The sequence below is a fragment of the Mixophyes fleayi genome, chromosome 5, assembly GCF_038048845.1.
Source record: "Mixophyes fleayi isolate aMixFle1 chromosome 5, aMixFle1.hap1, whole genome shotgun sequence".
Taxonomy (NCBI): Eukaryota; Metazoa; Chordata; class Amphibia; order Anura; family Limnodynastidae; genus Mixophyes; species Mixophyes fleayi.
In genome coordinates this window covers 56,196,621-56,251,261 of record NC_134406.1, presented here as the reverse complement: position 1 = coordinate 56,251,261, position 54,641 = coordinate 56,196,621, and the positions used below count along the sequence as shown (strand labels likewise).

Below are 54,641 nucleotides of genomic sequence, written 5' to 3'. Positions count from 1 at the left end.
AAGGGTCAGGTAACACATGTATATTTGTTTAGTGGAATAAAAAGAGGGGATTGTGAGAGTATAAAACAAAGAATAGTTTTTAAAGGTACAAATATATGTGTGAAATACCTTAAAAAAAAACTATAACTACAGATATGAGAACTACACCCTTAAACAAAACAAGTGTTTCCCATGGACCAGACACAATTGCAGTATGCAAGACTAAAAACAAATGGTCTGAAAAATATTTTCACAGCACTGGACAAAGGGTGTTGCCTTATATGTACTTACTGTTACAAAGAAAGATTTGTCCTTATATGTACTTGTTGTTAACCAGTTAATGCTCAAGCTTAGGTATAAATAAAGGAGCAGTCTGAGAAGACCCTCAGAGCCGATTCTGAAACTGCAACAACTTGTTTGTGTTTCACTTCCTCCTCTATTGTCGATTGAATTATGCTAATAAGAAATCAGGTTGTCAAAGATCGATAGGGGATAGCTTAACCAGTGTGTCCCATGCCCTAAGTGAATCGCAGATGCTTGTCAGAGTAGAGGTCTCTAATGGCCTTGTTTTAGCATCTAGCCACAAAAGGTTTGTCAGAGGTATCAGGCGGGAGGAGTGTTTTTCAATACAGACCCAGGGCTTGGGAGGTGTGGGGGCCAACCAGTCCTTGAGCTGGACTAAGAAGCATGCCAATTGATAGAACTCAAGCATGGGAGAAGCTAATCCTCCTTTTAGTTTAGATCTCATCATTTTAACATTCGATACATGAGGTTGTTTACCTCTCCAAATGATTTTACTTCCCTCAGTGCCACTCAGAACTCAGAAGTGATGTCTGCTTTCAGGGACATCAGTAGAGTTTGGATAACACCAAGGGTAACTGGAACATCCAGTTCAGAAGCTGTGGGGGTCTCGGAAGGGGAGGAGAGAGATTGTCTTGAATCTGATATCGGGGAAATCGAACCCGTATTCAGAGATTTAGCTGTTATCGGTGACCTGGAATTACCAGATGCTGATGCTGCAGACACATTGCTGAAGTGGACCGGTGGGACTGGCTTGGTTGAGGCCTTAATCTTCTTTGCACACATAGTGTCACCTGGTCTCAGGGGAATAGATAAAGAAAAGGAAAGACTGACTCCAGTTTGTTAGGCCACCCTTATCACAGGTACTTGGGTCAAAGCATACGGGTAATCAGGTCGTCGGGGGGGAAAGCATGACCACAGTCACGTAAGCTAAATTAAGCCATCCAATCAGAGGTATATCCAAAGTTGGTTGAACCAATTAGGCTCGGCCGATAATACCTATTTTTTATACATAAATCAAACACACACAAGCTTTTCAAATGAAATGAACAAGTTTAGTTGCAAAATATTATAATAGAACTTAATACAATTTTTTGATTAATTTTTTAAAAGGTAAATTAATTTTTTTTGTCTTTTTTAAAAATATTTTATGCTTTTTTATTTTTTATTAGTTGCAACAGAACTCTGGATGGGCGGCATCAACTACTCATCAGCTGCAAAACAAGAAATAAAAAAAGTTTAATAGTCGAAAATGCACTCTTAATACATTGATATGGTGAAATGTTAGCTCTATGGGTGTACTTAAATCCATTTTGCAAGCTCAGTAGAGTGCACAAATGGTATGTTATGTAGATAACGGGCCGAAGGTTGGCGTTATGCTGAACACAGTAGTAATCAGAAGTACAATAGTGTGTGTTTATTTAGTTTGGCAGCATATTTTATTACATTGTAAATGTTGTCAATAGGCTGCTAAGCAGAGTCTCTACCCCCAGGCTACACGTTTCAAGCCAGCCACTGCTGTACCAGCCAGCTGCACACAAGACAAGAAGTGGGGGGGGAGCAGATTCCCCATTGGGGGTATTTAGGATGCCCTTTGGTATTGCACAGTGTGACCATGGGAAGTGTAAACTGTTTTCTGCTTGAAAAAAATATTGCCATGACTCCATTACATTACAATAACCCAGTACTTACTTTCTTCCACTAGCACCTCTGGCTGCTCAGCAGGTTTAGGTGGGCTTCTGAAGAGAACTGGGGAGTTTGAGAAAGTGTTGGTCTCTTCCAGGGCCTCTACTGCCTCTGCTTCCTCCTCCTTCTGGGCTAGCTCCTCCTCCTGAGCAGCCGCAGACTCCTGGCCCATTTCCTCCTCCCCCGAACCAACTGATTTTGTGGCCCTTCCTCATGCGGTGATGGGGGCGGGGCATGCGTTGGCATCCTGTTGAAAAATAGGACGTGTTATACTGTTTTGTGTTTTTACACAGACTTGCAGATAATGATAGCTTGCAATGTGAAAAATCCAACACCACACCAGTTTCATATGGACTAGACTTGACAGGTAACAGTGTATCACACACATGACTAAGACCAACCAAGGGTGGCAGCAATTAAGTGTATCATAATCCATCTTTTATTTGATTGGAGATTATATGTGATATGTTATAGTATAATAATTATATGAAGAGGGCACTTGCATATAACAGTGGAATTTGTTGTGAACTTACGCAAAGCTATCTCCGCCCTTAATTCAGTGAAAAGGTCGGCCTGTCTCCTCCTCAAGTCACTCCGTCTGCACTATAGAGCGTTTTAAGCCCAATTGCAGCTATAGACGCCTGTGGACAACCCTATAAGAGTTCACTTTTTCTTCATTTGTGATATACCAAGCTGCGAGTTGAAAGCAGTGGTCAAATGTTGCTGTCAGCACCATCAGCTCGGTATGTGTGAACATTGCTAATCGTATATTTGCAAATAAATTAGAATTTTTAACAATCTGCACAGCTATTGGTTCACACAGCACGTAGCTACGTCTACACATCACTCACAGAACAGTTCACTGCCATTACCTAGATGGCGGACTCACCTGTCAATTAAATGAAGTATCCAGGCAATTAGGGGGAGGGGTGGTACGTGGCCTAGCGTACCGATGTTTACGCAGGAGAACGCACCGGTACGTGCTATAAAACTGCAACTGCATCCATTGTTCAGCCCTGACAATTTGTGCATGGTCCTAAGGTAGGTGCTGTTTGGGAGAGGATTTTTCCAGGTGATTTTTTGGCAAGTAATATGTGACCCTTTACATAGCATTTAAGGAGAAAAACTAATTGAGCTTTCTTATATTCTCTATAGATTACTTTTGACATTGCAGAGTATGGTCCCGACTTCCATAAAAGGCTTACCCTCCAGTCTGTGGTATGTAATATGGCCCTACGTGTGACCCTATACATAGCATGTAAGGACAGGGACTAACGCTTTATGGCCTAAATTTCTAGGTATGTCTGAACAAGAGCATGGTCTTCTGGCTCCTCCGGCTCCTCATGAAAAGAGCAGAGGCAGCCCAATTTCACCAATCCAGAAAGCCAGATATTGGTGAAGTTGGCTGTTGATTACATTATTGTTTTCTGTCATTTATTTCCCTTAACTGACAAAAGCTAAAGTCAGACATTTATGCTGGTCTATACAGTCAGAAGTAATGAAGCTATATTTTTAAACACACACAGATGAGTCGGTGGAGGAGCTGCTTGATGTGGAAGAGCATCAGATGACTGAGAAAGCAGAAGTCCGTGGCCGTGAATCACTGTGTGGCCGCTATCAGATTATAGAAACCAATGTCACCATTCAGACGAATACCACTGAAATGTCCACAATCCTCACCCTTATGGAGCAAAATTTATACCTTAACCTAACCTCAATCAACAATACCCTCACATATCTTACTGATCTTATTTAACTGTACATCTCTACCAACCCTACAACACCAATTACCCAGGTATCCTCACCTTTCTCTCAAACTGTCAGTCCTATCCATCAACCATACTTCATCACACCTTATTATCAGTCCAGAAGTCAATCTTCACATCCTGCACCATTGCCCTCTCCAGGTCCTATTATTTATGGGGCCAAATAATTATTTCCACACCATCCTTTTCCTCAACCTCACTATTTTGTAAATTAACCTATATATCAATATCCTGATTATAATTCTTATTTCCACACTCAATCTGCCCCTTCTGCCATCTCTGACCCTCCAGCCCCTGTCACTGAATTGATGTCTGCTGCACCCCCACTCTCTACTGGTCCAATAGCCTCTGCTTCCTCCCCACTGTTGCCTTCCACATCACGGTTTACCTGAAGCCAGACACATCAAGACCAGGGCAAAATATTTCAAGAAGGCCGAAGAAAAAGGAAATCAAATTAACTTTTTTTTTGTATTTCAACTGGAAATAAAATTATAAATGATATACTTAAGATTTCTGTATGTGTTATTTGGTTTAAGAAAGAATAACTTACATGAAAAATAGGTGGCCAGGACATATTCTTTAAATGTTGCAGCATCAACAGATTTAGGACAGCTGGGGTCAGCATCTACCACCGCCTGGACAGCAACCGCTGCCTCTTCCAGCCAAGAAACCCCACTCCTAATAATGATGATGTTATGGAACACCACACACAGAGCAATGATATCACACACAGACCTCGGTGCATACATTAGAGCACCATCAGACCGCTCTAGGCAAGGGAATATAGCCTTTAAAAGACCAAATGCCCGCTCCACAACAGATCTTGTGGCTATATGTGCAAAGTTGTGTGCAAACTCATGCTCCCTGTGTGGGTTCAAAATAGGAGTGAGGAGTCAAGAGGGAAAAGGGTCTGCGATACCTCCTATAATGGGTGACAACAAAGACAAAGGGCAAAATATGAATGACAAACTTCTATGTCCCATAAAAACCACAAACATGTTGGATGACAAACAGTGCCATATTGTAAACATCACACTTAAATTTAGCGGGGAAAGATATTGAAATGCTCCATGATAATCTGCTCGTCTCCTTGGCTATAAAACGAAGGCCATGAATATTAAAATGTTTAAGTATTACATATATGAAGTATTTTTAGGTTAAAAATATAAATAATTTAGTACCTAATAGCCACGCGTCACCATGTCTCCTAGCACCCCCCTTGCATCTGTTGCAATCCTTGCAACGTCCCTGATAGCCGGAAGACAAGGAAGTCATGTGAACTCCCTGACCACACACAGCTACCAGGTCATGAATCTAAAGAGACGGGTCACATATATAGCGTGGACATTTATCGAGTGAAAATACTTGCAATTCAAATAAATGGAAGCATTCCCACCGGACGGGACCAGGGCTACATGAGTCCCATCTACTGCCCCTATGACGTGCAGAAAGCTGGCTATGGACGCAAACTGTAGCTTTATGGGCACAAGGGACTCATCAAGTGGCATATGGATGAATTGCCTGAGCCTCGACAGGCATGGCTGCAGAGCAACCTTCAGCACACAACTAAAGGACTTCTGGGACATCCCTGCCACAACTCCCACAGTGGGCTGGAATGATCTTGTGGCGCAAAAGTGCAATATTGACAACAGTTTGATCAATGGAGATATTGTTGTTGGGATGTGGCGCATTGGCTCAAGGCCACTCTGCACAATGTGCAGGGTATCCAGGATGACACGAGGCAGGAGCCAATAACGACGGACCACCTCGGCATTAGACATCCCAAAGAGGCCGTCACGTGGCCTGAAGACACGCTCCCTGGGCCAGCGATGATGGACAAGTTGCTGGTTTTGGAGGGGTTGACGGCTGTTGCCCTCCTGCGCTGCCACCTATGCCTCGGCCAGTTCTAATAAACGCTACGTTTGAAAGAGAAGGATGAAGGGATTCAAAAGATACATTATCTGATGGCTTTGAAACTTTCATGCCTGTTTGCACATTAAAGATTTACAATATACTTACACCTACAAGTGGGTTAGCAAGACTCATACTGGGACTGTAAAAGAAAAAAACAATATTTTTAACCAATAAAACAGTAAACACATTTATGCATTGCGACACATCACTAGGCCATAACATGAAACAAAGAAAATAAAAAAACAAAGTGGCACATTACTAGGGGGATATACGTTTGAGCAAACAAAAACGGAAAAAAAACCCAGTAAAACGAATAAAAAAATATGGTACTATTAAACAGCCACATTTAAAAATTTAACAAAAAAATACATTGTTAATTGCTTTTAACTCTTGGAGATTTGTACACAAAAGAATATCAGATGCATGCGAAATGGCAGCATACAGCGCATACTCTAATCGGGCTTATTATAGCAGTGTTTATTTAGCCGAGAGTATGCAGGTGATTGGGAAGCATACGTCACAATGACATGCCGAGCCGGTGTACTGTTGTGTATGTTGGCGGTTGTTTGCGGGGTGATAAACTAGACCCCTGGCAGTTGCATACTATACACACCATGAAGCACGGTGCTACCGAAGTTCGCCCGACCTCGACTTGGATGTCACTGCACAGGAACACCCTCATTCTGAATTGACTACGGCACCATGCCCCTTACCCTCCTGTTCACACCCCAAAATGTTAGCCCATAGTAAGTGCCCGTTGTGTTTGCATATGTAGCGGACCTGCGTTTGCTGACAGCAGAGTTCCTGTTGTGAGCATGCGCAGTCAGGATTTGCATTCAAAACGCACAAAAAAACAAATGCGTATAAGAATACAGAAGTAAAGAATTTACATACACACACGGAATGAAAATTAGTGTACCAAAATAAACAAATAAGAACTGAAAAGCACAATTACTAAAAGAAAACGTACATACTATAAAATCCACATAATAAAGAAATGTCTATTATAAAAGTCATGGTATATCTAAACAAAATAAAATTTATATAACTACAAACAGTCCATCATAAAAAAAACAAACACATGTACAGAACAACAACAACAACCAATAACATCCATTTTTGAGGTCTCTAATAACACCACACTTAAAAAAAAAACCAAAAAAAAAACCCCACATCTTCCAAAATAACCTCTCTACACCACAAATGTTAACCTGATTACAACATAAAAGATGACTAAAAAAAAATAATGGCTAAGAGACTAATCGCCTATTATGCAATCAACAACAAAAACACAAAAAAACAATGTTATCCCCTACATCATTAAAAAAAAAATTAAAGTCTCCGATACAGAGTTGTTCAATGCGCCACAAAAATAAAATGACTCAAACTATTATGTCTACATCCACATTTATATGGATACCATTACAATATATACATACATTATGGCAAGTAATGCCTTAAGATAGTAATTTAAACTATCTACCATCCCATACCCTACACACTCACACAGTCAGGGCCCTGCTCAAATGGGTACACCTTGACAAAAGTAAGCAGGCCTACCATTAATTGGCAGATGTTTACGTTAATAACTACATCTCACTCTCCATTTTTCTTACCTTCGTTTAACAATCTTGTATCTGTTATGTCCATTTGTGTGAAGTTGAAGCAAGGTATAGTTGTTTTATAGAGTTGGAGAGAACAATCAGCGCTATCCCTTAGTCAGAAATTCTTCAGTACCCAATTGAGCAGCCAAAATGGGAGTAGATGGTGTTTTCCTTTCATATAATGCAGAGGCTTTCAAACTTTGGGCTCAAACTCCAGATTAAGTTTTGGAGTCAGCTTGTACATACATAATGAGTTGTGGTGAAACGAGGTATTAATATCAGCCTAATCAACCTGTTCCTCTTTCTCACAAAATGTGGATTAAAGCATGTACTTTTTATAGCCCTTGCTTATTTTCCCCAACTCAAGAATACAACTGCACTGTCTAATTACGTGTGGATAAGGGGACAGTGTAGCTCATTGTAAATATGTATATTGTTTATTGTATATTGCTGATGTGGCAGTGAGGTTGCTTATTCACAGTCCTTAAAGAGAAGCCAGGGGGAGTTAATGGCAGGGATCAGGTTGCAAGATACTGGTGAGAAGGCTAATTAGTATCCATTGTTCTCACAAGACTACTCCAAATGTTTGGTCTACAATCTGTCAAGGGAGATTCTGTGGAAGTACAGCTCATCTCCACTCCCCTCTCCAACCCTAGTCCAGGACTCACCAATGTGTAACAAGGAGGCGCCCAGGGGATTGCCCAGGGAGGGCAAAGCACTGTGGAAATTTGACCCTAGATATAAGGAGCCACTCCAGGGAGGGGTGATGTTCATTCTGGGAATTGATGGCTGGAAGTTGTAAGGTGGCTGGTGGCTCTACCAGTGAAATACATCGGCAGATTCATGGGTTGTCAAGTCTGGACAGCCAGGTGACTAACTGCTTAAGCTAGTGGAGTGAGCAACATATGATACGGTAAACCTGCCTGGCATTTATTTACTGTATGTACATAATATTCTAGCGATTTGTTTTGTTACAATAAATGCACTGTAGTACTTTTCTAACGGCATTTGCCTGAGTGACTAATAAGAACCTTAGAAGGTACTAGGTAGGCTTACCTGGCATAGGAAGGCACCCGTGGGTGGCCAGCCAGAGTGAAGTGGTTAGAATTGGGCCAGAAACCCCGATATCTTCACAGGGGTTATACTTTATGAATATAGAATAGTCAAGAAGTTGGGCATTTTTCAAAATCATAACAAAATACAAGATTCATAATTACTAGCACACAAGTGATTTGTAAGAGGATCAAGGCCAAAAATGGCATAGTGATCCTCAATTTAAGCAGCTTGATATTAGGCAACTTATGTTTTAAATTTATAGATCTTTTAAGAATAGATTGGGGAATGTTAGTAGTAGTTTTTATATAACTGGTGACTTGTATTTCATGTTTTCTGGTTTCATATGGTGATAAAAAGATGATTCAATTAAGACTAATCAAGTTAATGTACCATTCCACATTTACCCCTTACATTTTTTTTAAAAAAAAAATTTATGTGCTGTTTCAAAATACACCATCTTCACCCAATGGCTATCAGCTTGCAATGCCAACTGAAACAGGCAAGACTGGTTGGCTATGTCTCAGCGTGGAGAGCTTGTGCTGACATCACGTACTGATTTATCCCTGGTGGTGAAAACTCTAGGAATGCTGTGAATTCTTTCTACAGCGCAGAGCCTAGACTGTGCAGTGCGAGCGTGTTGCACACACACTGTAAACCCTCCTAGTCGATGCAAACTTCAGATCTGTATAAATGCCACAGGAACTATCAGAGCGGATTTAAAATGCTGCAGGAAAGATATGTACATTTATTAAAATAAGAATGTGACCTCAACAGGCTCCTAACAATACGTTTGTGTATTTTAATGAATATTTTCAAATGGGAAAAAAAATCTTTAAAGTTAAAAGAATTACAAAAAAACACTAAAAATTTAGTTGTGGTTGAAGTACACCAAGTTAAAAACAAACAAACAAACAAACGTTTTACAAAGCAAACCGGCATTATCCCAAATAACAGATACCATGTAGGCTCCCATTCAACAGGAAGCTCAGCAGGTGGAGACCAAAAACAATGTTGGACCCGGGGGAAGCCATTGGGAGGGATCTAGCTATGAGGGTTCGTGCTACTGCTCAGGGTGTGACAAATGTAGATCTTGCAGTAATAGTATTGCTTATGTTTAACCAACAGTAAAAGCACTATGTGTTGACAGAAGTAAAATTGGTGTGGCACAGCACTCAACATGCTGAAACAGTAACAGACTGAGCAAATTGTGGTTTACATTGTATTTAAAAGCAATAAACATCAAAATCTGAAACAGTTAAATGCGACATGCCACAAAACGAATACAATGAAGAAAAAGCTTCCTAGATTCTTAAAAAGTTCATCCCAGGCTGCCTGGACCAGTAAACGTACCGAAGCAGGTCCACCTTGATGATCATTTTTAAAGCGTCCGCAGTTAGGCAACGTTAAAAAACAAAACAAAACTGTAGTGCTCCAGAGTATTACGCTCCTAGGAGTAATAACAGCAAAATAAAAGAAAAGCCTACGAGATTATGTAGGAGTCACAATCCACAGGACTATGTCATTTTGTTCTCTTACAAGTTTTTTTTTTTTGTTTTTTTAATACGGAACAACATCAAATGCGATTCCGACACATGTAAAATTCAAACAACGTCGTGAATGTTTATATTTCCAGTGTCTCTTCATTTGCCCCACACGTGTCCACTACACAAATTAAGCAGCTGGTCACAGGGAAGGCTCGGACCTTAGAGTTGGCAATCCACTTGTCAGTCTCTGTGTTGTACTCCAGGATATGTCCTAACCTTCCCACTCCTTGGAATCCAGCCAGAACATAAATGACAGAGCTCACTGCTGCACATTTCACTGTGACCCCTTTCCAGGGCATGGGGGACACCATCTTCCATTCATTGAGTTTGATATCGTAGTACTCAACGCTATCTAGGCCACCTGAAACAATACCAAAAACAGTCAGAGCACTGGTAAATTTGCTGCTAGTGGTACTATCCACTTACAAACAATGGAAGAGTACAGAATATATATGAAGAAATTGTAGCAGCAAGTAGAGGACCCAGCTCAGAGACCTTACATTAGGAAGAAGAAAAGAAAATGTGAGCAAAGTGAAATGTTTAAGTTACTTTTCCGAAGATGACAGTTACAGAAGTTAATACACACAGTGTATATATATTTTAGTATCTCATAGGAGATCTATAAATAAATGATTCTATATTAGTTTTGGTTGTCACATCATTGATTCCTATTTAGAAGATAAATAAAAGATATAAGAAGCACTGTGTTCTTAGGTTAGATGACCATCAGCAGCAGCATGGACCTCACTCGGGTGTATAAAGAGAGAAACCAGTACTAGTACCATTAGGTTAGTAGCTGCAAAATAGGGGGGCGGCAAACAGAAATTTACAAAAGAAGCGCTCTGTATGAATGTACTTTTATTTCGGAAAAATCTTAAGTGCGTTTAACCACTTCTAACCAATAATAGAGCGGCTTCCCTGCACTCTGTAACCAAACAGAGCAGCTACACTCCAATAGGTTTAGAGCCAATCCTTGACCAGACATTTGCACCGCGGTCGTTTCATTGCTTATATGGAATTTTTAATATTAATCCTTTGGATTGCAGGCCTGAAGAATGAAGACCAATAAAGGGGTTAAAGAGGGTATGTCTCGGGGAGTGCAGTCATTTTTTTGTTTTGTTTTTACATGTGAACCACTAGTTCTACAAGTGCTAGCGGGCTCCGGCAGCCATAGGTATGATGGAGCTTGTAGCTCTACAATACCCCCAACACATTCTGGCTTGATAAGACTTACTGAAACCTGAAGTTCACCGGCAAGGAAAATTCACAATCATTGAAATACATATATACAACTCTTGCCCCGGGTGAGTTAAATCTGGATTTTGAATTAGCATCATTTTTAGAGGATTAGGCCATTTCTCATAAGCATGTATTATGAGCACTCCCTTATTCAATAGCAGAATATCACATCACAGAAAGTGCTTAACCCTGTGCTGGTGGTATTATATATATTATTCAATTAAGTCTAGGTCCTATACATTTTATTGATAATATTGTTTTAAACAAATATTTCAAGGAGGATGCCATTAGCAATACCATACCCTATATCTTACTATAGATTACAGTTAGTGAGTCATCTAATAATTAGTTTGTTTTTATTTATATTTATTTTCAGCTATTTTTATACATATATATTTATTTTTTATACTTATCAATGTATTTTTATCTGTAATATTGCATTGCTTTGTTAATCATCTTATTGCAATCTAAGTGTCAGCGACGTTCACAAGTATGTTATGTGCTAGTATGAAATATCCAAAAGCCTTTCCGATTCATCGGATTGGCTGTTACTACTATATAAACCAACTCTAATGAACATTAAGGAATCCCCTGAGGAAGAAGTCATACGTCGAAACGCGTAGGGTTGACGTCATACATGATCATCAAACAGACACACTAAGGAAAACCTTGCCTCAGCTGAGACCACCAGGAACTTTTTATCACCAGCCGCTTCTGTTAGCCGACAGGCGGGAGTGCAGCGCTCTCCAGCACACGGAGCATGGAGGGGATCTCATCTGAACGATCGGGTAAAGAAACCGATATAAGAATGTACTAATTTGAGAAATGCGAATGTTTTTATTTTGAGATTTGTAGCCAATAAAATATAAAGCGGTATCACACTATCCTGCCTTTTTCTATCCCTTACTTCACATGTTTAATACGGAGGTGTGAGGAGCATCATATGTAGGAGGAATTAGGAACACGGATGGAAACATTTATTCTTTATGGAACTTTTGGGACTGTATTGATTCTTTCTGCAGCACATTGTGATATTACATGGATTTTGGACAATGCTGGGAGCCCCGCTCAGAGTCTAAATAGCGGAGGCACAATTTATTTGCGTTATCCAATTTACAATATTAGATTCCCAGCTGTATTTTAGTTATATATATATATATATATATACACACATATACACACACATGGCACATCTTGGATAGCAGCAGCAATATATGTTTATGCAGAACATTCACTGTGACTTACTCTATTAAATTTCATACTATTTGTGTTTTATGCAAAATAATATTAGGGCGTAGTATTCAAACAGATTTTCCTGGCTTTTTTTTTTAGCAGTACTCTTATACACAAACTGTTTATGATCCTGTTCTCCCTTTTCCCTCCCCTATGCTTATTTGCACCCTTTCCCATCAAGTTTATTTTCTGTATTTTGTGGTGGGGGATTGAGAAACCCCATAGGGGCTGAGGCAGCATCCCAATACCCCTTCCACCATCCTGTGTTAGGAGCGCCCATTCGAATCAACGTTTTTGTTCATTTAAACACCTCCAACACACTGGACCAGGGGTGCTGGAAGAGCCCCAGTGCTTTCAGCACGGGGCTGGCTCTTGTATATGGGCCCCATTCCCTAAGGAACACAAACGTGTGCTGAGGACTGCGTCATTTTTGTAAATTGCGTCCAACTCTACATCAGGCCCATCATTTTGAGCTGAAGGGCTCTGCAATGCCATCTGGTGGCAATGCACCTTTTTTCTTTACACTTTCTCAGCATCTTTAGGACAATGTTTCTTGACTTGCAGAGTGGTGGGTGGGGATGGGGAATTCAAGCACCTGTATTCCTCCTAATTTCGAGAACAGTTACTTTGTACGGTGTAATCAACATCACAGCTTCAGTGTATTGTTTCTGTGGACGCATGTGAAGGAACAGGCCAAGATGAGCACAACAGAACTTACGTCACCAGTTTGTGGTATTCTCCAGAACTGGGTCAGACAAATTTAGGGGCATATTTGTCCATTTAAGGAACACAATATTTCAGTAATGATAATTCCAAAAATGTAGATGGCAATTTGGGATTTATCCAGCTCTGTTCAATTTCCACTTTGCCTAAACACAAGTCATTTTATGAGAACTTTGATTTTAAAATTTTAATTATTTATTTGTAGACACTATATTTAAAGTAGATAGAGTATGATAATGACTGTGCTATAAATGAAGCCTATTGCAATCTGCAGAATACAAATTTAAAGAAACGAAATCTCATGTTTCTGGTACCTAAAATATATTCATTTAAGACAAAAATGTGTTAGAAAAAAAATCATTGTGAAAGTAATTCTTACCCAGGCCATTTTGTCCACCAATAGCAAATATTTTATCTTTTACAAACACCAGTCCATGGTTCTTTCTAGCTTCAATCATCGGGCACAGTTCAGTCCACCTAATGGAGTAAGTGAAAATAAGAACAGGTTTATGTTCTCTGAATAGTTGCCTTTATAAATATGAATGACAACCACTAAATTAAAATCTCTGCACTACATGGGAGAAAAAAAAAAAAGAAAGGAAAAATAAATTGAATCAAAATGAATTAAGGCAGCATTCCCGCTTATTCGTTACATTATCACCGACTTGCAACATCCCCTTAGTGGAGCTCTGGGAACTGCATGGCTGAAACAGTTTTTACCAAGCCTCCCTAGTTAGTTTCTGTAGCACAGAACTAATGACGATTAATCGGTCACCACTTTAAAATGGCTGCCGAGATGGGTTGATAGAAAGAAGCTGCTTGTATGAACGACTGCCGCCCCCCCCCCCCCCCCCACCCCCCACCCCGTCCGCTTTTGGCCGGGGCTGTAAGACCATACTTGCCAACTTTTTCTCTATGCCTTCCGGGAGCTGCCGAGGAGGTGGGTGTGCAGAGCTCTGAAATAGTGTCATTTTGGGCTAAATGCCGCGATTCCTGAAGAATCGCTGTATTTTGGCCCTGATTCTGCCCACTTCGGCAGATGCGGGAGTTTGCCATACTCTCCCGGGAGTCCGCCATACTCTCCCGGGAGTCCGTGAGACTCGCCCAAAATGTGGGAGTCTCCCGGACATTCCGGGAGAGTTGGTAAGTATGTGTAGGACGAACAAAATCACTCCGGGAAAAATGGCTGCATGGAGCAGCTACCTTGGTTCTGGTGAGGGGAACAGTGGGAAGGATCAGTTTAGCAACTTATCCAGAAATTCAGCTTTAAATTAAAGTTAAAGAAAGAAAGTTATAGAAATAATAGATTGTCATCTAGGGTAAGGTGTAAAATAAACAGTATAAAAGACAATATATGATAAAACTCGATCAGAATTAACTTTGGAAAACTTATGTTAAATAAAAACCAGTGATTCAACAAAATATATAAGGCATCATCATTACAGTAAAAAACAGAAAAAAAACAAAACATTGAACAGTAGAACAATATATACCGGAGCTTGTACTAATTATCATCTGAATCAGTAATATGATAGAAATTCTCTATATAAAAAGTTGAAAGTTAAGTATTACTGTAGTAATGTTTCTGATTTATATTATTACTTACCTATGTTGCATATTATTATAACATGATCTGCTCTTGGTTGGAACAGATAACTACACAATAGAGAAGCACATACATATTTCACAAATTCTCTGCATAATTAAAAATATTTTCACACTGACTTTATACAAGTATGAAATACTCTCATTAATTATAAAATTGCGAATATACTACATTGTTACTGAACCCACAGCAAGCAGATATTTGTTTTCATTTTATAACTTTTACTAGAAATACAACAGAATCTTATTTGTTACTATGGGTTATAGCCGGTTTCATAACTGTCCCTCACTATAGTAGTTCATTTTGCTGGGTGCACATACGTTTCTGTAGTTGGGTCATAGACTTCGCAGCAGTTCAGCACCCTCCCGGACACATTGTTTCCCAAGCTTCCGCCGCAGACATAGATCATTCCACTAGCCTCCACCATCCCGTGACTGCAGCGCTGGGTGAGCATGCTGGGCTTTGTGTGCCAGCTTTCTGTCCTGGTATCATAACACTCAAATAAGTATAAGGCAGAATTCCCTAGAAAGGAAGAAAAATGTATTAAATTTTGCTTTAAAAATTCAACACAACTATGAAAATGAATATTAAACTGCCTAGGCTGTTACAGACTTTGCTTTACCACATGTATTACATGCATTACCACACTGTCAGCCATTAGTGGGCAACAGGCGGCTCGTGGGCTGCCAAGAATTTACCTACACTCCCCAACTCCTTACAGATATGTGCCCCACTCTGACAGAGAGAAATCAGAGAAGGGGCTGCGGGAGAAGCTAACTGAAGCATGATGAGTGCAGACAAGAGGTGAGAGTTCAGTCAGCACCACATGATCACCCTACTTTCTCATGGAAAAACATGAATCCAGACTAATAAAGTAATTGCTCTGTAGACAGGGTAGTATTAATTAATGGTAGTTTATTTTTAATTATTGCCCATTAGTTAAATTAGTGGTCACTCATTACTGTATCCCACCATGGGTATGCCCTATACAAGTATGCTTTGTTGTGTTATATTACTAGCACCAATGTTCAGATGGACAGAAGTACTGGGCCAATGGACTGCCTGGTATCCCCTATTGGTCACGTGTTTCAGACTGCATTGATTCTATGTATACAAGGGCTGCAAATGTGTAGTGCGGGATTCGCCTTTGCTGTTCCCTTAGGTATTTAACTTTGAAGTCAGTGGACCTAAACTAACATGGGTAATAATGTGCATTTATGCTTTATTCATTTTAGAACAATAGCACTTTTTTTGCCATTTTAGGCGACTGTAACTATATAAATTTAACATAAAGTAAACTGAAGTGTCATCAAAAACTTTTGGTTGCAATTCCTTCACATGTATCACCTGCATCAAACAGAATGTTGAAAGCCACAGGTAAGCAATGCTTCTGTAGACCATCCATTAAGTTAATATATTCTAGTATAAAGCCAAATTATAAATATTTTTCTCTCAGTTGGCTGTACGGTGAAGTACCCAAGCCTGGGGCACTCAAATTTCCTAAGAAACTTGACCCTGCTTCCATTGGTAAAAGTCACTGTCCAGGGCTTGACACCCTGAAGAACTATAGTGCTCAGTACAAATGTATTGCTAGTGTGGTACATTTATTCAAAAGTTACCCAGCGAGTCAAATGCTGGAGACTGAAAATTAATATCAAGCACTGAATGCATTTGCACCTTCTTATTTTAAGATTTTGGTGATATTATTTACAGGTAAAACTTGAAGCAACGATCTCTCACCCACTTCTGAGCCCCCTGACGTGTAGATTTTGCCTTCAGCGGCACATGCAGCGAGGCTGTCTCTTGGTGTCGGTGGCCCCAATTTAGAGTACCAGGAGTCTTTCACAACATTGTAGCAGTCCATTCTCTTTATAGGAAACAGCTGAGAGCCACCTAAAATATATACCACGTTGTCCCAGAACACACATGCTGCATCCCGACGCTTCTCAAAGGGACATCGGATGTCAGTCCAATTATAATCCTGTAATGATGAAAACAGTAGACTTTATGATGTGCCAACTAGGTTGTAGACATAAAAAATAAAACAGGAGAAAAGCACTGGTCTAAAGCTTCATTACAAAACTACATAACATTACAAAAAAAAAAACCTGCATGTGAAATAAAGTAAGAGGACACAAACTGAAATAGAACCATAAATAGCACCTACTTTAGGGTTAAAGTATCTACAGGACTGAGGCTGTGAGCCTCCAAATAGAGCAATCCGATAATCATGCTTCTTTCTCCGAGGCCTTGTACCTTCCACTAGTTCTTCTCGGTCTTCTGGAGAAAGCAGGTGGTAACGCATCCCGCCTGAAAGAGCCAACAAGAAGATTCAATTGAGCAGAAAAGTGAATGTTTAAGCTTTAAATATATTTTCAAAGCGTTAAAAGACAAGGGGACAGTCTCTTATGGTTTTTTTAAACTTCATGTGGAATAAGTATTTCTGGTGGAAGGAATGCACCAACGTGCATTGCATCCTATTAACTCCTTCCATGCCATGTTATGCTAAGGCATTTGTATAGGAAGACTGATGCTATTTGGTTACGCTGAAGTGTGAAATTTATAATTAAACGGGCCAATTTTAATAATCTGCATGTCATAATATACATGCAAATAAAAAAAAAAAAAAAAAAAAAAAAAAAAAAAGCTTTTCAATATGTTCATAAACCTTTGAAAAATCTATTTGCGTAGGTGAAGAGTTATTCATTCATAAAATATTACATGGCGAAAAGTCTTGACTTACTGATCACCATCTTCAGGCATTCTGGATTGTACTGTATCAGTGGTTCTGCCTGCACTGTTTTACTTAGAAAGTTCTTGGATATTAGGGGAAACCTGACTTTAGCGAGAATGTCCACCATGTATGGTTGTCTGTTCGGTTCATCATATTTCAACCATCTCACTGCGGCATCATAAACCTAGAGAACAAATGGAAAAGAAGCCAAAGGATTAAAAGAAATGTGAAAATCAATTTCAAGTTTGCATTTTGGAAATATTTCCAAATATTACGTTTGGAAATATTGTTAAGAACACACTAGATTGAGGAGCAGAAAAACCCCCAAAACAAAACAAAGAGCCAAACAAAAGAAAACCCAATGATGGGAGGTAAATCAAAACCACAATCTCAAAAGTATTGCTTCTTCAGACCATACCTGATCTTCTGCACGAACAGTTAAGGTATCTTGGTTTAGTAGGTGAGTAACGCGTTTCACATCCAACTGCAGAAATTCATCCGTTTTGTAAACTTCAGTGAAATGTTGATGAATGAAATCATCTGCAGTGGCTTTTAATTCTGGGCAATCAAGACATTCTGCTAGAACACTAATGCCTAAAAAAAACAACTTGGATGTATGAATTTCATGTCATGGGGGAATGGTTCATAGCAAATTACAACAAGTTTCAATAATTCAATCTACTTTTTCTTCTACATTTACTGATATTCGGCAACTTTGCAGGGCAGATTTAAGACTGAGCATTGTGGTAATGTGACAAACTTAAAGCTTAAAAAGAAAACTACACATAATAAGGAAAATATGATGTAACAATAAAAAACTCAAGATACAATATTGTCTCTTTGTATGAAACCTAATCCATGAATAAACGTCCCAATCTCAGGCTTACCCAAGCAGTTTGAGGCATCCACCTGTTCTTTCAGGAAATCCACACACATTCTCTTGACAGGCTCTATCTGGTATTGATTAGCTGCATCCAATAAGGACTGTACATTGTTGCTATTTACAGAAATTCTGAAGAGAAAAGAATACAAAGTCATTTAAAAAAAATAATAATATATATACATACACATACAAGTCAGCACACTTTAAGTAGTTACAGCACTGTGCATGATTTATCTTGCATGATTTCACCCTGAACATGTCCAGAACAGTGTGTGCACGCACATGCGCCCATTCAGATTTGCACGAGTCTGCCATTTATGCCAGTCTGCACCTGTATAAGCGGGACATTCTAACATAAGCAGAGTACAGTAAGTGCGTGTTCGCGCATTTGCGAACCGCTGTAGACAGGGAAAAAGGAGAAAAAGGATCATGAATGCCTGGGTAAGTCATTTTATATGTGGGTTGACAGGGCAGCTGCAAATACCCAATGATGATGGCTGTCACCAGCACTAGTGAACGGTTTGTAATTGGCTGTTTGCGAATGTTTCTGTAACACTGACATTTCACTATAAGGAAACAGGGCAAGTATGATTTTAACTGCATTTCATGACATTTCTAGTGAGTGAGATCAGGGATATCACCATAATTACCAGGAACCCCTCTGGGAGCTTTCCTATATTAACCAGCTTATACCGCGTGTTTTCAATGTACTAGAAGAAAATTTGCATAGGTCAGCAGCTTAATTATTTATTTTAGAGTTTATGGAAGTTGTCGGGATAGGTGAGGAGGCCGGAAAGAGTCTTTGGACGGCACCACCTATACAGCATTAGAAAAACATGAAGACACATAGCCTTGACAACATTTTTAAGTGAAAATGTAATTATTCTCAACTGTGACTTATCTCCGATACAGCTCTGTTCATTTTTGCAACATGTGTCTCCTAAATCTGAATGTGGCAAAGTGAAAGCTGTATATTGTAGTTGGATATCAATCTGTTGAGCTGTACTTTCCTCAGTCCAATAAATGCAACTTGTGCTAAAAATTTATTTTACGCAGTCTGTATATGTATACATAAGAAGAAGCCAACCACATCAGAGGGAGCTCACTTGTGCCAAACACGCTAAGAACAGAAAATACATGTATGTCTAGTGTATCAGAAAACCTATTCCAGCAGAGGTAACCTTTCCTCTCTTATTCCCCAGTAACATCTGTTATCGCAGCTTATCTCCTTCACACAGCGGATGCCGCTATTCTGATCTGAGCCAATATTCATGAGAATGCAGCCTATCAATTTAACAGGAACCAAATAAACCAGAGGAAATAATAATATTGCTAAGTAAGGGATAATAAATTGTGGTGCGGGATTTAAAATATGCTGTGTCCACTGAAGATAATGGTTACTAGGCACTGCGACAGCAGTTCAGTGCAGCCTTTGCCTAAATATGCTCCCTAGCGAGTTCATATGCTCTATGCAATTAAAAGTTACTTCAGATCTCAAAACGGCTGGCTCCATTGTGTATAACAGACAGTTGTACTTCACCAGCACAAATGACATTTCTGCTGTTTGTATATATTATATACAAAAAGCAATAAAGATTATTAAAAAAAAAAGGTACAGTTTTCATTACAACTCTGGTGTGGACATAAAAATGTATAATTCATGAGCCAGAGTGTCAAATCTACGAGACAGCGATGATGCAAGCCCAGAACAGAAATAGCTCCCTAAACTTAGATGCCAGCAGGACTTATTTATATAGTATTGGCAACAGAAATAGTGCATTGTTTTAACATGCTTCAACTTTTCAGCTAGATCACACCTGGTCAACCTGTGGCTCTTCAAGTGTTGTGAAACTACAACTCCCAGCACCCTGGGGCATGTTGTTTCCAAACACCTAGAGAGCCATAGGTTCTCCAGGCGAGAACTAGAAGCTAAACATGGACACTAGTAGAGACCGTGGGCTATAAAACAGACCAAAATACCCAGAGGAGCAAAATAATAGACTACATTTAATTTAAAATAAATAAATAAATAATCAGTGAAACTAACTCCTAGAAATTGAGTGAAATCATTAGTAGAATATATCTCTGAAAAACCCATCTAAAATTCCTACTTAAAATATTCCCTAACGTGACAATTACAAAGTGCATGCACTGTACTAAGAATCTTTATTCCCACAGAAATGTTATAATTTTTATTATTTAATACAACAAAGTTTGCTTTAAAGGTTTGACAATGTCACTGCTGGTATTTGAACGAAGTCTAAGAAAATTTTAACAACTTTCTCAAAACATTAGTCACATATGACAGTACATTGGTCATGCTCACTTTTTAGCATATTTCAAACATAGTGTCACCAACGCCAATGTGGAATTAAACCCACCCTCCTAAATTCACATTTGTCCCACATTTGGTGGACTGCACACTGAATCTCTTCAGAAGCACTTTGCCAGTATAAATTATTTCGGAAAATCAGGAAGCACTATGTTTTGAGGGTATGGTCCGTTCCTCAAGTACTGATAATTAAATATTCATACAGTAATGTTAGCTTCACATTAACATAATAAAGGTTGGTACAAAAACTTATTTGAGTACCTAAAGTCGTGTTATTATAAACACAATGCATATTGAAAGAAATCAATTGTCTTACCACTACATGGCAAAACAATGGTACAAAAACCTACAATTCACAACAACTTGTTCTATAATAAAAAAAATTATACAAACCACCAAATGACCTCTAATTACACCTGCGTAGCTTACTTACAAACACGAGAAGTATAGGATATGATGACATGGCTAAGTCTGTACAAAAATTCATAAGAACGTACCCATTTTGATGAAAAATTAGTTTAATTAAAACACACTTGATTGAAGTGTAACCAATGTTAATGCGACTTAAAAAATATCAGAATCATATTTGTTTACATTATTTTTCATTGACATATTCACATGTATTTGTTAAAGAAAAGATATTATAGTCCAGTGTTCTCCCCAGAAGATTTTTCCAGCCAGGTGGAATTAAGAATCAGCCGGTGGGGGCAGTTGTAATATTTTGCAATAATAATGAAAAATGTTGGAGGTTATTGCCCACACCTGCCAGGACTGGTCAGTGGTCTAACACACACTGCCTGCTAGAGTGCACACAAAGTGCCTGTTCTAATAGAAGAAACCATGGTTTATTCTATTTTAATAGGACTCTGTTGGGCTCCAAGAGCTGGATGGTAAGTAAAACAGCCTGGTGGAGCACCTAGGAACTAGGTGCTGGGGAGAATACTGTATTCAATACCTGTCAGACCTCAGGTAGGGGCCATATCCCCGAAACATAATGCATCCTCATTTCCTGGCTAAATTATATCCTAGGAGGCTTATGACCAGTATCCGTGTGGGGTCCATGAAATCTCTTTGGCGATGTGTTAATCATGTCAGACATTCATTCATTGTTTGCAAATACTCTGTTTAAACATATTGCAATACACATATAATAGTTTAACAATTTGTTTGTGACTATCATTTTAAACAGACTTTTTATTCTTAAGAAATAAGGGGTAGATGTATCAAAACGTCTAAAAAGGAAGAGGTGAAGTGTTGTTTTACATAGCACCAATCGGATTTTAGCCATCAGTTGTCTAGTACATTCTGAAAAATATCAGCTAGAATCTGGTTGCTATGGGCAATGCCTCCATTTTTCCTATTTAGAAGGGTTGATACATCTACCCCTAAGAGACATAAGCAGCGCAGAAGACATGGTCAGTACCTGGCAGTGTATGCAAACTCCACTAGCTGCTCTATGATGTCAGGTTCTGCATCTTTCAGCTCTACCTCGAAGGACTTTGATTCAATCATGTTTGCTATGGAAAAAAAGGATGACTTCAAAGATTTGCATATGTAAAATCATGTTAACAGATTCATGCGAGATTAAGAAGAAACAATGGGCACTTCATGGGTGTATTTCAGTGGCAGCTGCTGTTCCTTTACAGGACTCCAGATGGTATCTCTTCGTGTACAGGGAATGCTTATTATTTACCATGGCAAAATGTCATGCTTGGTTTCATAATACTGGGCAAGAATACTGATAAGTTAAAGGCATGAAAAAGAAAACTGTAATTTGCATGTCAGAATCCATTGCAAAACTGGAATTTAAACAGTGATATAAATTCCCAAGAAAGACAACCTTTTATTTACCAGTGTTTTCAGATGAGAAAAGAATATATGATGTATGCCATTATAGAATGGGTGTGTAGTCTGTATGATTCCGCACACAAACCTGTCCCCTCTCTTGCTCCATTCCTCATCAGTCCACAATATCCAACTAGTTCTGGCGAGTACTGTACAACAGTCCTATTAGTTAAATAGAGCATACTTACTGGTGAACATAAGGTTAAAGAAATGACTGGCAGCTGCCAAAACAACACGGTGAGCTGGGATTTTTCGATCTTGCACCATAAGAATGACATCACACAGGGTTTTCTAAAACAAAAATACAGATAAAACATGAGTAAAATGTGTTATTAGACAAAAAAAAACCGCTCATAAAAATGACTGAACACTAAACAATATTGTAGAACTGCATGAACATCATGAATGTGCTAAGCAATTTGTGCTGAAGGTCAAATAGGAGAATACACAACAAGTGAGGCATCTCCATCCTATTGGGCCATATTAGGTAAAACCAGAAGCAATAATGATGTAACAATGGTCACTAACATGAGCCTGCTTGGAGGGCCCTTCACCTTAGAGGAAGGGACTGTATGCTGCAGAATATACCAATATATATTTCTCAGTTTATTAAGGCAACATTCTGTTCAACCAAGAATAAACTGTGTTTTAATAAATTGTGGCCTGGTATTAGTGATATGCAATGCTGAGATCGACTGCTACACCAACTCAGTGCAGCCCCTTACCATACTGACCCCCATCAACATTTGCAGGTTTAATTTCAGGTTATACATTATAATACAGTTGATGTATGATTGTTTATAAGTGTAATTTGGGGGGTGGGGAAATAGGTAACGGAAATGGTGGAAAGTAGTCGTTGTGCGATGAAAGATTATATCAATCATCACCGCAAAGAAAAAGCAAAATTCTCCATCATTTAAAGTTCCTCAATTGCTCATTTACTAGTACAGCATCATAAAATGAGAATACAATAGTTACTAACAATTCAAATAGGGCCCAGGAACATTAATAGAACAGTACATGTTCATGTTTTACATAGGCCGGTGCAGATCCACTGTTGCATGTTCACAAAACGGCATTTCTGCTGCTTAGGGGTTTTCTGGTGTGGATGCTAGCTGCTGACACTTTAGCTTCCTGGAATACAACTGGGCAGAATACAGAAGAGGGTCTCTGGCATATATTGTAGGTGTTTAACACACATATGCTTAACGCCCATTAAATTTTGACGATGATAATTCAAAAAATAATGTAAGTGACCTGTCCACACCTTCTGACAAGTGTTTACTTTGTGTGAACAAGCCCAAAAGTAGGACTCCACCTAAGCCTTCCCCAATAAATGAACCCCTAATCCCACTTCTTCAGTGATGCCTGGGACTCACAGTTCCTGCTGTCAGTTATTCAGGGTTTGACACCCATACACTCAACCTTATCCAGGGTGTTGAGCCGGCCTTAAGAACAGACCCTTACTGGCAGAGGTAGGGGAGAATATTTTAGGAATTATGGGTCCCATACACATGGGAACTTAGCCGTTATGCCAGTTGGGAAGAAGGATGATTTAAAAATAGACACAAAGGGTGAAATTCTTCTTCTCTAGCGTTCTTTACCTACTATTCTAATATTGTCTTGATTTGGTGCAATGTTTGACAAGTGTACAGCCAAGAACATTCTTTTCAGTTTACATAGACACTTTCTGAGAAGCATGTCTAAACTCCACTTTGAGCTACACTATACATCAGGCATCATTATTCAAAACACAAATATGCATGTTGTGCCTCTTGTGTTGTGAAACCTTAGGGGGAATTCAATTCTGCATGATGTGCCGCTGGAACGGTCATAAGAACACTCCGCGATGATGCAACATTGCAGGTTTTTCCTCACAACCCTTAGAGGTGCACAAGAAAATTTGTGATGGGGTACTATAGGACTTGGAAAATTTGCACAGGCAAACATCGGCGTAAATTGAAGTCTCACCTTAAGGTTCCAATTTTTTAAGCTACAGCAGAGAAGCAACTTGGTACCTATGTTTGTATACCAAGTTATTGTTCACTTCATCTTCTGTGTTATGTTATCAGCAAGTGTTATATCCGTATTGTACATTACTTATAAAGCATCAGTGTATACAGTAAAATAAATAGAACTAGTTTCTATCCCACTACCTAGCTTTATACACCACAAGACAATACATGAGATAAGCAGTACCACATAAATGAATAATAAACTAAGTTTAGGAAAGGTAAAAACGTCTTTTTTAAAATAAATAAATAAATAAAGTTTTGCTTTCTATCTTTGCAATGAACAACATTTGGAAAGCGATTTGGATGGGGTCATACAATACAGCCCAATTTATCTCTTCATTGCTTTCTTTGTGCTCCACACATACGTGTGTATGTGTGTGTGTGTGTATAATATATATATATATATATATATATATATATATATATATATATATATATGTTATATTACACATACATACATACATGGACAAAAGAATTTGGCCACATCCGTTAATTAATGAATTGAGGTGTTTCAATCAGACCCGTTGCCTGAGGTGTATAAAATCAAGCACCTAGCATTGCAGAATCCATTTGCAAACATTTCTGATACAAAAGGAGTCATTATGAAGAGCTGAGTGACTGCAAATGTGGTACTGTGATAAGATGTCATTTACAATTCAGACGGTTCATGAAATTTCATCCCTGCTGGATATTCCATGGTCAACTGTAAGTGATATTATTAGAAAGTGGAAGTCTTTAAAGCAACTCAGCCACGAAGCTGAAGACCATGTAAAATCAGAGTGGGGTCAACGACTGCTTAAGACGCATGGTGCGTTAAAGTCGCCAATGCTCTGCTAATTCCATAGCTGAATAGTTCCGAACTTCCACTCGCATTAATTTAAGCACAAAAACTGTGCGGCGGGATGTTAATGGAAGGGGTTTCTATGGCCGAGCAGTTGCATCCAAGCCTCATATCACAAAGACCAATGCCAAGCGTCGGATGGAGTGGAGTAAAGCACAATGACACTGGACTGTGGAATAGTGGAAATGTGTTCTGTGGAGTGACGAATCACGCTTCTCTGTTTGGCAGTCAGATGGGCGAGTCTGGGTTTGGTGGATGCTGGGAGAACGTTACGTGCCTGACTGCATTATGCCAACTGTGAAGTTTGGTGGAACAGGGATAATGGTATAGGGCTGTTTTTCAGGGTTTGGGCTATGCCCCTTATCTCCAGTGAAGGGCAATATTAATGCTTCAGTATACCAAGTCATTTTGGACAATGTTATGCTTTCAACTTTGTGGCAACAGTTTGGGGAAGGCCCTTTTCTATTCCAACATGACTGTGCCCCATTGCACAAACCAAGGACTACAAAGACATGCTTTAATGAGTTTGGTGTGGAAGAACTTGACTGGCCCGCACAGAGCCCTGACCTCAACCCCATCCAACACCTTTGGGATGAATTGGAACAGAGATTGCAAGCAAGGCCTTCTGGTCCACCATCAGTGCCTGAACTCATAAATGCTGTACAGAATGAATGGGCACAAATTCCCACAGAAACACTCCAACATCTTGTGGAAAGACTTCCAGGAAGAGTGGAAGCTTTATCACTGCAAAAGGAGAACCAACTCCATATGAAAGTATATGTATTTGAATACAATGTCATTACAGTCCCTGTTGGTGTAATGGTCAAGCGTATGAATACTTTTGTCATATAGTGTGTGTGTATATATATACATACATACATACACACACATATACATATATAAATATATATGGAATAAATAAAGGACAAAGTATTTTCGGAGTATGCTCAGTTTATTTGTATGTACAGTAGACCATTAAATTCAAAATTATGATTAATTTTACACCTCTAAGTCACAAGATACATGCACAGATAAATAAGTCATTATCAAATAACTTATAACCAGTCATATCACCCAACATATAGCCCTATCAGACATCAATCAATAAAATGTTTACCAGCACATAGGCCTAACCGCAACTTTATCTTTCTGATATCATGAGGTACTTTTCTAAATAAATTGCAAGCTTAAACACAGTAAATAGATTGCTGCATAAGCACTTGAGTTACATCTGCTAAAGTAAAAACAAGTTTATTTGTCAATCCATGTATTGCCAACTCTTAAACACCCTAAGCATTTAAACATAACTTGTTTAATCAATTTCCATTTTGAAGCCATTGATCATCCATATTAATATACTTACATATAAATAAACACACACAGTGGTCGAAGTTGAAACGTAGAAGTGGCGGTATAAAAATGTAATCGGAATATAAGTGAATGGAATCTTAAAGTGTTACAATGAAGGCAGTAGGAGAAGTGATGGTATGACATAACACCGTATAACAGCCCACTTACACCACTGTGTGTGTATATACACCGATCAGCCACAACATTAATAACATTAATTATCTGGTTACAATGGCACCTGTCAAGCGGTGGGATATATTAGGCAGCAAGTGAACAGTCAGTTCTTGAAGTTGATTTGTTGGAAGCAGGAAAAGTGGTCAAGCATCTGAGCGACTTTGATAAGGGCCAACTTGGGATGGCTAGATGACTGGGTCAGAGCATCTCCATAACGGCAGGTCTTGTGGGGTGTTCACGATATGCAGTGGCTAGTACCTACCAAAAGTGGTCCAAGGAAGGACAACCGGTGAAACGGCAACAGGGTCATGGGCATCCAAGGTGCACTGATGCGCATTGGAAGTGAAGGCTAGCTCGTCTGGTCCAATCCCACAGAAGAGGTACTGTAGCACAAATTACTTAATATGTTGATGCTGGCTATGACAGAAAGGTGTCAGAACACATTGCATTGCAGCATGTTGCATATGGGGCTGCATAGCTGCTGAAAGCGCCTACAGTGGACACATAAGCGTCAGTACTGGACCATGGAGCAATGAAAGGTGGCCTGATCTGATGAATCACACTTCCTTTTATATCATATGGACATCCAGGGGTGTCTGCGTTTACCTAGAGAAGAGGTGGCACCAGGATGCACTATGGAAAGAAGAAGGCAAGCCGGAAGAGGCAGTGCGATGCTCTGGGAATGTTTTGCTGGGAAACCTTGGGTCCTGACATTCATGTGGATGTTACTTTGACATGTACCACCTACCTAAACATTATTGCAGACTAAGTACACCCCATCAAGGCAATAGCAGTCCCTGATGGCAGTGTCCTCTTTCAGCAGGATAATGCACCCTGCCACACTGCAAAAAAAAATTCAGGAATGGTTTGAGGAACATGACAAATAGTTCAAGGTGTTGACTTGGCCTCCAAATTCCACAGATCTCAATCTGATCGAGCACCTGTGGGATGTACTGTAAAAACAAGTCTGAGTCATGGAGGCCCCACCTCGCAACTTAAAGGATCCGTGGCTAATGTCTTGGTACCAGGTACCACAGGACACCTTCAGAGCTCTTGTTGGGTCCATGCCTCGACGGGTCAGAGCTGTTTTGGTAGCATGAGGGGAACCTACACAGTATTAGGCAATTGATTTTAAATTGAGTATTGAATATGGTATACATATTCAATACTCAAAGGATGTGTATTGCAGAGTTATACATGAATAATATTACATGAATAATTAGGTAAATATGTCAACCATTCTTTCTGTAACTCTTCTGCAGCAGGCTGCCATATTAAGAGGGCGGTCCATCTTAACTAAGCAGGTCCAACAACATACACATGATATTCCCCTAAGGGAGTCACAATACAACTGTAGCGAAACGCATTGGATCTCCTTTTTGACACAAGCAGACCACTATTCACAGGAAACAGGACCATTGCATTCCAGGCTGAAAGGCATATTGGAGTAACAGATGCTGCTGTTTTTAAACAGAGACTAATAGGATATGAGGAACTTACTCTTGTAATTGCCAGTTGACTGCCGGGCTTTGACACAATTTGCATTGATATCCCTGCACTTACCCGGCAGTGACAGACATGGACTGGGCACAGAGCATGACAACTAATGCATGTGCCTTTCTATAGCAGTGCTGCAGGTACATCAATTACATCATGATATAAAAGCGATGGTGGGAAATAAAATATGGCCCTGTATAGTTCTGTAATAGTGGGTTAGTAATAAATAGCCATATCACCTTAAGTCAATTATTTGGTTACCACAATATTACTGGTAAATGGCCCATCCCTAAGCAACACACTAGGTATAAACCTCCCAGGTCCCCTTACTCAACAGTGCAGAGTAGTAGGCAGGAGGGCAATTTGTTATTATTATTTTTTACTTAGTGCTTTCCAGCTTCAGCTGCTGAACCTGTTTCTCCTGCACATTGTCGCTTATCACAGAGCTGTCAGCAGTAGAATCAATTATTCCGGCTATAATTGGCAAAGAGAAGCAATGGGCGATTTGTTGCAAAAGCTTGTGGGGCCATTTATTAATTACTAGGGTCTTGTCCTGTTAATTATCATCTGTCATCGTTGTGATAACAGATGAATTTTGTAATCATCTATTCAAAAATCATCCCGGAACAGCGCGTCCAATAGGAGGCTGACCCAGCAATGATTTCACTTACATTTAAAGTTCCGTTGTCTGTCTCTCCTCTCCGGTCACTATGGCAAAGTTGCTTTGCAAATGCGTGACCTAAGGTCACGTTCAACAATGTGAACCACTATTAATATCATGATTACCTGCTCTTTTTGGCAACTACAGTGACATCATAACTGGGGTTACTTACAGAAACAAAAGTGGGTCTGGCTGCTGTATAGCATAAATGCTGCATACTGTCTAAACACTATTCTTAATAGTTTGCTGGTGCATTCTAGTGGGCAAGTAATCAATCTGGGCTACAGCTTGATTTTTCTTTTTTTTTTTTGACAGGGGCACACAGTGTGTAAAACTTTTTTGTGGAGGCACACAGGTTGGTGTGCATAATGCTTTATTGTGCGGGCACACAGGCTGGCATGTGGAAAACTTTTTGTGGAGACACAGGCTTATGTAATCAGGACAGGCTAATTCATAACCATTTTGAGGATACAGTCTGGTTGTGCAGCAATTGTGTAGGGGAACAAGCTGGTGTAATCACTGCCAATGTGCAAAACCCCCACCCATAAGAATTCTTGCTTGGGTTAAAAACTTGTAAATAACAATATTACTGGCTCCTGCCATTTGGACAGATTTAGTCTACAGTAAGGCAAGGACTGATCTATACAGTAAAAATCAGGGCCTATTAAAAAGCTCTCCAAAAGGATATATAGGGGCCGATTCTATATCAACAATTTGACCCTATACATCACTGCAATGTCTGTCTGTGTACATTTCCAGGTACTACCATACCTCAACATTGCAGAATTTCCTGCAAACCTCTATGAGGTGTGAGGAAAGATCCTTTTTCTTCTGGCCTGAATTGGTACAAAGTGACATATGACAAGAGAGTGAAGAAAGAGCAGGTGCCAGGGAACATTGTACATGTGACATCAGTGCATCAGGTGTTTGGGAATAGAAGAAAACAACAGATCAAGAGAGGAGTGAGCTCACAGGTTGGCATCTGCAGCACCAGTCGTTTGGGATGGGAGCAGGGGACCGACATAACTGCTTCAGGGAACGGTGGAGAACGTCCATGGGGAGGTTGGGGTAGATAATGTCTATTCATGAGGTTTAGAGCTATAAGCTATCATTGGTGCATAATTTACAACTCCAAACTTCACAAATACATTTTTTTAAGTGACATACCAGCAACAAAAAAAACAAAACAACAGGAAGAGTTGGCAGACCTGACTGTCCTTAACTGTAGCAATCAGCAAAATACACTTATTCTGATAAAGGCTTAGGCAACATGTAGCTCTTCAGTTGTTGATTTACAGATTAAGGCTGGCAGGATATATTGGCACTTGTAGTTCTACATCAGCTGGATTGCAGCAGTCTGCTTTACACTAGATTGCAGATACCAAGGTCTTGTAAATAAGTTATAGGTAACACCCCTAGCTGTTGCTGAACTACATCTCCCATGATGACCAGCAAGCTAAACATGACATAGGTCGCCAGAGACAGCAGATGTACTGATTTCAGACAGTTCAGGGTGGCTTACTAGGCACAAATCAGATATAGAGTGTATACAGTTTAGACGTGATGTGTAGTTACAGGGCAGCCTGACACAGACAGGGGGACAGCCTCCCTCTGGCTGGTAGGGCAGAGAGCTGGAGACAGTTTACCTGTTTGCGCATGATATTCATCACTCCCATAAAACTCGCCAGCAGTTTGGCTTCCTCCCTGGCAGCGAATTTCTTTTCGGTTTTCTTCTTGTTGGGGTTTTTCTCTGCGCCCTGCGCAGCCATCCTTTTCCGAAGCCACCCTCAGTCCCGCCCGCTTCCCCCGGTCCCCTGCCCCTCCTGTCCCTGTAAATCGCTCCTTACCCGAAGACAAACCGACCCACAAGCGTCAATAACAACAACAAGAGAGCGCTCTATGAAAAGGTGACTCTCACTCGGCAGAGTGTAGCTCAGACTGCAGGCCCCGGTGCCGCGCCGCTATTGGCTGCTGATGACGAGGCCTAAACACACAACAAGCTGGGATTGGAGAAGCACAGACGTCGGAGTATTGTTCTCCTCTTCCCTGTAGTGACGTCACCAGCATAGCCCCGCCTACGGTGCGGCCAGACATAGTCATTTCTCCCAGTGTCCGGAGATGGTCTAGTGGGACTAGTGGGGTTAGTGGGCTGGTGGGACAGTATAGAGCGGCTCCGTGTTGTGCATTATACTGAACGGGAATGGTATATAGATGATTTCTCATTCGTTATACGTCCATTAAAACTCACTAGGAGGTTTACGTTGATTTGTTTTCCAGCCCTTACCTTTATTTCAAATATTATTTGAGGGTTTCAAACTGAATTGGTTTTGAGGCAGTGATTCCATATTTCAATTGTGTTTTTGGGCGTACAAACTGGTATTTTTTTCCTATATGAATAGGTATGTTAGCCTTAATAAAATACAGACTGGACTGGAGTTGTGTAAAGCAGAGTTGCTTATTCTTAAGGATTCCATCCATCCCAACATGTCTGTTCCCAGGAGCAGGACATGGTGCGTGACCACATCACAATAAGAACACGGCATAGTTGCGACAAGGACGTGGATACATTGTGGCAGGGGCGTTGCTTGCCCTGAGAGGGTTACCAAACACTAGCCTGCCTAGTAGATACCTCCCTTCCTCCAACATTCCCACCCATGGGACAAAGATGTCCCCGGGTTGGACAGAGCCCTAAGATCGGGAAATCAGAACAATTGGGAGGTATGCAATTCAAGGGTGCTAACTTACTTGCAAGGTGGCCGGTTAGGTGAAGTCTCCACCTGCCAAATTAGGTAGGTCAGGATGTCCAGCAATGGCGGATCTAGACTTTTATTTTTTTGGGCGGGGGGTCAGGTGTTATTGATTAATCCCGACTCCCCCCCTCTCCAGTCCTGACTCCTGTAAGCCCTGTGCCCTATTACACTATGTGTCACACAAATGAATGTATTTTAGGATACAAATCTGTTAGGTTTGTTCTTAGCTTTATTTTAAGTAAAACACTATATAGTTATAACATCACAACAATAAGATCAACAATTAAAAATAGACAGAATACTTAACAATAACAAAAAAAAATAAAAATGAACAATCTTCAATTTCTACTGTTTACAAAGCGATCAGTCACTCTGTCCAGGTCTACTGCAATTTCCTCATGACTATGCAGAAGAGCCAAACCAGTTAACCTTTCCTGACCCATTTGGCTTCTAAACCACATTTTTCAATAACGTAACAAAGAAGCTCTTTTCGGCGGATGCAACATTGATGGGCAAAGTTAAAAGAATTCAAAGACAAATAAACATATTCATCACAATGGTGCATAGCTTCTTACACATACTCTGGAAGAGTCATGCAGTCAGCTGACCATACCCACTTCAGAGGTATACATACCTCTGATAGTAATGCCCATTCCACTCCAGGTTTAGTACTTATTAGATCACTCTAATTGCTGCAAAAAGCCTTTATTTCAATGATTCAGTGTTTAAATGCAAAAAAGGACGCACAGGAAGATAAACAGATGTGTCTGAAAAGATGGACGTGTCTGAAGATACAGATGTGTCTGGACAAACTTATTTAAAAAGACAGATTTGTCTAGACGAACGGAGAGATGGACAAATGTGTCTGAAAAGTGTCTGTGACAATATAAATTAATTTCTAATCCCTTAATAAAACGTCTCATTTGAGGAATACAGACAATATTAAAGATTCAAAACATACAATCTCATTTTAAAAATGTAATTGAAGTGGTATAATATTGAACAATTATTGGAATATAGAATCAAATTGAATTTAAGCAACACACAACATTGCAATAATAACTGCAATTCTGTACTCGCTTCTATCACATTGTAGTCACTAATTCAGTGCATTCGTTTTTAATATTTCACTGTTTCAATATCAGGGAACAATACAATGTATGTACTATGAATTTTAATGAGACTATAATAAAGGTTTTAAATGTTAATATGTTGTGAAGCATCCATAGAGTGCACCTATTAAGTAGAGATGAGCAGGTTCGGTTTCCTTAAAAACGAACCCACCCAAACTTTGGTACTCTTGCGCCTATTCGGATTCCAAAACGAGGCAAAACGTCATTGTGACGTCGTCGGATCTCGCGAGTTTTCGAATCAATAAATACCCGCCTCCACGGTGAGCTAGCGCCATTTGAGAGAGGGACAGAGAAGGGTTAGGTCAGAGTAAAGAGCAGGCAAAGTGATAGAATAGAAATAAGAGAGTGGTAGCAGTGTTAGAAAAAGCTCCATTGCTGTAATCCTAATATAGTAAATATACCAGTCATTGCACTGTATTTTTCTGAATTTGCACTACAAATTGTAGGGTCTGATATACACCCTTATAGAAGAGCAGAATTTCTTACTGCTGAAATTCTAATATACCAGTCATTGCACTCTTTTTTCTGAATTTGCACTACAAAGTGTAGGGTATAATATACAGTTATACACCCAGATAGAAGAGCTGCGTTGGTAATTTTGTCATTGCTAAAATAGTAATCTACAAGTCCTTGCAGGCTTTTTTTCTTAATTTGCACTAATAAGTGTAGGGTCTAACATACATCCAAAGACGAGTGCTCCATTGCTTAAAGTCATTGATGAATAGGAAGATAAGCAGGCTTGTCTTCTGAATTTACAGGCAAATTCAACAGTGTTATATTGAATAAACAGACACATAAGGGGAGAAGGAGAAGAGGGAGACAGAAAATTAATCATCTTCCTCTTCCTCAGGACTGTCAATGGTGTTATATTCTCTTAGTAGGCTGTGGATCAGACAGCAACAGTCCTGGATGGTCGTCTTCTCCCTTTTAAGGATGAGGCAATTCCTGGCAAGCCAAATAGTGTCCTTAAAGCAGTTCATTAGACTCCAGGTCTCCTGGATTGCCCCAATGATGTGGGTTCAGGAAATAATCCATAAAATACCAAATGGTATGAAAGGCAAGTTCTGGGCACACTGTCCTTATGTTCATGTTCCAAGGCATCCAACAGTGCCTGTCCAGTCCCAAAAAATATTCTGTGCTCTTTCCCTTCTGGTGATGCAGAAGGGGCAGTGGACACATTGGCACAGGTTCCAGAAGTGCATGAATGTCCTTAAAGGCAGACATCCCTCAATAGCCATCCATTCAATGTCTTTGTGTCTATTAGTCAGCTTCTTAGAGGCCACATTCTCCCACACGTGTTTTGTTGTGTTTGTAATCTGCACTTTACATGAAAGGTACCTAACTAGATTATAATTTTGTGAGAATTGGGGCTCGAAGCTCACTGATGAACTGGCTTTTTGCTGGTAATTACAGTGGCTCTTTTTAGTGCCTTGTCTGGCACCCTGGATTGGTGTGTGTCTGATAAAAGATGACCGATTGTTGCCATATATTAGCTGTAGAATTACCTCACTTATCCAAGAAACAGATGAAGCGATCAAATTAACCATAACTGGTTTCATGATCCAAGGACAATTTCATCTTGCACCACTTTTCTTTTCTGCCACTGCTGTATGCCAATGTGTCCTAGATGTGCTAGGCACTGCCGTGTGTTTGAGTCATTGCTCTGTCGCTTACCATCCAGCCAGGTCGCTGCAGTATTGGTCCAAAAGTGTATGAAAATAATAATGTGACCTGTGAGGTGGTCAAAACTGACTGCAAATTACTTGAAATTAGTGTTAGTGAGGTTAATAATAATGTAGGATAAAAAAACAGCAAAATTATATAATCTTAGCATATTTTAGCAATTTTTCTAAAAAAATACAGATCCAAAACCAAAACACGCAAGGGAATCCAGTTCCAAAACCAAAACACGGGGGTCAGTGAGCATGTCTACTATTAAGCACACTCCTTTTCTCTTCTTTTACCATGCAATTTTCCATTTGCCCTGCAGTCTATAGTGAGCAGGGACTACTCATTTCACTTACTTGGGTTGTAGATCGACGGGTGTTCAGTCTGCTGCTGCCGTCTGGTTGTCTGCCCTCTGGCTGGTTGTCCTCTGGCTGGCTAGTCAGCTTGGAAGCAGGACAGATTGAATAGAATGAAAAGAGGTGGACAGTTCCTCTTTCTACGTCCACTTTCTGTATGTTTGCTCCAATTGGCAAAACTTCCTCAGGAAGGGGACTTTTTATCAAACTGTCAGCCTTCATTACAATGTTCCCCTTCATTACACTCTTCCCCTTCATCACACTGTTCAACCTTCATCACAGTGTGCCCCTTCATTACACTGTTTTCCTTCATCATACTGTTCAACCTTCATCGCACTGTTCTCCTCCATTACTCTATTCCTGTCACGGTTCTCAAACAGAAGTACAGCTAGGAGTCATGAATTCGGTGAAAACACTCTGTGTTTATTTGCAGAGAGGTAATAACAACAGGTAATAAGGAGCAGTGATAAATACCAGGTTCCAGCTGATGCAGCAAGTAGCATGAATGTCCAGAAACAATCAGGTAAGGACAGCAGGAAATGACATCAGGATTAGGACAACAGGGAAGGACATCACAGGATGGGACAACAATAACCAGCAATGACTGCTGGGAGGAACAGGTATATATAAGGGGAATGAGACACACCCAGGTGCATGAGATAATTAGTGAACATACAGGTTAACTCCTTAAGCACAAGAATAATGCACAATAGCAGCACCTCTGGTGAAAAGAGGTACTGCTGGAACACAAAATAGAAATACAAATAATAGAGTCCAAAAGTCCAGGAGGCAGGTTGTTACAGTACCCCCTCCCTAAAGGGCGGATTCCAGACGCACATATCACCAAAAATGTTTGAAAGTGTCCGAGTCATAGTCCACTATCGGGCATGTGGTGGAGAAATCCTTATCCATGGACAGAGAAGGTACGGAAACCATGTCCAAGGAATGCGGGAATCCCGAAGTCTCACCTCTCTTCTTTTTACATTTCTTTTTCTTTGCTTTCTTTTTAGGGACACAGGATTGCTCAAACTGAATAGAACATGCAGGTAGCCTCAAAGGTTGGGCAACTGGAGACAACGAAGTTGGCACAACAGACATGCAAGGAGTAAAACTGACAAGTGCTGGAACAAATTCTTTGAACACTGCCTCACAAAAAAGTTGTAAATCGGAAAGGATGGGATCTCTGGTCTCAACAAAGGGGCTGGCCCATTCCAGAGCTTTCCCTGTAAAATTGGACAACAGGTAATATACTTGCTTCCGTTGGCTATCTAGGAGGTCAGGTACTGATGGTAAATAGGATATAAAAAATTTAATCAGAGCATTAAATTGCTGTATATCCCCATTGAAGGTAGGTGGTAGTTCAGACTTGGTGGCAGGCCCGGACTGGGCAGCAGGCTTGACAGGAGACCCAGAATGGGCAGCAGGCCCGGACTGGGCGGCAGACTTGGGAGCAGGCCCGGACTGGGCGGCAGACTTGGGAGCAGGCCCGGACTGGGCGGCAGACCTGGGAGCAGGCCCGGACTGGGCGGCAGGCTTGATAGCATTTTGAGAAGCCTGAGGGCAGACAGCACTTTGAGAAGCCTGAGGGCAGACAGCACTTTGAGAAGCCTGAGGGCAGACAGCACTTTGAGAAGCCTGAGGGCAGACAGCACTTTGAGAAGCCTGAGGGCAGACAGCACTTTGAGAAGCCTGAGGGCAGACAGCACCAAGTGGTAACTCGGGCTGAACCGCATGGACTGGCAACTCGGGCTGGACCGCATGGACTGGCAACTCGGGCTGGACCGCATGGACTGGCAACTCTTCTGGAGCAGACTGGAGGGACAGAACCCCCTCTGGAGCAGACTGGAGGGACAGAACCCCCTCTGGAGCAGACGGTAAGGGCAGCGCCCCCTCTGGAGCAGACTGGAAGGGCAGCGCCCCCTCTGGAGCAGACTGGAAGGGCAGCGCCCCCTCTGGAGCAGACTGGAAGGGCAGCGCCCCCTCTGGAGCAGACTGGAAGGGCAGCGCCCCCTCTGGAGCAGACTGGAAGGGCAGCGCCCCCTCTGGAGCAGACTGGAAGGGCAGCGCCCCCTCTGGAGCTCAGGAACAGAGAAAGCGGCTGAAGACTCTGAACTGGAGACAGTGGCAGGAGACTCGGAACTGGACACAGTGGCAGGAGACTCGGAACTGGACACAGTGGCAGGAGACTCGGAACCGGACACAGTGGCAGGAGACTCGGAACCGGACACAGTGGCAGGAGACTCGGAACCGGACACAGTGGCAGGAGACTCGGAACCGGACACAGTGGCAGGAGACTCGGAACCGGACACAGTGGCAGGAGACTCGGAACCGGACACAGTGGCAGGAGACTCGGAACCGGACACAGTGGCAGGAGACTCGGAACCGGACACAGTGGCAGGAGACTCGGAACCGGACACAGTGGCAGGAGACTCGGAACCGGACACAGTGGCAGGAGACTCGGAACCGGACACAGTGGCAGGAGACTCGGAACCGGACACAGTGGCAGGAGACTCGGAACCGGACACAGTGGCAGGAGACTCGGAACCGGACACAGTGGCAGGAGACTCGGAACCGGACACAGTGGCAGGAGACTCGGAACCGGACACAGTGGCAGGAGACTCGGAACCGGACACAGTGGCAGGAGGCTCCAAGCTGGAGGCAGATGATGTGACCTCAGAGCTGGAGGCAGATGATGTGACCTCAGAGCTGGAGGCAGATGATGTGACCTCAGAGCTGGAGGCAGATGATGTGACCTCAGAGCTGGAGGCAGATGATGTGACCTCAGAGCTGGAGGCAGGCACTTCGGCACAGGAGACAGAGGCTGGCACCTCGGCACAGGAGACAGAGGCTGGCACCTCGGCACAGGAGACAGAGGCTGGCACCTCGGCACAGGAGACAGAGGCTGGCACCTCGGCACAGGAGACAGAGGCTGGCACCTCGGCACAGGAGACAGAGGCTGGCACCTCGGCACAGGAGACAGAGGCTGGCACCTCGGCACAGGAGACAGAGGCTGGCACCTCGGCACAGGAGACAGAGGGAGTGGGTGCCTCAGGACAGGCGGCTGGAGCTGGCAGATTGGGTCTCTTTGCAGAGAACAGGAATGCTGGAGCATAAACAGATTTGGAGTGCCGAGAGGAAACAGGAGATGGTTCAGTAAGCTGACGTGGTCTACGGACAGGACAGTCCTGCAAGAAATGTGCATTGCTGGCACAGTAGAGACACAGTTTGTTGGTTATTCTGCGCTGTCGCTCCACTTCAGTCAGATGGGGGCGTGGCCCACTTGTGAACCGGGCATTAGTTAAACTGCAGTTGTTAGTTAAATGCAAATTTGACATGGTATTATTGCAAGGTGTTGGCGGCACGGATTCAGCAGCAGACAGAGTTGGCTGGGTCAAATCAACTGTATTAGATTTCAGTGAAACAGTCTCTGATAGTCTCCTGAGTGGGTCCAAAAGCAAAGTGGAAAATTTAGCCAGCTGGGAGCGTAGCAATATAATGTCCATTTGTAAGGTTTGTAGCAGTGGTAATTCCATGATTGGTAAAACAGACATGTTGCAAAAGACAAATGAAAACTTGATTGCAGCAAAAAAGTCCCAGAATAAAACAAAACTTTCACCTGACTCCAAAGCTGTTTTTTGGGCTGGTTATACTGTCACGGTTCTCAAACAGAAGTACAGCTAGGAGTCATGAATTCGGTGAAAACACTCTGTGTTTATTTGCAGAGAGGTAATAACAACAGGTAATAAGGAGCAGTGATAAATACCAGGTTCCAGCTGATGCAGCAAGTAGCATGAATGTCCAGAAACAATCAGGTAAGGACAACAGGAAATGACATCAGGATTAGGACAACAGGAAAGGACATCACAGGATGGGACAACAATAACCAGCAATGACTGCTGGGAGGAACAGGTATATATAAGGGGAATGAGACACACCCAGGTGCATGAGATAATTAGTGAACATACAGGTTAACTCCTTAAGCACAAGAATAATGCACAATAGCAGCACCTCTGGTGAAAAGAGGTACTGCTGGAACACAAAATAGAAATACAAATAATAGAGTCCAAAAGTCCAGGAGGCAGGTTGTTACAATTCCCCCTTCATCACACTCCGCCTCTTCATCACACTCTGCTTTGGTTACCTTCCTATGACCTTCTTTTCTTTTGTCTCCTTGACAGTCACTGAGAGGGAGGGAGTAGGGTGCCTGAGTTGGAGCAAGGCACTGTCCGATCATGCCTTGAGCCAACACTGGCGGTGGCAGTGTGTGGGGGTAACGATCGTCCCAATTATGCCTCTCTGGATCCACCCCTGATTTGACTAACACCCTGATTTTTTGGGTGGAGGAAGGGTTGGGGGGAGAAGTGAGAGTTGATGACAAGTGCCAAGTGTTGCTAAGTACTTTATGTCACTTCTAATATGTGTATGTGTAATTGGCAGCTACCGTTGACCAGGTAAAAGCTGGCAGTCTCACATCATAGTAAGTAATGTGCAATAATGAACCCGCTGGGGCAATACAACTAGAATTGAGTTGATGGGGCTAATTCAATTAGCTGTGAATTATTACCAGTGACTTTTTAATGGAAATTTCTGCTATCATATTACTGAACATTGCTATTACTGATGTAGTGAACATCTTTGCTACTGCTGTCATACATCTTTACCTTCTGTTTCATGTCATTGCATGTAATTATTTGTCTGGTGGTTTACAAGCACCCTTTTGAAAAGCTTTATGACTGGTAGCTCACACTAAAGAACCTATTTATGATTGATTGCATTCCCCATCTGTTAATAAAATGCTTAATGGCTGATATCTCTTACTACACTTAACCTCTTCTAAACCTTTAACCACTTAAAATAACTGACACAAGACGTAAGTATGGCAAATCAAAGAACTTTTATTTAAATATGGTGGTGGAGAAAAAGAGCAGTGAGTGCGACTTCTGCCAGGCAACTAGGAAGTACCAGCATCAACCAAGGGACAACCGAAAAATGGGGACACTAACCCTGGGCGCACATATCTACCTCCAGGACACCTGTCCCGGGCACCTACTGAACAGCAACCCCTCCGGATTAAAGGACGCATCCACAATTCTACCCACCAGGGCAGTACTTGGACCAAGACTATAACTGACTGCTCTGAGGGAGGCGGGATCAGTGTGCCCATTACCGTACTGTGCTCCCGACCACTGGGCATCGCCTGCACTGCGTTTTCCGACCATTCTCCATCCACTATTTCCACTGGCACTTCATGAATGCCAGGCATAGTATTGATCCTGAAAACCATAAACTCTGAGAATGAATTTATCTCTGCCCATTCTATTGATAGCCTATCCCCCTCCCCCCGTGACATCAGATGGGTGTACTACCTCCCCCCCCCCCCCACTTAAGCTTTTAACCTCAGAGGACTAAAAAAGCCTAGTGACACAGCCCACATATTTTATTCTTCTTCTTGCTTAGCTCAGCCTTCAGTTCTTATTATCGTTTCTTATCGCAACAAAATGTACAGAGGCCATTTATCAAAAAGTCATGCCAGGACAACGCATCCGATAACAGACTGTCCCAGAGATGACTCTGCTTCACTAACAACTCCGGAATTCTGACCTTGAGTCTTTACTGCACATGCAACGAAATTGGTTTCATTATTTAACGGAGGGGAGAGCACAAATCCTGTTGGTAGAGGATTTGAAGATCCCTCTCCTGTGATGCTCTCCCCATCCGGGTCAAGCTAAGAAACGCTATGCTATTTGGAGCTTGATAAATTGCCCCAGAGCGCAGTCCCCATTGAGAATTATGGGGATTGCGGCAGTCTGCAATACTTAGCCAAATGCAGGAGATCTCTGATATCGCCTGCGTTAGATTTTTGAGAAATTACTTGGATACTAAAATATGCCTAAACCATGGGAAAAGAGCCATTTCCACATGGTTTAATGCTTGCTAAATAGGTCCTTAATTTAGTTCATCCCATACCGTGATGATAGCCAGTTAATTGCTAGTGAAATATTAATAACATTTAAAAAATGTTTCATATTTATGTTTGTATTTTTTTTTTTTTATTAATTTAATTTTAAAACCTTTTAAATAGTCGAGGATCATATATGAGGGCCCAAAAATCTGCTGGGTTGTCTAGAGACCAGTATGTAACAAAGAACATTGCAGTCACTAACATACAGTACAGATAGCATTCTAGTGACTGATATAGAATATAGAGAACAACTTTGTGGCCAATATACAATGAAGAGATCATCTTGGTGACTATTTGTTACGGCTCCACCAGGTAACCTGGATAAACTTTTAGAACATGATGTGAAAGTGGTCTTCAGCTATAGCAAGCCACCTTTCCAACTGAGATGCCCCCGGGACTTGAACTCAAATTAGTAAAAGTTCATCTCAGGAACCAGATAGCAGTGATGTATGGAGACCAGAAGAATAAAACACCAGGTAGTATACAGAGAATAATCAGTACTGACCCAAATGGTCATAAGCATTGTCATGAATGCCTAGCCTGTCCCTGATACAGCTGGCCATGTCTGGCGTCACTTTAGTCACTTAGCAATGAATACACCTTTTCTGCCACCACTAACAATTTGTTATGGTGTCCTTACGTTCACCAAAACCACTTGTTAATGTTTCACACTTAAATCACATACACACGTAGCATGACCCTCCCTGGGCTTCTTAAGTTCACAAAGAATCACGGAGAAACGCTAGATTAAATTTATTTAATCTGAAAAATGTAAGTTTCAGAAAATAAAATAGGAAATACTACTTACTAGTTAAGACCTTGGGGTAAATGTATCAATCTCCGGTTTTGTCAACTTGCGGGAGTTCGGCGAGATGACAGCTTAAATTCAAAGCGGCGCTGCCTTGTAAAGGGAAACTTTAATGAAATTGTGGGTACTGCTCTACCAAATTACCCAATTTATTGGCTATTAAATGACTCCAAAATATCCATTTCCCAATGCAAAAAAATCTACTGTGAAATATCTCAGCAGTGCAGCAAAGGCTGTGATACCGGTCCATTGGAAGTCATCAATTGCCCCTCCTATTATAGAATGGTTCGAAAGATTAGACTTATATATGTCCATGGACGATCTGATTTACTCTTCAGAAGATAAAACCAGGGTATTCTATTTAATATGGTAGAAAACTTCTTTATACGGTTAATGGAATAAATAAAGTCCAAGGTTTATCTCCCCTAAGTTTCCCCCTTGCTCCCTTCCCCGTCTTTTCTCTTTCCCTATCCTATCCAAAAATGGTTTGGCAAATACGCTCCTTTCAATACTTTGAAATGTATAGTGTTTAGTTATATTTGTGAAGCCTGTTGTTACTTACTTGAACACAACCTATTGATTCATATCACAGGCATAGTTGTATATATATATGATGTGTTATGATAATTTACTAAAGATAATACTCAATTGTCTATATAATACTGTTTAATTTTGTATAAGCTGTACCATTTCTTTATAACAATAAAAAAATAATTTATAAAAAAAAATATTAAAATAAGTTAAAATTACCAGGGTGTCCTAATCAAGGTCAAATTTCCAGAAACCCGGGAATAGAACCAGTAAGTGGGGAAACAGTGGAGCAAAAGCCTCTCAGTAGCTGCTTCTGCACTAGTTGTTATTAGATCACGTCTTATACTCTGTGACTCAACCAAACTTCTTATTTACAGTCATACAATTTAACTTCAGTGTCTGGTGCTGGTTTATTGCAGCAAGTTTGTCAGGGCCGTAACTAGGGCTGTGCGATAGGGGAGACCGCCCAGGGCGCAACGCTGAAGGGGGGCGCAGTTTAGGAATATGTTACGGCTCTGAAGTTTGTCTTTGTTTTATTTTTGCTTTGTTCCAAAATGAAACATTTGGAAATACCCCCTCTAGAAATCCTGCATGTGCCTCTGCTGAGCTCTTAACTAACAGAAAACAAAATCCTAACTCTTCTACCAACACTGGTCACAACCATACACACAGATCATTTAATAAATCCTCCCCACCATAGTGCTAGGCACACACCCTCCTTATAAGAGATAAGACTTTCACGTGACTGCAATAGGTCACATCTGGGAGATACACCGACACAAAGTAACACACACAATGAGTATCCGTACACCTTACAACCTCACCCACAGGTAATGTCCACAGCCCCTTTGCAAGTCAGGTGCCACATTCGCATGTCATGCACCCTCAAATGACCTGAATTGGTCACACTTAGGAGACACATTGACGCAGCAGCTTTCATATTTGTAAGTGAACTTGTTATAAAAAGAAGACTACATGTTATGTGAAAAGGGCAGGCCCCCAGCAAGGGAAGGCAGCTTCTGTAGAAGGTTGTCACTCACCGGACGGTTAGTGCCTCCGGTCTGGTACGTGGCTCTCTCTCATTCCTGCCGGCGCCTGTCCTAAGCCGCGGCCGTCTACCATCTTGACTGGATTGCGCATGTGCAGGACTCTTGAACTTAAAACCTTGCTTTTAATCCTATTGGTGAATCAATCACCACTCACTATTTAAGGCACCTGTGTCCTTAGTATCGTTGCCTGTTCTTGGTTCTCATTCCCTTGAGACTCCTAGGTGTTTCCTGTGTTCTGCTCGTGTGATCGGTTTTGCTGTGGACAAGTCCTCTCTGCTCATCCCTGGTAAACTTGCCCGCTACAGACTACCTCTACTCCGCTGCATGCCTACACCTGGACAAGCCTTATCTGCTCTTCTGTGGTAAACGTACCCGCTATAGACTGCTTGCCATTCCGCTGCATACCTGCACCTGGACAAGCCTGCTCTGCTCATCAGTGGTAACGTACCCGCCACAGACTATTTGCTATTCAGCTGCTTGCCTGCACTTGGACAAGTCTCCCTTGCTCATCAGTAGTATACTTGCCGCTACAGACTACCCGCTTTTCCGCCACCTACCTGCACCTGGACAAGTCTTCCCATCACCGCAGTGGTACAACTTGCTATCCGCAGACCACTGACGCTCCCGCTACCTACCTGCACCTGGACAAGTCTTCCCATCACCGCAGTGGTACAACTTGCTATCCGCAGACCACTGACGCTCCCGCTACCTACCTGCACCTGGACAAGTCTTCCCTTCACCGCAGTGGTACAACTTGCTATCAGCAGACTACTGACTTTCCCTGCTACCCACCTGCACCTGGACAACTCTTCCCATCACAGCAGTGGTACAACTTGCTATCCGCAGACCACTGACTCTCCCCGCTACCCACCTGTACTATACTACCTCTGATGAAATTGCCACCTAGGGGCGGAGAAACGCATTAGGTGACGTCACATACCTGGAAGTAGCGCTACCATCACACAGACTCTCATTCACTGGAGAAGCAGGACGGAGATCGTACATGCTGCCCTCATGCTTCTGTCTTTAAAGATAAGTGAACATCTGATATATATGTGCACATACCAGCATATCATTCTATGAATATACCTTATCGGCACAGCACATAAACAGACCTTTAATGGTGGACAGGACATAGGATCTAATAGGACTCATAATAGTCTGGTTTCGCCAATATCCACCCAATTGGGACCTATCACTGCAAGAGAATTTTATTTCTTCTCCAATAGAATTGAACAATCTATTATTCTTATATCCATGGTCCATTTAGGACTTTTATATCAATATTTTACTATTGCAATTGGGTAGCTATATTCCGGTTCCATATATTGCAGGACATATATAATTATTTTTTTTTTCACTGTATTTTTTATTTTTTACTGTATTTTTTATTTATAATTTATATTTGATTCAATGCTGATATTTGATATTACTTTATATAAGTTCTTATATTTATATATTTTAAATAATAATAATTTTTTCATGTGTCAATACTATACTAGTCAATAAAGATTGTCTGACATACCAGCACTCCATTTAATAATTTATAGTCTTTGTACAGCGAGTTCTAAAATCTCACATAATCAGTGGTTTTACCCGTGGATTTGCAGGGAAAGATTGACGATTATGTAGCTAGTTTTAATCTCCCCTAGCTAACCTTTAAAGCCTTCAGCTGTATTGGTTGGCTCTTCATGATGAGATTTATTGAATCATTTGGTCTGAGATGTGAGTTTCTAACTAGGATCCCTACCCTCTATCACAATCCACACTTAGTTAATGGCTCCCTCCCTGTGCCATTTAGGATCACAAATGTCACCTATCAGGGATGTGCTCTCTCTCCTCTCATTGTCACCCTTATTATGAAACCTCTAGTCACCAGAAATCGGCATATCAGGTATTGGTCATCGCAAACATAAATTAGTGTTCTATAGTGACATCCTACTCTACATTATCATTCCAATAGCCACTCACCCTTATGTTTTTAGAGAACTTGGCCAATTTTCTAAATCAATTGTGACAAAAGAAAAACTCCCAGGTCTCAATCCCAGTGCATCCCCCACTGGTCAATGACTAATATCAGTTTTCTCAATGACTTATCAAAGAGGGGGAATATTTCTCTCATGGAGCCTGAGTTTGGAATAGGCCTAGAAGCCCTGCTCTAGATAGACTTACTCCCAGAGAGTTTCAGAGTCTAATGGTAGAGAGGTATTCACCAGGTACCCACGCAAGGCAATATGGACTTAGCTGCTCTCTAGCCGCAGGTCGTGGTCCTCTAAGGGGGATTAGAGCAGGGTGAGATGGAACCGTGGAGTGGAGCAGGACTGCTGGACGATAAATGCAAAGGTTCAGGTGAATGGCAGTGAACCAAAGTGTTGAGGTCTTTGGAAAGCAAACAGTTGAGAACAGGATTGATTATGAGGCATGAGGTTCCTGCAACAATACCGCAGGTCTTGATCGTGGAACAGGTAACACAGGATACCAACTGAGAGGTGGTGAACTGCAGAGAACTGATGCACTGAGATCCATGGAAAGCGAATAGCTTGAGGACAGGACCGATGATGAGGCACGAGGTTCTTGCAATAATACCACAGGTCTTGATCGTGGAACAGATAACACAGGATACTGATGTGCAGACAGGTGCCAGAGAGAACAAAGTCCTAACAGGTATGGAGACCTGAAGATCTGGCAACTTAGTAGAGAAGCAGGTGCTTTAAATAGCAGAGCTGACAGGCATTTAGCTGATCAAAAGAATGCAGGAAGTTTTGAAAAGACCAGGTGTGCGCATGCTCAGTTCAGACCAGCAAGTGAATGCAGGGAGAGTACCAAAAGAAACAGGTAAGAGCAGTGACCAAAATGCTGGTTAGCTGGTGCAATGTGTGACAATTTCTCTTGTTTGCAAATCTACAGCAGGAGCCATACAGCTTCCGTACCTCTACCTTCCACCAATATTTGCAAATTAGACACATCTTTCAATCCACTGTCAAAATTCCTGTAAGACTGTTGACTTCCTTTGAACTCCATTGTCTGAGCAGTCATTCATTCAGAGGCCTTATATATTCCCTGTATCACTTAATGCTAACTTGAAAATCTGGGAAATTTTATATGAGAGGTAATGGGAAAGAGACTTAAGTGAGGGGCTGAATACAGAAGACTGGTCACAGATATGTTCTGGTATAGGCAAATCTATAAGCAAATGTGTTAAAGAAAATGAGTATAAGCTCTTAAACTGCTGGTACCTTGGCCCATCCAAGCTACAAAAAATGTACCTATGTGTCTCCACTCTTTCAAGAGGCTGGATACTTTCTACATATATGGTAATTCTATCCAGTCTTGCAGAATTTTTGGTCTGAAGTTCGGAACCTTATTATAACTTTAACTGGCACTTTTATTCCTTTCCAATGAACACATACATCACTTCCTCTACTATTCCTTGTTTTGTCAAGACATCTTAATACACTTACTTAATAGCCAGCTCTTGGATTAAACAAAATCATCCAGCTATAAATGCTCTCAGTTAAAAAATCTGGTAAAAAAAAGTAGTAATTTTGCATCTTGGCAAAACCATGTTGTATTGGAGGGGAGGTAAATTTAAAATGTTGGGACAGATTTATAGTTGGGGTAGGGCATGTCCTAGATCAACTTTAAATTTCAGTGCAAACATAAACCTATCAAGTATTTGTGTGCTACATGAAAAAGCAACCAATACTTAACTTATGTGCAAAATAACTAATTTGCACCCCTTACATTGTAATATGATGTTGTCCTAGAGCAAATTTGCTAATTTTCTTGCTTTGCTCTCCTTAATGAATCAGGCCAGTAGTGTTTTAAGGGCTGTTATTTCTCCATTATTAAGGTTAGGCCTTTTTTTTCTTAACTTTACTTTTTTGTAAATAGTCTTCAACTAACTTGTTGAATGTTTGTACAATAAAACCCTTACAATGAGTGGGGGAAAATGTATACTTCTTATTAAAATTATTATTGTTTTCATTATGTTTTGTAAATCTACATTCATCTGCATTAATAGTTTTTAAAAAGTTATTTTTCATACGATAGTTAAAGATTTAGCGATGCATTGAAGTTATTAGGTTCACTTGAAGCTACTGCAACAGATTCAGACTTAATGTTGCATGAGTGATTGATTACACTAGATGGACTGAGGGTGGAGCTATTCCTAAATGTGTTATTGCGTTGTCACTCTGTATTATTGTAATGTACTCTCTTGTAGAAATAATATTCTAGTATTTTCATCTTTTTCTTCTTATGTTGATGTTACATGCAAGACGTGTTCTGTCTGTATGCTGATGCTACTCATACATCCCAACTTTCAAAACTTGTCACCCAGGGGAGAAGTCATGTGACAGGGGATAGAAGGGGGCGTGGTCACCATAGCCCCCGCCATTCAGTGCCTTGAATTTCAGCGAATCCGGGGGAGGTTTGCCTACTCTTCCAAAATTCGGGAGCCTCCCAGGAATTCTGTGAGAGTAGGCAAGTACGATACTACTGCATTGTTTAATTTAAGGTTATTATTCCACAAAGAAATTTCCAGTGTGTGCCTATGGACAGTAACCTGCAATAGAAGGGGCAAATTAAAGTCCTTCTGTGAGTAGTTGTCGATAACTTATGCTTTCTGAGGTTGTAAATTTAATCTCTTTCTTTGTTATTTCATTGACTCCCCTTTGTGCCTGCTGTCTGTTTACCCTCCCTTTAGGATGTAAGCTCTTATGGGCAGGGTGCTCTTATCTTCTGTCTCTATACCTATTCTTCTGCTCCAGCTTAATTGTAATAGCTTTGCCTAAAGCCTTAGGAGTCTTGGTATTGTTTGTTTATTGTTCTGTACTGTTTTACCCTGTATGGCGTACTGTTTGTATTATGTACGGTGCTGCGGAAATCTTGCGGCGCCTTATAAATATAGGATAATAATACATATTCTATTGTTCTGTTAACTATTTTTTTTATTATTTTTGCATTTGTTGTTACCCCCTCTTTTACCTCTTTTTGTTTTGTTTCTCTTTTTAATATTTCTGAACCTCCTAAAAAAAAATTCTCATTCTTTACCTTTTTCATATGTGTATTGTGAGGTGATTAGATGTGGAAAATCATATCTTTTTTTTTTATTGTGGAATTTTTGTACTTAACAACTTTTTCCCATCTTTCACAACATGTTTCCTTATTTTCACTTGATTTCCTTCTGTTATAATGTGCTCTCTGATTTTAAGTTATATAAGGTCTTTCTGTGGTAGGGTTCATTTTAAATATTACTTCTCTATAATTTGTTTTTATTTTGTTTTAGTTAATCCTAAGGAATTCATCTCATTAACCTTTTTTTTTACATCTGCTATATTTTGTCTTGTAGAAAAAAATCTTCTTTATCTCTTCTATAATGTTTATGTTTTTTATCAGCAATCATTTTTTTCTTGTTTGTTTGGATTTTGAATTAAGGTGGAATCGAAAGCATTTATTTTCTGGATTAACAAACTGTAAGAAATTGACTCTTTCCTCTTTGAATATATTTTCCAAGTGATTTATCACAAGTGCCAGGAGCTCCTCATGTTCATTTTACTTGTCACCTCTCTACTATGATTAACTATGATGCTATATAACGTGCTAAACTGCACAATGTTGTTTCAGAGATAAAGACTTTGAAAGGACAGCAGGAACTTAAATCCCCCCAAAAAAGTTGTGTTCCCTGCAGCGTCTTGGGTTTACCTGGAGTGGGAATGTCACTTTGAAGGAGTTAGATTATATGACCCAAATTTTGTATGATAGAATTTTGTGGTGTTTAGAGCAAAAACAAATGGTCAGCAAATAAATGAGTGGCAGCTGTATATTCACAAGTCCAAAGTGCAAAAGCAAATAGAGAGAGACTGGAAAAGAGAAGGTAAGAAATTGGAGACTCAGACAGAAGAAGCCTTTAACCAAAAGATAACTGACATAAATTTCCAGGTCAGAAAACAAGGTACAAGGATAACGTTTCTTGAGAAAATCTTAGAATGTGTTGGATCTGCAGAAAGTCAACAGCACTGCCACAGAGGCTAAGAGCAAATGGGCAATTCAGGAACAAGAGTAAATGAAATCAAATTATGAAACACTTTCATTAGAAAAATACGGAAAGGGGAAGAAAAATTACAAGTAAGCTTTAAGCCAACTTTAAAGACCAACTGACACAAAAGAATATACTAGAGAAAGAGATAAGTCAGCAAAACAGAATAGCTTTGGCTGAGTATGGAAAAAATAAAAAGAAGTAGAGTTGGACGCTCTTAGAAGAAGTAGTATTGAACACTTGGAAAATATCACAACTGTTAAACCGGAAGTAGAGCAAATGAATATTGTTAAAAGCAAACTGAAGAGAATGTACAGCAGCAGAGGGAGGCTTCAGTCGATCCCAAAAAATCTGAATAAAGAGCACCAAAGGTTGGAAAAGGTTGGATGAGGATCTCAATGATAATAGACTGGAAAATGAGGAAATGGAGAAAAATAAAGATGAAGTGTTGATGGGGAAAATAATTAAACTATCACAGAGCTAAGAAGCCGGTTACAAATCAGCATCAAACCCCTGGATCTACAGGACCCAATTACTGACTTACAGAGAGAAAGGAAAAATTTGGCAGGAAATATAAAAATTGAAAAATTCGTAAAGCAAGAGGCAAACAGTAACCAGTATTATTATTATTATTATTATGGCTGATTTAAGTTGCCACAGTGCTCCTTAGCGCTGGATAGAATAGAAAACAAGACATACATAAAACAGGAACATTAAGGCATTAAGGTAGCACGGTGACTCAGTGGTTAGCACTGAGGTTATGAGTTCAATTGCAGACCATGACCTTATCTGTGTGGAGTTTGTATGTCAGAGAGAATTTAAAATTTTGAATTCTATAAGTGGGTAGCAGCATGTGAGAAGTCTTGTAGATGGGAGTCACAGGTGGTTAGCTGAGGAATTGGAACAATATACACAGTTAAGAAAAGCGCAAATCTCCTATAGCAAGTAAATCATACCACCACAGATTTATCAATCCACATATAGCAATTAAATTAATGTAAAATACATGCAAATGATATATACACAATAAGAAATAATGAAAATTATTTAAAAACAAATAAAAAAAAGTCCAATTTATTCCAATTAGGACCAAAATGTGCTATTCAGTAGTATCATTGGATCTATAGTGCACTAGTAGAACATATACATCTTGTAAGTTGTAACAATCCTTCAAATAAATATTTCACGTTTGGGATTCAAAATTTTAACCTTTAGGTCTCTAAACCTTTCACTAATCTACTACATTGTTATGAAATAAAATGCTGATCAAAAGGTTTGAGAGGAGTATTCCAAACTAATGATGTTAACAATGGGATCCACTTTGCAATTTCACTTTAAACGGGAATTAAAGTTAGTAAAGCTGAACTCAGCTGCTCCGTGACTTAGGGAGAGGTATGTATATAGAGCTTGGCACAGCAGTGTCGGTGATTGTGCTCTCTGTGGGCTACATACACCTCCGTTCACTCTTGATAATTTGCACAGGACCTGAGGAGAGGGGGAGTATTGTAAGATGAACTTTGAGATGTATGAAGGGTGTCATAAACTATTTTGAACTCATCAGTATTAGATGCTGTGAAGACACCGGGTTTAAGGTAACCCGCTGTGCCGCACAGCTGGCCTACCCGGTACCTATCCAAGGTTCAAAATCACCCAGACAAATATCCGAAATATAATAAATGAGTTTATTTAACAAAATGATAGCACCAAACAGCAATAAACATATTTAAATAATAACTTGCAATAAATAACACTACAGTCTGGCACAGACAACGTACAGGGTATTAACACCTCACCGGTATCCTTGTCATTTTCAGGGGATGTTGTCTATCCATTCAAGCTTCTCCCCTTCTCTCCTTGTAGGCTACCAGTAAGGTAGTGGTCCTGAGTCGCTGTCACTTTGCTTTTGGCGGACACACCGCTTCCCAAGACCTGGAGAGGTAGATCAGGGCCAAGTCAGTACTCCAGGGACCGATTGTCCCTCTCCTGTCAGGGGCAGATATCTAGACCTCAATGCCAGCCTGACTTCAGCTATCACTCAGTAGTGAATGCCAATTTGCTGTCCTCTGGAGCTCTCTTTTAAGCCCAAAAATGACCTCATCAGCAATTTCAGGACCTGCCTGATTGGTCCTTTTCTGTGTTTACCTTTTCACAGGTAAACATACAGACAAAGGGATAGCAGATGAGTCACTCCTGATTTAATTAGGAACAGGTATTGTTCTGTGGCTATAGAGCAGAGTTTGTTTAATCAGGAGAGATCACAATCCAGACACATTACATTTAAATATACAATGCAGTCCTCTGTAATTAAACATAGAGCTCTGTCTGTGGACCTTTTCCCTATGTTAGCACACACAGACACACAGCTAAACATAGACAAGAGACCCCCTCCTGGTGTGATGTACATTCATACAGGACTGGTGGACTGTATGACTGTTGCTACACATGTGTTGCCACATGGTCTACTTCCTGATGCAGGGTGGGGCCCAGTTCAATTGCCCCATGTGCCTCTCACCTTAATCTGGCACAGGCTTAAAGTCACATGTGCTGCAAAATCGCTATTAAATATAGCAGTGTGTGTAGCTCAAAAAAGATTTCAAAGCCATAATCTCTTAACAGAATTGGATTATTAATTTCCAGAAATAAAATGTAGTATTTGGTGAAGTAGGGTAACATAGTGAACTTTTACTTGCCTGTGGTGCACAGTTGTCACAATGGTCCAGCTCTGCTCTACTTTACTACTGCTGACCTGTTTCAAGCAAGGAGCATTGCCAGTACCTCTCCTCCATGAATATTTCTTTGTGTGTATGGTACGTTCACATGGGAGGGGCTTCGACAAGACAATTGCCTATTTGAAACAGTTCAATGGAAGCTATTTTAGACAAGAGAACACTGGGCCATTGAAAAGTTAGATACCTCTGCATAAAGGTAAGCTGATGCATGGCAAAATTCTGCATTCTATGGTAACTTACTGATCTACACCTAGTGGGTAGAGTTCTTCTTACGTGGACTTGTCAAGTCTAACATCAAGTAAAATAATAAATAAAAAAGCCTTGAAGTAAAAATAATGCCTTGAAATTATTAGCAACACCATTCTTAAAAAACAGCAACAAAACTGTGCCACTCCCCCTTGGTTTGGTAATTCCTCCATTCATTTCTTCAACATTGATATTATCTGTTACGGCTGAAGGTCTTGCAACACTATTCTGAGCTTTCAGATCCTGTTTTGTATGCTGGAATAATTCCTAGAGCCAAACTATGGCTCTCCAGGTGTTTTAAAACTACGAGCCCCAGCATGCTTTGCCATTAGATTGCCAGCTGATAGCTGGCAGCGCCTGCTGGGACTTGTAGTTTTACACCATCTGGACAGCCACAAGTTGGCCAGGCCTGTCCTAGAGTTTGCTGAAAGTTTCTTAGGAGCACAGTGAGCATACTCCTGACAGTACTTGGGCTGTTCATTCACTTTTTATTAATCATGAATATTGACTGACACCTGCCCATATGATGACTGACTTCAAGTAGTCGTGTTAAAAAGTGAATTTAGAAGCAGCTATTAAGTTAAACACACAATAAATGTAACAAATGTTTATTCATATGTTTCATGTGCATATGTGTACATGTGTGAAGTTGTCTTTGAGGTATATTATTTAGCTCGCTGTTGCAAAAAGAAATAGGAACACAATACTGGGAACAGAGGAGCTTTTAGTAACAGACACAAAATATTGAGTAAAGATGAAATGTTAAAGGAGAACTCCAGCCAAAATTCTAAAATAAAAAATGATTGTATTTAAATAATACCTATTTTGTTGATGCTTCCAGCATTTGTCCAAATTCTGTCCATCCCTCTCCACTTCCTGGGCTCTATGAAAGGGATCTGTACTGTCGAAGTCAAATAATTGGATATGGTCATTTTAAATTAATATATATCAATCTGATTGTCTATGTCTGAAATTATACGAATAGCACGCTACGGCGTGAAGGAGCGTAATTACCACAACACGTGCAAACACTTATACACACATTCACACAAAAACATACTTGTAATTAGTTCATATTAAAAATAGTTCCAACACATAGTTATTTATAATGAAATGTTGCAGAGTTTATAGTTAAATATTATAATGTTATATACACTTTTTTGAGATCTAAGGTTCAGGTTAAAGGAAACACATATTGTTTGGTATCATTCTAATTCCCTATTTATTCGCAGATGCCCGGTTCTATCGGCTAAGATATCACTCCTTGCTTATGCAAGTTATGGATTATAGGGAATAAATGATCAGAATTGTATTGTGTGTGTAATGTAAATAGACCAATTTGAACCAGCTTTCGGCGGGAAGATTAGTATGCTTTTTCTGGAGAGCTGACCCCCACCCTTGGAGGGCATCATTTGAACTGGCCAATGACCTGCATTACACTGGACCATAACTTTAATAGTACTCAACCCAATAAGCACCAATGGTTGGTCAGAAGTCATTGACATCCTTAATAATGAGTAAATTAGGGCAAGTACTAACTTATAAAATCCTTTAAAATGACAGCAATTCCACCAGATTTGTAAAATATTTCCCACTTACTTACACAGGAGGGGTGGAAACTTCTGGTCCGCAGCACAGAAGCAGCCTTGGACCCACCCTGAGCCTAGATTTGTGTAAGTGGGTCTAGATTTCGGCCTGGGTACATTGCTTTATGGAGCAAGATGCCCAATGAGAGGGGAGAATTTAAGTGGAGTGTAGGATAGGCACACTGGTTCCATTTGCAGAGCAGTGCAGACTTTAAATTTAATTTTGTGTAGATAAAGGGATGGAGAGTATGGGTTGGGTACGTATTATCGGTGCTGAAAAATCAGACACGCTTTATTCCTACCCAAAAAATCCTGAAAACCGACGGTCCACATCTCAGTTGGAAGCGGCATGTTGACAGCAGTGAATCCGAACACACAGGTCTCCAGCACTTCGGTTTCACGTCAACGCGTCTTAGATGAAGGATAATTTAAATGTGTGGAACCCGCAGGTTAAGTGTTTAAACACTTAGCCTCCAGGGCCCACACATTGCCGCTTTAAATTAACCTTCATCTAAGTCGCACTGATGTGAAACCCAAGTGCCGGAGTCCTGTGTGTTCGGAATCACTGCTGTCAGCATGGCGCTTCCATCGGAGATGTGGACCTTCTGTTTTCAGGTAAGTCTCTTTATTTTCTATTAGTTTTTCTCACATGCTGGATTTTTTTTTGTAGGCATAAAGCGTGTCTGATTTGTCAGCATCGGTGATACAATTACCACCGGAGAGTATTTGTAGGGGCTTTCCTTGCCGTGCAAAGTGGCACAGCCAATTCCACTCCACAGTAGGAGTTCTATTTTATGCCAG

General features: G+C 40.7%; 1 protein-coding gene across 2 annotated transcripts; it reads right to left on the bottom strand.

Annotated features, from left to right (window-relative positions):
• Window positions 1-9,510: 9,510 nt before the first annotated feature.
• KLHL7 (kelch like family member 7) lies at window positions 9,511-30,971 on the bottom strand. 2 transcript variants are annotated; one of them, XM_075212222.1, is made up of 11 exons: window positions 30,830-30,971; window positions 22,633-22,735; window positions 22,023-22,116; window positions 18,272-18,396; window positions 17,803-17,978; window positions 17,394-17,568; window positions 16,818-16,960; window positions 16,391-16,631; window positions 14,971-15,172; window positions 13,424-13,521; window positions 9,511-10,210 (listed from the first exon to the last, which is right to left on the bottom strand). In XM_075212222.1, exons 2-11 carry the CDS (start codon window positions 22,709-22,711, stop codon window positions 9,927-9,929), a joined length of 1,617 nt encoding a protein of 538 aa, XP_075068323.1. In that variant the 5' UTR covers window positions 22,712-22,735; window positions 30,830-30,971; the 3' UTR covers window positions 9,511-9,926. The 2 variants fall into 2 exon arrangements, with proteins under 2 accessions (XP_075068323.1, XP_075068322.1); XM_075212221.1 differs by lacking the exon at window positions 30,830-30,971 and adding an exon at window positions 30,629-30,807.
• Window positions 30,972-54,641: the final 23,670 nt, after the last annotated feature.

Excerpts from the sequence above, each read along its gene's own strand:
- KLHL7 (XM_075212221.1), bottom strand. The coding sequence starts at position 30,751 with ATGGCTGCGCAGGGCGCAGAGAAAAACCCCAACAAGAAGAAAACCGAA. Across the intron at positions 18,397-22,022 it reads GAGTTTGCATACACTGCCAG|AATTTCTGTAAATAGCAACA; the intron begins GTACTGACCATG and ends TTTTCTCTTCAG. Across the intron at positions 16,961-17,393 it reads ATGCCTGAAGATGGTGATCA|GCGGGATGCGTTACCACCTG; the intron begins GTAAGTCAAGAC and ends TGGCTCTTTCAG.